The sequence below is a fragment of the Megalobrama amblycephala genome, linkage group LG14 (assembly GCF_018812025.1).
Source record: "Megalobrama amblycephala isolate DHTTF-2021 linkage group LG14, ASM1881202v1, whole genome shotgun sequence".
In the NCBI taxonomy this organism is placed as follows: domain Eukaryota; kingdom Metazoa; phylum Chordata; class Actinopteri; order Cypriniformes; family Xenocyprididae; genus Megalobrama; species Megalobrama amblycephala.
The window spans coordinates 21,037,363-21,109,451 of record NC_063057.1 but is presented as its reverse complement, the minus strand read 5'-3'; the positions used below and the strand labels follow the sequence as shown (position 1 = coordinate 21,109,451).

Sequence of the window (72,089 nt, the reverse complement as noted above, 5' to 3'; positions counted from 1 at the left end):
AACCCCTGTTATAAATAAAATATTGATTAATTTATCTTTTTGTCTATCTGTAAATAAACACTAGGCTGTATAATAATATAATAATTCAAGCCTACAATACAAAGTATAGCCTAGTTTGTTCATTTTTACTCCAATTTTGAGTTTGCTGGTATAATAATTGCTTTTACTAGGCAGACCTGACATATTGGTCTAATATATGTATAAGAAGATTGCTCAAAAAGGACATAATGACATAAATTAAAAGCAAATAACATTTTGAATTTGAATTATTAATGTTAGTTTAAAACATTATGATAACTGTAGCTTTAACAGTTGTAACCCAAGCTGAAATAAAACTGGAGAGTTAGTTATTTACTTAGAAATATAATATGCTTGGGTCACACAGCCTCACTGTATTGACTGCATTGGTTTGGCGTATGGGTCTGTCACATGATTAAGGAACGACTCAAAAACCCGAAAGACTCATGAAACGAACTAATCAATTCTCTTTCCGGCTCAGGCTCCATTGGTTTGGCGTATGGGTCTGTCACGTGATTAACGAACGACTCAAAAACCCGAAAGACTCACGAAAAGAACTAATCAATTCTCTTTCCAGCTCAAGACTTCATTGACTGAAACAGGTGAACTACTAATAGCAGTACAGAACCAATATAATATTGCGCATGTGTGACTGAACGAATCACCCCCCGAGACGACTCGTTCTTCCTGAGTCACATTAAAGATTCGTTCAAAATGAACGAATCGTTCAAGAACGACACATCACTACCAATCCCTAGCGTTCATTGAATTTCGTAGTCGTAGCAAAACAGCCAAAAGTATTCCTCATATGTTGGACGTTATTTATTGTTATGTCTTTTAATAAAGTCTACTTCTATGTTGAGACATACGAGCTGTGTTTGTGATGTTTGAGTTGGGAGAGGCCAGACGCGCAGAGTCTTGTCTGGGTCCTTGCCATTCAACAACTTGCCATTCAAGTGTCTTATATGTGTACATTTCAGAAAACCCCTTGCTCACAAATATTACTGTCACGGTTCACAGATACATTGTTTCCTTCTTGTCGCGTGCTCTGTGTTGTGACAGCTGTGGGTGTGTTTGTGCTTGTGTGTGTGCGAGTGTGTTTCTGGGCGTGTCCAGGCCACGCGGCTCATCAGCGGATCCAGCTGCCGCTCATCATCTCATCACCTGCTGCTCATTCTCTCACCCTATATATACTCACTTCATTCTCATCTCCATTGTCAGATCGTTGTTTGGTGTCCTGTGTCGTGAGTGTTTCGTCTGTTCCTGACCGGAGTTCCTGTTCATTCTGTCTTCAGTTCCAGTTGGTTGTCTACGTTGCTCGTTCTATGTCTGGACCTTGGATTTATCTTCACGTCACTTCACTTCACCATCAACGGATCATCTCAGTCCCTGCGTCACTAGAAGCCTGCACCATTTATTGACTGTTTGTGTCTTTTTCTGTTTTCATCTGAATAAACCTCGTAACTTGCAATTGCTTCCTGTGATTCATCATGACAGAACGATCTGACCAAGCTACGGAAGCAGCAAGCGCCCGGCAAACTACCCTGGAGGAATTTATCAACAGCATATGGATTCTCAGGAGAGAAATCTGAATGAGACCGGGCGAGCTGTGCAGGCTTTAGTGACGCAGGTGTCCGAGCTCACCCAACAGCTCCAGCTTCTCCGTGGTCCCGCTGCGCCGCCCACACCGGCCGTCCTCCCACCTACACCAGAGAACGCCGCCAGTCCCGAACCTTGTCTTCCGGTGCCAGAAGCCTACTCAGGTGAACCCCATTTCTGTAGAACATTTCTGACACGTTGTTCTATGCATTTCGCTCTACAGCCCCGCACATTTAATACGGAACAGAGTAAGGTGGCTTTTGTGCTCACTCTCCTTACGGGGAAGGCTTCTCTTTGGGGGACGGTGGTGTGGGAGAATCAAGACCCATGCTGCGCCTCGTTCCAGTCACTCTCCGCGGAAATGAAGAGGGTGTTCGACCGGTCGGTCGCTGGGAGAGAAACCGCCAGGCAGTTGGCGGAACTTCGCCAAGGAGAGAAATCAGTGTCTGATTATTCCATCGAATTTCGTACACTGGCGGCTGAGTGTCACTGGAACGAGGAGGCGCAGTGGGACATGTTCCTGCATGGGCTGGCTGACCGTGTTCAGCGGGAGATCTACACGCTGGACCTCCCGACTACATTTAATGAACTCATTGACCTGGCGCTCAGGGTGGACGCTCGGCTGACCAGGGTCGAGCGAAGGATTCCAGCCCAGAGGAGCGCGGAGGGGATTCGCTCCAGCAGCGCGGACACGGTCAGTCCTATTCAAGATCATGAGCCCATGCAGGTGGGTCGAGCTCGGCTTTCCCGGGAGGAGAGAGACAACCCCCGGGTAGACTGGATCCAGAACTCCATCGTGGCCTGGAGCGAGCAGTGTCATAAGTCTTGTCTTGTCTCTGCCTGTCCGTCCGTCCGTTTCTGTTTCTGTTTTACAGGAGGAAGCAGTGGATCTGTCAAACGTGCCCGCTGAGTAGCTTGACCTGAAGGAGGTGTTCAGTAAGTCTAGGGCTGCTTCTCTTCCTCCGCATCGTCCCTACGACTGTGCTGTAAACTTGTTGCCAGGAAAGTCTCCGCCTAAAGGCAAGTTATATTCACTTTCGGTTCCTGAAAGGGAGGCTATGGAGAAATATATTTCTGATTCACTGGCAGCCGGGTTCATCCGTTCTTCCTCTTCTCCAGCGGGGGCGGGGTTCTTTTTTGTGGGGAAGAAGGAAGGGTCCCTGCGACCTTGTATTGACTACCGGGAGTTGAACAACATTACGGTAAAGAATACCTATCCTTTGCCGTTAATGTCTTCAGCTTTCGAGAGGTTGCAGGGAGCGTCCATTTTCACAAAATTGGATTTAAGAAATGCTTATCATTTGGTTCGCATCAGGAAGGGGGATGAATGGAAGACCGCTTTTAACACCCCTAGGGGGCACTTTGAATACTTGGTTATGCCGTTCGGGCTTTCCAACTCCCCAGCGGTCTTCCAGGCACTTGTTAATGACGTGCTGAGAGATATGGTTGATCAGTTCATATATGTCTACCTGGATGACATATTGATTTTTTCCTCATCTCTCCAGGAGCATGTTCAGCACGTTCGACGAGTGCTTCAGAGGTTGCTAGTGAATGGGCTTTTTGTCAAGGCGGAGAAATGCGTTTTTCATGCACAGTCTGTTCCTTTCCTAGGGTACATCGTGTCGACTGAGGGAGTACGCATGGATCCTGAGAAGGTTAAGGCAGTGGTGGATTGGCCAAGTCCAGATTCCCGTAAGGCCCTACAGAGGTTTCTGGGGTTCGCCAATTTTTACCGGTGTTTCATTCGCAACTTCAGCCAACTAGCCTCACCTCTGATTGCCTTGACCTCTCCCAAAACTAAGTTCAGGTGGTCAGACGCAGCCAAGGCTGCGTTTGCCAAACTGAAGGCCTGCTTCGTTTCAGCCCCCATTCTTGTTGCCCCTGATCCATCACGGCAGTTTGTGGTAGAGGTCGACGCATCAGAGGTGGGGGTAGGTGCAGTGTTATCCCAGCGTTCTTCCGCAGACGATAAGATGCACCCGTGCGCATTTTTTTTCTCATCGATTGTCTCCTGCCGAACGTAACTACGACATTGGTAATCGGGAGTTGCTGGCAGTCAAGTTGGCTTTGGAGGAATGGCGCCACTGGTTGGAGGGTTCTGGGGTGCCTTTCATTGTTTGGACCGACCACAAGAATTTAGAATATATCAGAACTGCCAAAAGGTTGAACTCCAGGCAGGCTCGGTGGGCACTTTTTTCGGACGTTTTGATTTTACTCTCTCGTACCGCCCGGGTTCTAAGAACATCAAACCCGACTCTTTGTCTCGTATTTTTGATCGTTCCGAATGCCCGTCTACTCCCGAGTGTATTTTACCTGAGACGTTAGTGGTCTCCACTCTCACATGGGAGGTCGAATCGAGAGTCAAGTCGGCTCTAGAAGGGGTAACGCCTCTGCCCGAGTGTCCACAGAACCGCTTATTCGTGCCGGAGCAACTACGGTCCGTGGTCATTCAATGGGGTCATTGCTCCAACGTAGCGTGTCATCCAGGAGTCAGTCGAACTAAATTTTTAGTCAAGCAACGATTCTGGTGGCCTCTCATGGCTCGGGACGTCTGCGATTTTGTCTTGGCTTGCTCAGCCTGTGCCGTTGGTAAGACTTCCAATCGTTCCCCGGATGGGTTGCTTCAACCACTGTCAGTCCCTTCGAGACCCTGGTCACATATTTCGCTAGATTTTATCACCGCCCTCCCAGCCTCCCAAGGGTACACTGTTGTTTTGACCGTAGTGGACCGATTCTCGAAGGCGGCTCATTTCATACCCTTGCCCAAACTACCGTCAGCCAAGGAGACAGCGGTTACAGTCATTGACCACGTCTTTCGGCTTCATGGCCTCCCGATAGACGTGGTTTCTGACAGAGGTCCCCAGTTTGTGTCCAAATTTTGGCAGGAGTTTTGTAGATTGCTGGGGGCGACGGTTAGTTTGTCCTCAAGGTTTCATCCCCAAAGCAATGGCCAGACTGAGAGAGCCAATCAAGATTTGGAGCGAACGTTGCGATGTCTGGTCTCTAAGAATCCTTCCTCCTGGAGTCAGCAACTTTCGATGGTGGAGTACGCACACAATACGTTACCAGTGTCGTCCACGGGCCTATCTCCGTTCGAGTGTAGCGTAGGTTACCAGCCACCTATTTTTCCTAGTCTGGAATCCGAAGTCGCGGTCCCCTCTGCTCACGCCTTTGTCCAGAGGTGTCACCGCACTTGGACGAGAGCCAGAGAGACTCTTCTCCGAGTGAGGGAGTGCACCAAGACCAATCGCCACCGGTCAAGGCCTCCCGTATACGTCATTGGTCAAAAAGTGTGGCTTTCAACTAAGAATATTCCTCTCCGATCCGTCTCTAATAAACTTGCTCCCAAATTTATTGGTCCGTTTACTGTCACCAAGATCATTAGTCCAGTGGCAGTCCGCCTCAAACTTCCTCCAGCGTACAGGAGAGTTCATCCCGTCTTCCATGTATCCAAAATCAAACCCGTTTTTCATTCCGATATTAATCCCCCTGTTCCGGTTCCCCCACCGCCGCGACTCGTAGATGGGGAACCTTCCTATTCGGTCAACCGTATTCTGGACTCAAGGCGGAGGGGACGTGGATTTCAGTACTTGGTGGACTGGGAAGGTTACGGTCCGGAGGAGAGGAGTTGGGTTCCTGCCTGAGACATCCTGGATCACACCCTTATCGATGATTACAATCGACAGGTAAGGGAGTCGGGGAACGCCAGGAGGCGTTCCTAGAGGAGGGGTCTGTCAGGTTCACAGATACATTGTTTCTTCTTGCGCGTCTCTGTGTTGTGACAGCTGTGGGTGTGTTTGTGCTTGTGTGTGTGCGATGTGTTGTGGGCTGTCAGGCCACGCGGCTCACAGCGGATCCAGCTGCTGCTCATTCTCTCACCCTATATATACTCACCTCATTCTCATCTCCATTGTCAGATCGTTGTTTGGTGTCCTGTGTCGTGAGTGTTCGTCTGTTCCTGACCGGAGTTCCTGTTTATCTCGTCTTCAGTTCCAGTTGGTTGTCTACGTTGCTCGTTCTATGTCTGGACCTTGGATTTAACTTCACGTCACTTCACTTCACCATCAACGGATCATCTCAGTCCCTGCATCACTAGAAGCCTGCACCATTTATTGACTGTTTGTGTCTTTTTCTGTTTTCATCTGAATAAACCTCGTAACTTGCAATTGCTTCCTGTGATTCATCATGACAATTACACGCAAAAATATTGCATTACCATGCCACGGCGGGCCAGAATAAACACCTATAGCTTACCTTGTATGGCTGATGGCTGATTGCTGTTCTAAACAAGTCAGAGTCTGCTGGGTTTTGAATTGAAGATGTTGATATCGTCATAAACTAATTAGCCTATAGTTCTCTTTCAAATGATAAAAGTTATTACGGAGTCCTCTCATCTTTGTCAAGACGTTTTTCTTTATTAAATGCATCATAGATAGCGGGTTAGACATTTTTTTAACATAAAAAGGCGCTGCTGGTTTAAATCTGGATATTTGCGTGAAGAACAGGCTAGCTAACGTACTACTGGCGTGTGACGTAACTGAGGAAGAGACGAAATAGCATATTCTTATTAAGAATTTTAATACGTGAAAAAAACAAACCAGATAATAAAAAGTTATTGAAGAATTGTTAAACATTAGAAAACTGTATTATCAAAAACAAAAAAAATATTTCCCTGGATTTGACTGGGTGGGCAAGCTGTCAATCTGGGTGGGCCCACCAGTAGCTCCGCCCCTGCTTACATGTTCTGAATATGAAGTTGGATCACAAACAGTTGGTACTGATACATTTTTGGGATTTCTATTCAACTCCAGTTGTAGTTGCCGGAGTATCCACACTAGCGTGAGCTGTAAAGGCTCGGCACTCTTCTGAAAATGAATCTGTCTTTAAAATGATTTGATGTTTAAATTGATCTAACCTGTTTGACAGTAAAGATCTTGCTTCCTCTGCTTAAAATATGCCTGCCTGTATCAGCCACTGCTGGATTTCACTGCTCCAGTCTTTAAGCGTGTCATCTGTTACTGCAAACTCAGTCTTTACTGCATCAAGGTTTGAGGACTCCTCCTGAATTTGAGCTTTTGTCTAATGAATAACAATAAAGTGCATGGCCAGTGCTTGCGTATTACATCAGTGCACATGAACTGAACATTCAGAAACATGGGACATGGAAATATTTCCCCCTCAGCACTGAGAGAAAACAACAATACAACCTACCTGCTTTGTCTTCTTATTAATGTAGTCCCCAAACCTGGAAACATCTTCATCCTCACAAAGACACCCTTGAACTGGCCTGTTACGGATCCCTTGTTTCCCTGGACTCCATTTCCCAAGATCCTCCTGTTCTCCACACCTGCACTCACTTCCCTCGTCAGCTCCTCATCATCACTCATCACCTGCACCTGGACTCTATTGTCAGCACTCCCATATATTGCACTCACTCCCTTCACTCCTCGTCCGTTCTCTGTTTGGTTAATGTGTATGTCTGGCGTTCCTTGCCTTTGTTTGATTAAAGTATTATCTGTTAATGTGGAAATCCGTATCTGCCTCATCCTTCCACCAGCTACACGTAACAGAAGAACGGACCTTTAAACGTCAGATTTTCCACAAGAAAAATGGAGACTTTCCCCAGCTCCCTGGCTCCTGCTCCTCCAACACCTCTGGCAACCGGCGATCGCCTCATCGGGCTCCTGCAGGTTGGTCGTTCGCTGGAGAGGTATGTGGAGGAGTTCGTTGAGCTTTCTTTTTTGTCTGACTGGCCTGAAGCATGTTTAATCTCCCTGTTTCTGGATGGACTGGATGATGACACTATCCGTTTTGATGAACCTGATTATCGTTTTTCCTTAAGTGAAACTATCTATTTAATTTTGTGGTTAAATGGCTCCAAATTCTTCGTGGATGAGGTTCAGGATCAGTGTATGTCTCCAGTCCATCCAGAAATATGGTTGGCCGGGCCAGTCAGTCAACCTTCGTCTTCCTCCGCATGCCCCTCCAGCGAACTTCCTGCCTGTTCTATGCTGGACCCACACTCCTCTGCTGGGTCCAGAAAGCGGAGGAGGAAGAAGAAAGCGGCTCCAGCCCTCTCCGAGCACGCTCCAGCCCTCTCCGAGCACGCTCCAGCCCTCTCCGAGCACGCTCCAGCCCTCTCAGAGCGCGTTTCAGCCTGTCACGAGCCTTCTAATGATGCTGCTTGGCTGATAGACTTTTGGACAGAGCCAAGTTCTCCAGTCTCCGCCGAGCCAAGTTCTCCAGTCTCCGCCGAGCCAAGTTCTCCAGTCTCCGCCGAGCCAAGTTCTCCAGTCTCCGCCGAGCCTGCAGCGCCAGTCTCCGCCGCCGAGCAAGCAGCGCCAGTCTCCGCCGCCGAGCAAGCAGCGCCAGTCTCCGCCCCCGAGCAAGCAGCGCCAGTCTCCGCCGCCGAGCAAGCAGCGCCAGTCTCAGCCGCCGAGCCCTCAGCTCCAGTCTCAGCCGCCGAGCCCTCAGCTCCAGTCTCAGCCGCCGAGCCCTCAGCTCCAGCCGCCGCCGAGCCAGCCGCTCCTATTATGAACTTTGTTTTTGAACCCTCCAGCCCAAAGACTGTTTACCCTCCCTGCCTCCCTCTCCCACCTCCATCCATTTGTGTTTGCACTGAACCTCCACCTCAAGCCCCCTCGCCCAGATCTCCACCTCGGACCTCTGGGCGATTACCTACACCCTGGCTCCAACCTCCCTCGTCTCCACCATGGCCCATCAGTCCTCCAGCCTCACAAGTCTCCATCCTGCCTCCGCTCACACCTTGGTCCCTCGTCAGCCTGCCTTCCCCTCTGGACTACACTCCTCCGTCTCCGCTCCGTCCCTCCGTCCCTCGTTTCCAGTTGGCTTCCTCACTCCCCCTGGTGTTCACTTTGTTGTCTGTCGTCCTTATTCAACTGCGGCCTTCTGGAGCCCCGGCTGCGCTTCGGTCGGCGGAGCCGCTGGTTCCGCCATCTCCCGCCGGTCCTTCAGCGCCGCCTGGGCTCAACTGCTCTATGGCTTCGGCCCCTGACCCTCCATGGCTGCCTTCGGCTCCTGACCCTCCATGGCTGCCCTCGGCTCCTGACCCGCCATGGCTGCCCACGGCTCCTGACCCGCCATGGCTGCCCACGGCTCCAGACCCGCCATGGCTTTTGAGCCTGCCCTGGAGACCTCCACTCCAGTCTACTCCTCCCCCTGCACCGGCATGAGGTCTCCAGGGCGCTCCAGGGAAACAAGGGATCCGTAACAGTACCTCCCCCTCCCGGTAGGCGCGTCCTCGCGCCGTAGATGTAACAACCGGGAGGGGGAGGTACTGTTACGGATCCCTTGTTTCCCTGGACTCCATTTCCCAAGATCCTCCTGTTCTCCACACCTGCACTCACTTCCCTCGTCAGCTCCTCATCATCACTCATCACCTCCACCTGGACTCTATTGTCAGCACTCCCATATATTGCACTCACTCCCTTCACTCCTCGTCCGTTCTCTGTTTGGTTAATGTGTATGTCTGGCGTTCCTTGCCTTTGTTTGATTAAAGTATTATCTGTTAATGTGGAAATCCGTATCTGCCTCATCCTTCCACCAGCTACACGTAACAGACATGATCTTCAGCCCTTGAACATGCAGATATTAATGTTTTAACGATTTATAAAAGATGAATTACCGTCTGGCCATCTGGGATTTTGGTATGGAAATAAAGGTTATGATCAATAAATCTAGAGGGTTTCAATTTGCATTTGAGGTGATTGTGACTAGATTTTTAAAATAAAATTATATACTAAATTATATATCATTTCCTGGTAGTATATTAGCACAGTTTGTTGTTTTCTGGTGGTATGAGATAGAGCGTTTGGACCCATAAGCACTGCCGCGTGACGTCAGACTTAACAACCGAACAGTGTTTCTTGGGTTTTTCTTTTGCATCATCAAAAATGTTTTTGTATTTGTTTTAGATTGTTTTGTCAATAAATCTAGAGGGTTTCAATTTGCATTTGAGGTGACTGTGACTAATTTTTTAAAACTCTGAGGTCTGAAAACGCGCCGGCGCGTTTTGTAGGGTTTTTTTTCACATTGCAGCAAAACAGACTTAAAATACTCTGTCATTTTTTGTCATAGAGACATAAGTAATACATCAATTGAAACTATAGAATGTCTTCTTTTATTTGTGTACACTCAGAGTAAAAACAAAATGTTGTGCTTTTTGTAAAATAAAGAAACTAACATGATGCATGATCTCTCATCTCCCTCTGAACGAAGTCCAATCTGATAGTTCTCTGAAAATGAACTGTAACTTAGTTAATACTACTGCCAAAAAAATTAGACTTATGTCTAAAGAAACGTTGAAATGTCAGGTTTTAAATCGTGTAAGTCAAATCGAAAACAAACATTCTGTGTTTATGTAATCTGTATGAAAAGAGAGCCATGTCTGAAGTCCGTGATTCAGCTCATTACCCACTAATGCGGCCACACCCACGGAGCCAGCGCTATTCAGACGCAAATTCAGAGGCAACACATGCATTCATCATCTCGATCGTGTATTTATTGTCTTGAAAAGTGTTTATCTGGATGAAAAAGCCATGGTTAGCGACCTCTGGAAGACATGCAGTTAGTTCCTGTTTTCTTTTCTTCTATTGATGAATTTTAGATGAGTTTTTGTTTCTTTAGCGCCCTCCGGCTGCAGTATGAATTGTAAAACACCATTCATGGAATATCCTCTTCTTCTTGAATTTGTGGACTAAAAATGCACTGAGAGCGCCCTCCGGCTGCAGTATGAATTGTAAAACACCATTCATGGAATAGCCTCTTCTTCTTGATGAATTTGTGGACTAAAATGCACAGAGAGCGCCCTCCAGGCTGCAGTATGAATTGCAAACACCAGCGCTCATAGAGATAACAATGAATATTAAATAAAAAATAACTCCTCTGTATAGAAAATTGACAAACATATGAGAATCCTATATTTCTCCAAATGTGCATGATTTTAAACTAAAAGCCTATATTCAGACTCTTTGCATCACAGAAATACATTATATTTTAAAGTATAATATAAAACCATTATTTTATATTGTAATAATATTTTTCTGTATGTTTCATATATCCATGATGAGCTTGAGACATCACAGAAGGTTTTTTTCACAGCCTACCTGACTGAAATGCCTCATTAATATGCAAGTCATTTTCAGCTCATTACTATGCGATTCTTTTGTCTTCTCAGGTGAGAATGACCCATTATTCATGGTGATTCACGCCTCCACGCATACTGTGTTTCTTGGCAAAAAGTGTCTTACAAAAACTAAATCAATATATTGTTATAAATGAAAGAGTAGTCAGCAAAATTTTTACATAATTTTGAAGCAAAAACTCTACAACCTCCAATACCCAGAAGTCTTGTGAACACAGATTTAATATACTTTTATTGGCCTTATTTCAGTGACTTAAGTTTTTTGTTTTTTCAATAACCACGCATAAACGTTATTCCTTCAAAAACACAAACATGTACATACATGTTCCTCACATATTATGGTAGCCTAGTTTGTGCTGAATACAGTGTAATGACACTTGTGTCATTAATATGTTTATGAACAACTGAAAAAACCTGGATGAGATAAGTCTTCTTCAAGAAGCCTGCGAGAAAAAGAAGATGGGTGAGCTTCTGATTATGAAGGAGATCCTCCAGAAGCAGGTGGAAGAGCTGGTTTGAGGCAGTGAAATACCATGCAGAGCATGTTCATCTCTACAAAGAGTTCTTGTTGGCAGAGAGTTCATCATTCCAGGCTGTCACTAACAGCCTCAACTTGCTGGAAACTGTAAAAAAAAAAAAGCAACTACTGGACATCAGTATTAACAGCATTTTTCACTGTTGATCCCACACCATCCACTGCACCTTTGCTGTCATGGCTGAATTCAAAACACTGCTTCGAATCGTTTGTTTCGGATCAGCAGTTTGGATTGCATGTCAAACTGCTGAAATCACGTGACTTTGGTGCTCCGCTGAACCCACATGAACTGTTTTAAATATGTTTTTAGCACCTTTATGGATCTTTTAGAGTTTTTGCTGGCAATAGAGGCCTCACTGAGCCATCGGATTTCATCAAAAAATATCTTAATTTGTGTTCTGAAGATGAACGAAAGTCTTACGGGATGAAGGTGAGTAATGACAGTATTTTCATTTTTGGGTGAAGTAACCCTTTATGGGAGGTTGAATTAGTGTAGGGTGTTGAGGACTTGCCACAGGAGAAGCAGTGGACAAGACTGAAGGTGCTCTTTGGTTTGGGGTTTCACAGTTTCAAAAACCAAAGAAGAATCCAAGGCAATCTTCCACTGAATTAAAATGCCTGAATAGAAATGGCATGTTAAATCCAGACCAGCCAGTTTGCCTTCATAATGAGTAGTGAATACAGTAGCAAACTCTAGTTCTCCACACCACTGTCTAGATTTCAATCTTTTTTGAACACAGCATTCTGAATTAAAGCATGTTAATGCATTGGAAGATCTGCTGGTTTAAGAGTTTCTTTTCTGCTAATTGCAGGTTTCCAGACCCTTACATCAGTGGCCTGATACACCACATAGAAAGCAGGTTCCAGGATCTTGGATGAACTTACTCAAGTCCATGAAGGACTGATCATATTCCACAATGAAAGAGATTTGATTTTTCTCCATAAGCCAGTCGTCTGACCGTCCTACATGCTCGTAAGTTGGAGGGTTTCGCAGCTTCAGCATTATATGTGCCTCTTCATTCATAGGTTTCAAATACCCAAAGAAAAGAGACTGACAAAAGGTTAGTTGATTCCAGACTAATAATAACTAAAGCAATGAAATTTACAATTACTTTACTACTGATGTTTCTAGGCTTTGTTTGTGTAATGCAGTTATATCTCATTCATCTACATACAGACATTCATAAAACAATTCCCTAATAGAGATTTTCATGAAGAATGAAGTCTTCTCTCACCACTTTAATGGGGTCCTCAGACACAGGATTATCAACACATTTGATGTCCACCTAAAAAATTAGAATTATTTTTTGTTTATATTCGTGAATGTTGTGAATTTGAACAATAAAAAGTTTGGTTTATGCAGCATACTTGTTCGTCATCCCATTTTCTAGTCCCTTTATGGACACGACCGTAGGCTCCAGATCCAATATAAAGAGACTCAAAATAACCTGAAAAAGACACAACAATTTATTTGCTATTAATTTTAGAAAAAGCTGAAACAGAAAGTAAAAGGAAAGCAGCAGTGTGATTAAATTTGACATGTTTATGCATATCATCAACAAGGTAAAACAGTGGGAATACAAATCAGATGATGAAACCCAAAATTGAAAAAGGCATGGGTTCAAGCCCTGCTCATTGTATTGATGGCAATGAAAATATGAGTGATCAAAGAGAGCCAGGACAGCCCTCAGCCCACATGACATTTCCACATCAAACCAAAAAGAACAACCGTCCAGACAAGCAGATGAGTTCATACATGTTGTCACTAACAAAAATACTTAAAGAACCTCATTTCACAAGATGTAATATAAGTCTAAGGTGTCCCAGAATGTGCCTGTGAAGTTTCAGCTCAAAATACCCCATAGATTTTTTCGGTAACACTTTACAATACGTGTGCACTAATAAGCATTAATTCATGCTTAACTAATGCACAGATAATACTCAATTAATGTATAACTCATGATTATCTAAGCTATTCATTAATGATTGCCACATTATCAACTAATATAGAGTCTGTCCGGTTAATATATTAGTTCATATATGAATTGTTATCAATTAAGTATGTCATTGTGGATTAATTACCTAGTAACTTATTTTATTAACTAATAGTGTTAATTACCAGTGAGCCAAAGCCTTGTATTTCAACTTCAAGGCAAAACAGGTAAAGTAATATGCATTAATACATGATTAATTACTGCATTATTTGTGCAAATAACTATAATTACTAAATGATGAGTTAATAATGATGTGCCTCAACAAGTAAAGTCACAACATCATGATATATTCACAAACCACTAACTAATAATCAATTAAACATCTTCTCTTTCAGCATCTCAACTGTTTGTTTTGTTTTGGAAAGAGTTATTTGTGCAGTTGGAGCCTCTTCTAAAAGATAAATCAAAGAAAAATATGTATGCATGAACAAACTGTGCAGGTGACTAGGAAATATTTGCATCAGAAATACATTATTAAGTTTTTTTTAGTTATTTTTATGGGCTTTTTGTGCTTTATATGGACAGGACAGTAAAGATCAGACAGAAAAGCATTATGGTGGAGAGAGGGGAGCAGGATCCGGCAAAGGACGTCGAGACACAAATCGAACTCGGGTTGTGCATGAAGGCAGGTGTGCCGTATGTCGGCGCAGTAACCAGTAGGCTATCCGCAACAAAACAGTATTACAGTTTATTGCATCTCCTACTATGAAAGTTGCAATATCCTTTTATTTTTAATTTATCACAACAGGCTATCCTGACATTTACACATAGACATTTACCATCACAACAAGGACAGACAGTCTGAATGACTACTAAACAATAGTGCTACAGTATATACTACCAAGGAAATGCAATTACCCAGCCGCCTAGTTTTAGATTTTAGATGCCTTTTGCTACACATTTGGCGAATCTATTAAGTATTAGGCATTGCTTAATAGAAAAGAAAGTGAACAACTTTCTTTGTTGTGCTGAACAAAACTGAAGAATTTTAGAAGAGCATTAGCTTTAGAGGTCCTTTCAGTAGAAGTCAATGTGCACCAAAAGGCTTAAAAAATACACACACACCAAAGAGAAAAGACAGCCAAACAACTCCATTTGTTTAATAAATGTTCTGAAACAATTAATGTGAGAACAATTTAAACTATAACTACATTATACTGTAATTGTTCAGTCATCCACATGCGTTTTGATTATAAAGAATGCTGATGGCCGTTCATACGAATATTTACAGTAAAGATTAGTTATATTGTTGGCTGTTCTCACCTAAAACCATTTGGATTGCTTCAGAAAAGACTGAACTCACTGAAGTTTTGGTGCCCACTGAAATGACCTTTAGAGAGCTGTTTTCCTAAAAATCTTCATTTAAATTTGACAGAATAAAGGAAATCTTGGATGATGTGGGTAAATAACATTTAATTTCATTAAATTTCATTTTTGGTTAAACTATTTCTTAAGGTTGAGAAAGTACTGTACGATTTTTATCTCTGAAGATGTCTGACTCAACTGGTGCAATCAATGTTTAGTCCTGACATTACTCTAGATACTGACCTTGCATATCATTCTTGACCTCCTCCTGAGCAGGTTTGTGGACTGGAATCTCTGAGGAGTATGGAGAGTAGGGTAAGGGGGTGGCAAAGACATATTACAGGAAAACAGTTTCCATCCAATTTGTTTGTCTAACAGTTTGTGATAATTGCAAATTATATATAAATAAACAGTATACATTATGGTTGTTTATTATGGAATCTTTTTTCCACCACTAAATAAATATAAATTATTTAATTAATTAAAAAGGTAATTGCGAGGAATAAAGTCGGAATTGCGTGACATAAACTCACAATTGTGAGAGAAAAATGTCAAAACTACAAGTTTAAATCTCGCAATTCTTACTTTTTTTTTCTCAGAATTGTGAGAAACTGTTTTCACTTACGAGGAAAAGACTGACGTTTTTTTCTCAGAATTGCGAGTTTATAGCCCACAATTCTGACTTTATTGAATTGTGACTTTTTATCATGCAATTCTTACTTTATAACTCGAGTTTTTATCTCTCAATTTTGAAAAAAAAATCTGAATTTAGAGTTAAAAAGTCAGAATTGCGTGATAAAAACTAAAAGATAATAAAGCAAGAAAAAAAAAATCAGAATTGTGACTTTATGTCACGCAATTCTGACTTAACTCGCAGATTATTAATTTTTTTTTAAATCTTTTATTTAGAGGTGGAAATAAGCTTCCATACATTTTGTTGCAATAACAGGCTAGCAGTACAAGTCGGCCTCTGCCACGTGCACGTTATAGGCCAAATGTTAGCCTACTTTAACCAAATGTGTCAAACATAACTGCTAAAGTTTTAAAACTCACCATATACATCAGAACTATATTTAGATGGTATTTTACGATTTATCCGCTTACTTCTTTTACTACTTTGGCTTGCCATGGCTGTCACAGTAACGCCGCCGTATGCCTCCAAGTGCTCGGAAGATGGATCGGAGAAGAAAAATAGTGCATCCACCATTGCAACATAGTTCAGAAGATACACCAAGAGAACAGGAATCAAAAACGATGTAGAAGGCATGCTGAGTTTACTCGTCTTGTTTTTGAGTTGCTCTTTACACACTCTTCTTCAACGATTGCACATTGTGCTCAGTACTGTGCGTATTGCCACCTAGTGGACTCTTTTGTCCTGCTTGCGCATGCACTGTTGCACGCGCACCGTCTGCGCGGTCTCGAAATTTGGGCTGCACGTGGACGGGGTGTGTGGCTGGCCACGAGCCCTCCGCATGACGAAAATTATGCAGGACGGTGCACGAATGCGGACGGCCGAAGTATACCCGGGGCTTAATGTTACTGCCTGAGCATAAACAGTATCTGCAAAGTTACAGCACTGAAAGTTCAATGCAAATGGAGATATTGTCTTTTAAAATTAAAGTTGCAGTTTAATACCTACAAAAACAACCGGTTTGGACTACAACGAGTGAGGATCATGGGGAGACATTGGGGCCAGGGAGGGTAACCTGAAGACACCTGAAGACAGATGTTGATATTGACTTAGCAGACTCAATTAAAGCTTGTCATCTTCAATGAATTTGCGACTCTCTTCTTTTGTGATTAAGTCTTTACAAATTCTTTATTTTGTGTTTGTTCAGACAAGACGTAAAGATTCTGCACTCCAAAATTGAGCTGTTGGGTATATGCTCTAATTTTCTATAACAAATGGTTTATATGGTTCTCTCTAAGCAATTTTGACTATAATGTGTCGTATCAGTATTTTTAACCATAAACTAGCCCATTGTTTTATTTTTCATTATCAGATTCATTACTTATTAGTTTTTATCATACTCTTTTTTTATGTTTTCAACATCAGTTTGTCTTTAGGTAATTATTTGTGCCATTTGAAACAGAGATTGAAATTTTTCCATCATTTTTGGATGTCTAAAGTAGACCTGGCATCAGAGTTTATATACCAGATTATTAGGGCCCGAGCACCGATGGTGTGTGGACCCTACTGTAATTGCTCGGCCAATTCTTCTTCTTCTATGAAATTATTTCGCATTTTTGAGGGCATGCTCGAAAACTCATGAAACTTTGCACATGCGTCAGAAGTGGTGAAAATGTATGGCTGATAGGTGTGGCAAAATGGCTCAATAGCGCCGCCTACAAAATTTCAATTAAGCGCGCTTCGTTTCATGTTTCACGTACAGGTATGAAATTTGGTACACACATGTAACAGCCCAATACCTACAAAAAATGGGTGCAAAATCTGAAAACCTAACAGGAAGTGAGATATTTTTAATTTTGCTCTGCAAAAAAAATTTAGGCAGTTTTTGCCATTTTCACACAATGTACTTTAACAAACTCCTCCTCGAAATTTAATCAGATCAACGTCATATTTGGTCAGTCTAATCTAAAGGCCTTTGTGACGTTAAATTGTAAAGATCTAGAGTTTTCGCTGAAGGACGTGTCTGTGGTGGCCTGACAAATTTCGATGTTCATATTCAGTTACAGTCATAGTGCCACCTCCGGGACACAGGAAATGACGTTTTACACTGATTAACTCCTCATAAAGATTTAACCAGAACCACATCATATATGGTCAGTCTAATCTTAAAGCTTTTGCGATGTTAAATTGCAAAGATCAAGAGTTTTCACTGAAGGGCGTGTCCGTAGTGACTGACAAAGTCTGATGTTTCGCCATGAAACAGGAAGTTGTTGTAACTGGGACATACAGTGTCCGATCTGCCCCAAACTTCACATGTGTGATAAGAATACTGGCCTGAAGACATCTATATGCCAATATTCAGTTAGCCGTAGCGCCACCTGCTGGCAACAGGAAATGGCATGCTTTACACTGTAATTCACTCCCAGTAACACATTTCAATATGCCACGAAGTACCAAACATGCTAGAAACACGTTAAATCATGCAACACTTGGCTAAATGCTAATGTATGCGATTAAGGCCACGAAACAGGAAGTTGTTGTAACGTTATAACGACATAATTATCTCGTTATTTCAAGACATTAAGTCGTTATTTCAACATATAAGTCGTTATAACCAGGGTGCGATTTGTAGGGGGGGGACGGGGGGATTTCCCCCCTTCTGGTCTTTGTATCTCTGCCTCTGCTGAATTATTTTTTATCCTGGGGGGGATAATTTATTTTTTTTTTTTTTTTTAAACATCACTAAGTAAAACACTGCGTTTATATAGCCTAGAACTCTCTTTACGACCACAACTAACTGTCAGGTCAGATCAACAACAACAACAACACGCGACAGACAGGGGAACAACTGACAGATCAGCCCAGGGACATGACACTAACAGGACACTTTTCAGACGCACATTCCGACTTCACCTCAGCGCCAGGCCCAAGTCAAAGGAGCATGGAAAAGGTAACATTAGGTGACGACGAGGGAGCTTCACTTGAACAACAGTGAACTGCAGTCAGATGAGATGTTGTCAGGCTATGTCGGTAAAACTCAGAAAAATTTACGTGACTGTCCAATCAGCCGTTATACTGTGCTCGTGGCGCGCACTCAAGAATTGCATGAAGCGCATAAAGCGCAAAAGAAACTACGAACAATGACCGTAGTTGTTCTGTTGTAAGTTAAGTCATGAAATTACCAAACATGCGATTAAAGCTGCCTAGAAACTGTGCATGCATTTATTTGTTGACGTGGTTTTAAACTGTTATCTTTTTAAATTGTTGGCTTATTCTGTCTAATGAAATCTGAGGTGAATGTTAATTTCTACAAATGTGCGCACTTTTGGACTAAAAGTTTGTATGTGTATGCACTGTGATCAAAAATAAATGGGGCCAAACGCGATTGAATGTAAAGGTTTGTGTCTCGTTATTCTATTAATAACTACCGATTGATTTTGCATTTCTATCAGAAATTAACAATTATTAGTGTCATTGTAGATAGTGGTGCAAATATCTAAGCTATCTAATACTTCAAATCCCAAGGTTAAATCAGAAGATTTTTTTGTAAAAAAATGTTTCTGTAACAGCTGCCAAAAATAGCATATAGCTCCACTGTGGTTTTTAACACATTTTCAAAAAAAAAAAAAAAAAAACTTCCCCCCCTCTGTTTTTTTCACAAATCACACCCTGGTTATAACGACAATATCTCGTTATTTCAACATAACAACTCTTTGTTATCTATCAAGTGTGATGAAGGACGCGTGCTCACCAACGTCTTCAGCGGCGCAACACTAAAGTATTGGATCGCAATTCTAGCTTTTATTGCGATCGCAGCGGTTTCGAATCCGCCTTTTGCCGAGTTCGCTCTTTTCTAGTTTCACATCACATATGAAAAAAGCCATTTATTTTCAATAAAAATGAAAACAATGTTCTAAAAGTGCAAATAACCTGCATAACGAGTGTTTAATAACATTAAAAGTATTTATTGGGCAGGGTTAGCAGCATGTTCTCGTTCGATAATAGCCACTAGAGGGCAGAATAAGACAGTGAATCAATTAAAGAATGCAATAGTTATGTTGAACTACTGTTACAAGTTGGTGCTCCAAAATCCCAGAGGTTTATCATGGGAATTTGCGTTCATCCCAGGCTAACCTTTATTGAGGTTAAATTTATTAGCCCATAGTAAATAAAACAATTTACAGTGCAAATAGCTGTATATCAGGGGTGTCAAACTTACGGCCCGGTGTCCAATCTGATTTGAACTATAATAAAACATAGAGATGCACTAGTCCAGGGGCCAAAAAACGTTTTTAAGCGTTTTTTTTAATTATTCCGGGCTTGCAAACAAACTGCTTTGTAATAATTTACCAAAATTTCATCTGTGTATTTACGAAGTATGTAAACAGGACTTTAACACGCTGAATACGGACACAAAGAGGAGAACAGACGCGCCAGCGGAGAAAGTACTGTACCATGCACAAGCTCACTGTTCGCGAAAAATAGGGAGAATAATATAAATATTACAGTGCGATTGATATGAATATATCTCTGAAGGGAACTTTATTAAGAAAGTTTTGATGTCTTTTCCTCTTATCTACGAGGCTGAATCCAGCTTCTTATTCGCAGCTTCTTATTGACGCTATCCGGTCCACCTTAAAAGACGCGACGCTTCCGCGTTTGTAGCTTCTTATTCACGCTCAGTTTAGGGACAGTGCGGTTTTCTGTTTTCTGCTTTTTGTGTCTATTTTCAGAATTAAAGGAAAATAAACTATTTTGAAATGCAAATAACACTGATATATCAGCGAAAATAGGCTGCAAAAATATAAAGGCACTTAAAATATAATTATAGTATTCTTTGTTTATTGAATGTGTGATCAGCTCAACTTGAAGGACTGTGTGGTTTTTCTCTTATTCACGCTTTTTATGCTATATTGTCTATTTTCAGAAAAAAATAATAAATTATTCTGAAATGTAAATAACACCGAAATATCTGTGAAAATTACTGTAAAATTACAAAGCTATATATTTTTTTTTTACATCATTCTTTTTGCACGTCATCATTTGAATGCATTAATGAATCAATTGAATAAAAAATTAATTCAAGCAAATATTACAGATTTCAATATCACAAGGTAACTAGAGACTATCAGCTCCAGCTCCAGCTTGGATCCAGCCTGTTATGAAGACTTCAGATGAAGGACTCCAGAACATCAAACATTGATGATTATACAAAATGATCATGTTTTCATTGCTTTGCATGCAATGCTACTTTTGCTTAAAAGAAGTAATATCTTACAACTGTACGTTCTGATATCATCTCATAAAAGAAGACTGTTGTGTTTTTGCTACAAGTGAATGTGAATTAAATTACCTTAGAGGGTGCGTTAAAAGTTGCACTGGGGCCTTATTAAATTAGATAACCCAGAGTGAACAATAAATGAATTCAAATTAAAGAAATTATTAAAATAACGAAAATATAGCTAGAATTGTCAACTTGTCTTTTTAACTGCAGAGACAATAAACGCTAAAGTTTGAAATCACTTGTAGCTACCCTACCTGATTGAGAGAGAAAAATCCAGTCTTTCACGCGATCTGCCTGTGTCAGTTTGAGTCTTTTCAAATAGCGCGCTATAGTCAGCTCGTTGGCCGGCAGAAGCGCGCCGCAGTGTTTGTCGCTGTTGAGTTCTAGGACATGAGCTGTTGGCACAACTTGCATCATACGTTTTTTTGATCATCTTTTACCATTTCAAAGTTCATCCAATAGGTTGTTTGCACATGACGTCACAGCAGCAGCGCGAATGAGTCTGGAGGGCAGGGACTGGTTTTTCTATATAGGAATTCTATCAAAAACTCAAAATTTGCATGTTTTGCTTCGTTTATGGTTGCTCAAATCAATAAAATCGAGAACCTAGAAGGTGTTTATATCGTTTACATAACTTATACCGTTTTTTATAATGTATTTCGTTTTTTAACTTAAAAAGTTTTTTATAGCCTTTTGCGTCTGCTGATACTTAAATGAATATGGATACCTGCTTACCTTATTTATGACTTGGTTAAATATCCACATTCTTCATGCTATCGTTTGCATCGAGGAGAAGATATTTTATCCTATTTAATTATAATTTCGTGTTTTCACTTCAGTTTTGTAGTATTCAATTCACAATGTTGATCTGGTTACCATGAGAACACGCGCTGCTGCTTCAGCCGTCATATGGTAGAAAATGTCCAAATAAAATAAATGTGTTCAACAAGCTGACAGAAGTCGATCCATTTCTTTGTTGGAAGCGTGTAAATGTAACTAGTTTTAATGTTGTTTTTGTAAATATTCACTTTCCCATATGACCACAGAGGAGAATCGGATGGTCACGTTCAGGACACAAACACGCTGTATTTTTGTATTTATTTCAACAAATGACAACCAAAATCAAACCCATAGAAGTCGTGAACAGTTTTGAAGTGGCTGTGTGCAAGTTATAATCATTCACAATTGCCGAGTGATCATACTCTAAAACATAATGTTAATTATTACACAAAAACCAAATACAAAACTCAGCTAAGTATGTGATTATTTTGAGTGAAAGGCAGTGGGTTTATTTAGTGACATTATTACATTTGCTAGTCATCTTTCCTAACCCTAAACTATTACCGTCCAGTTTTTTCCCCCGAACGATATTGTGAGTTCCTATATTACAATTCTCGATTCAGCATAAATGACCTACAATGGCAACATTTTTCACAATCACGACAGAAAATCAAAATACTGCTCTAACTTCACTAGAAAGGCAGCGCGATATAAACAAACCCAGACTAGAACTGAATGCAGCGTGACAGCAGCTTCACATCCTCTATATCTGCCTCCTCGATGGCAGGAAAGTCTTTTAATTCAGCGGAAAAGTCGCTCCTCTTCATAACATAAGGATCGCGTCCAACATATGTTGTGATTTTCTGTTTAATACCTTTCTAAACCAGCAAAGAAAGGACTTTTCTCCATCTCTTCCATTCTAATTTTCACTGCTTGCCCTCCACCGGAATTTCGCGCGTCACCAGAACCACGTGATTGCAAACAACCTATTGTACACTTTATCCCAGACATTGCTGAAGATTTAATCCCTGCCGTGAAGATGCTCATCTGCCGGTCACGGATCATAGAAGTGAAACTTAAATCGGTCACAGGTTGGATTTATTCACGCACATTAAAAATATTTATTAAAAGCTTCTTTCTTTTCACATTTTTATTTAAAGTATGAACATAATAGGCTGTATATTAACCTATTGGGAAAGAACCGATAGGTCTATGTAAAATCAGATATTGAGCGCCCCCATATCTCGTCTCATAACACCTCTGTGACGATTCGACTGTGAGATTGGTAGTCGAATCAGGCTCCTCCTATCGAAGATTCGAATCGTCGACTATTCAGGGTCACCGGGCACACATTTAAGGACTAGCTAAAACATTCTAAGACTGAGCTCAACATACAGCGATTGCTTCAATTTACATACATAATCGGCCTTACAATCGTTAAGTTTGTGCGCAGCTTAAGTTGTACTATATATTTTAACATGCCTTCGAAAGTTCATTCATGTTTATTTCGCGCTGTAACTGGTATTAAAGCAGAGGATCAGTTCACGTGCGCTTCACGTTGCCGTCACTTCTTGAACTGATGAGGCGCTACAGCGGTCACAACACATTAAAGAGCGCCAAAACGGTATTTATGTTTTTTTATTTCGTAGTAAAATGGGTAGAATTTGAAATATGAGACTATGTTTCATGTCAAAAGTAACAAACCACAAATCTTATTGTGATTTACTGGATGGATACGTATTTTTTAAGTGGGTATACGGAAATCCTTGACCTTTCCTAGTAGGTATACGGCGTATACCTGCGTGTCACGTAGACTACACCACTGGTCTACACTATCCCACAGTTCATTGCGCGCCGGTGACGACAGGAGTTCAGGTGTGAATTCACATAAATGTAAGCAATGCCCCGGTTTCACCAATATCTAAATCAAACTGTAATATCCATGATGTCCAAAACGTCAGTTGTTCATAAACACAATATCTGTCTCTGAGATGGAGTACATTTGAATAAAATCCTAAAGTACTGTACTTTAAATTTAGACTTAAATACAGAGTAAATGTATAAATATGAATGTATATATTTTCCAAGTTAACATTTCATTTAACATAAAAAACAAACAAGGTTAACTAGTTGCTAATGATATAAAACTAACATTACATAGTTTAATCATATATTTTGGTCCAGTGTCCCGTCGTCGCCGGCAGTGAAGCATGTCAAAACTCAACAGAAAGTCATAAAACTTTAAAATGCAACACAAACATCAGCCGTCTCTGTCTGTCACACAGCTGCTAGCCATGTAACGACGCTCAGGTAATTGTTGCCACGTCTGGGATTGGGATACTTTTACACTTGTGCTGTGATTACACAGCATGCTGGGATGGTTTTGTTGCGCAGACCTGGCAACCCTCCACTCCAAAACCCCACCCCTTTCATGCACTCCGAAGTGCGCGGCCCCTGAATAGAGGGTATGCACGTGACGTCACCGGCGACCGGTACGACTGCGGTCACGCCCACTGAGTGGCAAAAGACTGAGCGGCAGCATTGGTTTTCAGCGTGAATGTCCGGAAAAACATACAAAACACATCCAAAACGGGAAAGAGCTTTGTGATTGACTGTACAAATAGCTTTGACACAAACCCTGAGGTATATATTTAAAGACCGCCGAAAGCTACAGAAAAAAGAAGCAAATGGATCACTGCAATTCACAGAAACAACCTGACTTCAGCAGATAAACATGGATTTGCAGTAATCATTTTGTGTCAAATTGTTGGATTTTGAGGTATAATCATACCGTATATATTGTATTGTTATATATTATGTTGACAACTCATCAATTAAATATTTACTATCTTATATTCTGCATAATTGGGCGTTTTTAAATAAACAACACTGACAAAAACTATACTATAAAATAGGGATGCACGATAATATCGGCACAACATCGGTATCGGCCGATAAAAGCTTAAAATGACCATCATCGGCATCGGCCGATATGAATATTTCTGCCGATGAGCCAAACCGATAGGGGGGCGTATTTCATGTGCGCGCGCGACGACCATGAACGTAGCTTGAGCGCCAAAAACTTAAACTTACAACATGTCAGCTGTGTGGAGGCATTTCGAGATCTGTCAAACAGATAACAAAGTTGCTATTTGCAATATTTGTAAAGCACAAGTGATGCGAGGAGGCGTAAAACAACAGTCTTTCAACACTACAAATATGATTACACATCTTAAGAGCCGTCATCCTGAGCAGCACCAAGACTTTTTAAAAAGTAAGAAGGAAAAAATGCCGGCAAAAACCCATCAGCAGCCTCTACTTCAGTCCTTTGACAAAGCTAGAAAATACAGCAGCGACCACCCAAAGGTAAAAGATCTTAACGACAAAATAATTGAATTTATTGCTCTTGATAACCAGCCGTTTAGCGTGGTGGAAGATGTTGGCTTCAGGAGGCTAATGATGCACCTAGAGCCGCGGTATGCTATGCCTAGCCGATGCTATTTTTCTGACGTGGCCTTACCTGAACTCCAGAGTGTTGTCGCCAGTCAAATTGAAAAGCTCCTTGCCGGCGCGTGTCACATTAGCTTCACCACGGACATTTGGACATCAAGCGTGAGTCCTGTAAGCATGTTGAGCCTCACTGCCCAGTGGATAGATGAAGATTTCACCCTTAAAAAAGCTGTCCTACACTCACAGGAATGCTCCGGTTCTCACACAGCAGCTGCAATTGCGTCCGCATTTGAAAGTATGTTTGGGAAATGGAAAATAGAAAGAGAACGAGTGCATGTCGTGCTACGTGACAATGCCCGTAACATGGCTAAAGCTATGATGGAGTTTGGTGTGACAAGTCTACCGTGCATGGCACACTCACTGCAACTGGCGGTGAATGACGGTGTCCTGTCTCAGCGCAGCGTGGCGGATGTTGTGGCCGTGGGAAGGAGAATAATTGGACATTTCAAACACTCCCAGCTGGCATACAGTCGACTGGCGGATGTACAGAAAAAGCTCGGAATGTCGGTAAAACGACTTCAACAAGATATCGCTACCAGATGGAATTCGACATTTTATATGATGCGAAGCTTGGTCGAGCAGAAAAGGGCACTAGGTGCTTATGCCGCTGATTTCGAGCTTCCTGCAACTTTGACGGCAAATCAGTGGGGAATTATAGAAAATATGATCACACTTCTCGCCCCCTTTGAGCAGCTGACCAGAGATATAAGTTCTGCAGAGGCTTCTGCTGCTGATGTGATCCCCGCGGTTGTGGCACTGACACGACTGCTTGGCCAGCCGAGTGACACGGACAGAGGAGTGCAGACTACCAAAACTACCCTGCTGGAAGCCGTCAATCATCGCTTCAACGGTGTGCATTGTGAGGCACTTTATTCTGTTGCAACCATGCTTGATGCCCGCTACAAAGACCAGGTACTTTGACGAGGAAAAAAAGAGGAGTGCTCGCGACCTGTTGCTCAAAGTTTTGGATGACATGAGCGGCAGTGCAGATGCCAGCACAGAGGATCCCCCAGAGAAGAGGACCCGAACAGGATCACTGCTGGATATGTATGACGAAATTCTGGAGGAGAATGTCATGTTTGAGGAGCAAGACAAGACCGCGTCAGCGTCACAGGTAAGCATAAAACATGCACAAATGTAGGTTATTATTTAAAAAAAAAAATATTTCACTTTTGGACCGAAAGCATCCTAATTAATGATGCGACTTTCGCTATTATTATTCTGCAATGTCATAACATAGATAATCGCCTATTTATTATCATAATTCGCTATGTGTACGGTAGTAATAATAAACGTGCAACTAATAAATCATTTGATTTCTGGAAAAAAACGTTAGAGCTCTGTTAATGCCTAAAGCATAAAGTAAAAAAAATATATATATCCGTAAGTAATATTTTGGTATTCTGTTACTTCATAGGTCATCTCATACCTGGCCGAACCCACAATTCCCAGGAACCACAGTCCATTGGAGTACTGGAAGTGCAACCAGGCCCGTTTCCCTGCCCTCGCTCTTGCTGCACGCAAGTACCTGTGTGCGCCTTGCACAAGCGTTGACAGTGAACGGCTTTTTAGCGTTGCCTCTGATGTGATGGATGAAAAGAGAAATCGAATGGACGGTGAAAAGGCAGAGATGCTCATTTTTCTTAAGAAAAACCTACCTCTGGTATTAAAAAAATAGCTGAACAGAAGCCTACCGGTCAGCCGAAGTTGTCACGCCTAGTTAGTTGGACTGAAAAGGTTTGCACCACTCAAGTTCAAGTAAAGGATAAGATGTCCTTGTATTTTTATTTTATTTTTTGTGGCTCACAAGATAATATGTGGAGCTTGGTTTTAAGTTTGATTATACTTTAAAGTGGGTCCTCAGGACTGAAGTGGAGGTCTGGACTACAGCTGCTTGTTTTGTGCACTTGAAGTGTTTTCTGTAAGTTTCAGTACAATGTCATTGTGGCGACCAGGGCGGGCGAGAGCCGTGAGGGAACGGCGCGAGGCCGGTGGCGCGAGTGTTAATGAGCTTCACCTGGGAGGCGCACCGGCCTTGAGTCCCTCACGGAGGAGCTCCGGGAGCATAAAAGGAGGAGCGACTACAGTGAAGGACGAGAGAGGACCAGGCCTGGACTTTACGTTATGTTTTATTATGTTTGTTTGGCCGGCAGACGTCCGCGAGGGTCTGCCGGCATTACTTTCGTTTTTGTTTGTTTATTTTGAGATTAAACTTTTGTTCAATGTTCGCCGGTTCCCGCCTCCTTCTTCCCATATCTACTAACCTCGTTACAGTCATGTTAACCACTATGTTGGGGGAGCATTTGGTAGACCTGTTCCAGTAGGAAAAGATGTAAAAAAAAATTTGAAAATTTATTTGTATTTATTTTACTCTTAAGGACTGAAGTTTCAAAGTCTAAACTTAAAAATAAAATGTTGCACTGGCATATCATTTATTCTCCAAGTGAAATAATTGACCTGTTTTTCAGGTGTGAATGTCTGTCTACATTTGTAAAATAATACATTTATGGTAGAATCAGTACAGAAGAGATACATGGATTTCTCTTCAGTAAAATTAAAGTTTAAATATATCAGGCGAAAAATTTGTATATATATCGGTATCGGTATTGGCATCGGCCAAAACTATTTTGAAAATATCGGCATATCGAATATCGGCCAAAATCCAATATCGTGCATCCCTACTATAAAACTATATATGTTTTAAGGCTGGACAATATGACGATATAAAATTGATATAAGTGATTACGCGGATTTAAACCTACCTATATTGTAGTTATATAAAATATTCACAGGCAGATTTGCTTTATGTGTTTCCCCGGCGTCGAAATCAGGCACATATAAATGTCAGGAAACACGATTCCTGGCTGCATGTCAATATCCATGGATTAGGTTTATTTGACAAGTTGTAAGGAACACATTCAATTCCAACCTTTAGTGTAATTCGTCAGTTTTACTCGCGTTTTCGCAGTTTCCTCTATTAAATCCAGTCACGCAGCAGGTTCTTTTGCCACTCAGTCCAGCTGAGGGAGCGCGCTTTCGGCGGGAAAGTGATGTCTATAGAGGGTATGCACGTGACGTCACCGGCGACCGTTACGACTGCGGTCACGCCCACTGAGTGGCAAAAGACTGAGCAGCAGCACTGGTTTTCAGTGTGAATGTCACGAAAAACACACAAAACACATCCGAAACGGGAAAGATCTTTGTGACTGACTGTACAAATAGCTTTGACACATAACCTGAGGTATATATTTAAAGACTGCAGAAAGCTACAGAAAAAAAGCAAATGGATCACTGCAATTCACAGAAACAACTGGACTCCAGCAGAGAAACATGGATTTGCAGTTATCATTTTGTGTCAAATTGTTGGATTTTGAGGTAAAATCATACCGTATATATTGTATTGTTATTGTGTTGAAAACTCAAATATTTTCCAAATTATATTATGCATAATTAGGTGCTTTTAAATAAATGTAACCCACCACAAGAGGGTGAATAACTGGCCACAGACTGTAGTGAAAATGTATTGCTTGTACAAGCTTTTATTCACATTAATAAATACCAAATTTTGTATAAAAACAATTACATGTTAAAAATACTGGTACACATCATTCAGCAAGGAAAAAGAACAAAAAAAACAATAAACAAATTTATGACAAACCGCAGGGCTCCAGCAGGGCACAACCATACGCGTGTAGAAAAATATATAGCCACTACTTGCAATGCACACTCCAAATACAGCACAAAATCCACGGCACTCAAAAGGATAAATAAATCACCAGGAACCATGGAAGAATGCCCACCACCTCACCAGTGCCAGTCACACCCTTGGAGGAGACCCTGCAGCTGCCACGGAAATAAGATGAAAAACTAAAGGAAAAAGAAAACAGCATCAGTCAAAAATATACAATAATATAAATACACAACATCCAAAGGAAAATTGGGGTAATTCACCAAAAATAAAAGAAAACAAATAGTAACAATAGTCGTGCTAGTCCTGCAAAAACCTTTTAATGACTGAAATACACATTTGCATAAATCAAATTATTTAATCTACTCAAATACCTGTTTGTAGGTGACCTGATGCAAGCTCACGCTTATTTCCAGATTCAATGAATGAATGAAACGAGGACACGCTATACGCGTGCGTCTATTTATAGCGCGCCAACTACGTAATGACGCAATTCTTATAATTGTCCCAAAGACTATTGGGAGTTGCAGTACCCAACCTATACGTCACCCGGTTACATAAACACTGTCAAAAACTGTACTATAAAACTATATATGTTTTAGGGCTGGACAATATGACGATATAACATTGATATAAGTAACTACTCGGATTTAAACCTATATTGTAGTTATATAAAATATTCACAGGCAGATTTGCTTTATGTATTTCCCCGGCGTCGAAATCAGGCACATATAAATGTCAGGAAACACGACTCCTGGCTGCATGTCAATATCCATGGATTAGGTTTCTTTGACAAGTTGTAAGAAACACTTTCGAGCCCAACCTTTAGTGTAATCGCTTGTTTTACTTGTGTTTTCACAATTTCCTCTATTAAATCCAGTCATGCAGCAGGTTCTTTCGATGTACATGACGAGCTGCTTCTTCTTCGGCTTTTGCCTTGATACTCAACATGACCACGGACACTGCCTCCTAGTGGTCTGCATGCATGTCGACACGGACAATGACGCAGAAGTATAAATGAAAATAGACGCATAGCCTACAGCGCAGAGGCTCTGGCGTAGGTCCGACGCTTAAGTATAAATCAGCCTTTATGCATTCTCTCCGCGCTGTCCAGCCTCCGGCACACCGATTTTGAGAGTTGGTCAGCTGAATAAGAAGGCTAATAAGTGTGCAAAATAGTTTGGCTAGCTGTGAGAGCAGATGCCACGTAAATTAATATTTAATACGATAAGTTAGTATTTCACGGCACGCGAATGAATACAGAAGAAATCTCTGTCTAGACTCTGGTCTGGCACGGGTTGTGTCGAGCTATTTATTAGTCTGGCTGTTTGATGAGAACGAGATTAAATGTAGTTGCAATAAACTCTGTAATAATCCGTACAAATGTATCGGATGTCTACTGGGGTGCGTTTCCCGAACAAAGATGTAACTCGTTGCTGAACTACCATAGTACGATGCATCGTTGAACAAATCAACTAGCTAGTCACAACTGTATCCCGTATGCACATGCGCACTCTTCAGAAATGGTGCTTAAAAATTGACAAACTAAAATATATAAATGACATTTGTATATATTCGAAATAAAAGATATACATTATACTTAATGTCAGCTTGCTTATTTTGCCCAAGATAACGATTTATTAAGTCCACATATCATAAAAACAAGAAACTATGCTTCTAACCACAGCGCGAGAGCTGTCGTTCAACCACACAAGTTTGCGATGCAGTTTGCGAATGTTTGTTTGAACGATGGTTTCGGGAAACGCACCCCTGTTTCGCGGAGCTGATTCTGGAGCTGAGAACTGATGGCGCGGCTTGATCTTTGGTTGACCAATCAGCGGAAAGGGGCGTTTTATTCCCGCCCATGTAGAGATCGAATATTCAAGCCGTTTATCCATTTTGGTTTTATTGTTTTTCCATTTGTCGAATTAGAACAAAGTGTAACAAAAATACAAATATGAAAAAACGACTCGAGATTTGTTTATTAATTCTCATGAGGAGGGTTGAATATGTGATGAATGTTTTCTTCGTTTTTCCGTTTGGAAGACAAAAACGAAAAAAATTATCCGAAGGTACACGGACCCCTCGATATCAGCCAATTCAGCACCACCACCATGGACAGCACCTGGTAACATCACTTAAGAAGATATTAACTTTTAGAAGATATTAACTAAGAAGATATTAACTTAAGCAACCTCCTAAGGATAGTTCGGGGAACGCGCCTATATCTTCAGTTAAGGTCAACCTTTAGAGTCTTCGTAGCGCGCCAAGAGACAACGTTATCGGGAAACCCAGCCCTGATTGTACACAGACTATTTAAAATGAGCAGTGGAACTTTTTCTGTATTTGGTTGACTGTGTTTTATTTTGACAATAAACAGGCTGCGATGTCAAGTTATAGTAGGCTAGCTACTAATAAAACTGATAGTCTATGGCGCCGGCGCGTTCACTTGAATGTTCTTATAAAAGCGCAAACAACTTAAAATACTCAGACATTTATGGTCATAAGAGTAACACCATTCGAATCTGTGTAGGTATAACTATTATTGTAACTATTATTTGTACTCACACAATAAATCATAGCTTGAAAAATAAAGGCAAGGAATGCCTTATTTAACTAGGATGCCACCATTTAACATGCTAGATCAGCTTATTCAGCCCTTATATTTTGTCTTTTTTATATAACCTAAAGAAATAACACATTTAAATTGCCGTTTTATGAAAAAAATGATTTAATTTTTCCACTTATGCCATTTTTTTAACAACGCCCTTACCTTTACTGACAATAAAGTGCGGCATTATAAGCTCACTGAATGTGAGTATGCTCTCTCTCAGCCATATGACCTGCACAGTTTTTTCTCTGCTGTGTGTTGGGGTGATAGGCTAACTGAAGTGTGTGACTAGAGATGACAGACCTGCTGCACAGTTTTGTTCTAAAGAAATAGTGCAGGTTAGTAATATAATTTTAAACTGATAATAATGTAGATGCTCTCTCTGTGTTTGTGTCAGAACATGGGTGTGGAGCGCAAGCTCAAAGCGCACGCATAAACCTTGTGCGCTGTATACAAACTATAGTAAAGCTTAGAAATAACGCTGTATTTTGGCTCAGTAGCTTCTGCAGCACGAACACAAGCATCTAGAGCCTGCTATTGCCGTTGTTGTTGGTGCTGTTTTGTGGTGCTAGCGCGTGGGTCGACACATGGGATGATGACATCATCGTTTCAGAAAATATACGGATAGGCTGTCCACACGAAAGAGATTTATCCACTCTGGGACCCGGATTCAAAAAATAGCAGTTTCACCTTTCGAAAACACCGGATCCGTGTGGACAAAAAATGCCTATCCGATACAAAATTTGTGCATTTTCACAAAAGCGCGTCTCCGTGTGGATGGGGCCTAAATGAACTTCATTAAAATTAGTTAAAACCACACAATTACTGCACATTCTGTCCTAATTTAATTGTGTAAAATCCACTTATGTAAATATGTACTTATGTAAATAAATCCACTTATGTATCCACTTATCTAAACATGTGAAACTGAAGTTTACTTCATCCATTTGTGTTGAATGAGCTGAAACTGGGCAGTGGATTTTTAGTTCCCAGCATGCTTTGCAATCATCTGGATCTATTAACTTTCTATCTTCAGTCTTGAGTTCAGATCTGACGAGTTCATGTAGGATTTGTCTCAGATCTGAACTTGATTTAGGATCTTCTGGTCTCTCACAGAATCTCATCTGTAGTTGTGAATCTTAAAGCCTCCATCAGTTCGGTGACCGACTCTCAGGCCTGTTACCAAGAGCAGCTGCTGTGAAGAAACGCTCGAGCAGAGCTGCACAAACTTACCAACAAAGGGCCAAAATCAGACTTGACTGAGGCGTTTATTACGTGTACATATATAAACAGCATTGAGCTGCACGATTCTGGATACACTGAGAATCACATCTTTTTTTGTTTCAACAAAAAAATGTTTCAACTAAACAAAATAATGTCATTTACTAAAGGTTCTGACAAAATGTTAATTGCTGCACAGTTTTTTAAAATGTTTCATTAATTTGAATGAATTATTTTTAAAAATCAGTTGATTCAATGACTCGCTCATAAAGACTTCACTTGTTTCATTACTGGATGAATCAGTGTTTTTGAATGAATCTCTTAAATGTACGATTCAAAGACAAATACATTTTTTAACAGTCACTTGTCGCCACCTGGTGGCGTAACGATGCGATAGATACAATCTTTATTTTTAAAGTGACAAGTAACTTTTAAAAGGTGATTTACTCTATTTTGATCACTACCGTAGACATCAGTGTTTATATGTGAACTAAACTTTTATCTCATTACTTCTGTCATAATTTGAACATTTGTAGAGAGAAATAACGTTGTTATTGTTTTAAGAAAAGCAACTATGTGTGTGTGTGTGTGTGTGGTTGAAAAGCTGTTTTAGATAACTGTCAAAGCCTATCCTTGTATTTCATTTTGTGGAGAGAGAAAATGACTGAGTACAGAAAGGCCTTAAAAACTGCTAGATCTGCCTATTTTTCAAAACTTTTAGAAGAAAATAAACACAACCCTAGGTATTTATTTGATACAGTGGCTAAATTAACAAGAAATAAAGCTTCAACTTCTGATGTTTCCAAAGAGCACAGCAGTAATGACTTTATGAACTTCTTTTTTTTTTTTTTTTTTTTTTTTTTTTAAATCTGTTTATTGAACTTTTACAATAATAACAATACAAGTACAGAAGAATTATGAAAAAATATTTTACCATCCCACCCCCCAGAGGAAACAAATATATAAAATAATAATAATAATAATAAATAAATACATAATAATAATAATAATAATAATATAAAAAATAAAAATAAATAAATAAATTATTATAAATAAACAAAATAAATAAAATGAAATAAATAAATAAAATTATCCACACATATAATCACACACTCATGATCAGATTCAAGCCACAATCATAATGACATTAATGCTTAGGTTGACACACAAGAAGCACTGACATATTCAGAAAAATAAATGATGAAGGGATCCCAGATCTCAGAAAATATACCAGTGTTGCCCTTTAATGTATACCTGATTTTTTCCAAATGAATGAAGTTCATAACATCACTCAGCCAGTCATCAAAAGATGGAGGGAGTTTTCGTTTCCACAGCAGGAGAATGCGCCGTCTAGCTAATAATGTTAAGAAAGCAAAAGCCTTTGCAGTATTTCCAGGCAAACCAGCGACCTTTGAAGGAAGTCCAAAAAGCGCAACCAAAGGACAAGGCTCGATCTGTTTCTTTGTTACTAAAGAAAAACAATTGAATATTGACAGCCAAAAAGAAGTTATGGATGGGCATAACCAAAACATATGTATTAAATCTGCAGGGGTCTGATGGCAACGATCACAGAGAGGGTCAATACCAGGCTTGATTTTTGCCAACCTCACTTTTGTCCAGTAAATTCGATGAATAAATTTTAATTGGATAAGACGATGACGTGCACAAATAGAGGAGGTATGGACACAGGACAGAATATGGTTCCAAGTCTCGTCATCAAATGTGAGGCAGAGATCTGACTCCCATTGTTGTTTAATAAAAGAGAGAGAGGAAGTGGAAATGGAGGAAATCAGCCTCTATAGCGAAGACAACACACCCCTTTTATCTAAAGGTACTTCTAGAATCTGATCAAGCAAAGATTTGGGAGGAAGATTCGGAAAATCAGGGAATGAGTTTTTAACAAAATTTCGGAGCTGCAAATATCTAAAAAATTGTGCACTAGAGAGAGAGAATTTTTGTTTCAATTGAGAAAAGCTGGGAAACACATTATCAATGTAAATGTCATTGACCACCGAGATCCCTGCTCTCTGCCAAATATTAAATGCCTTGTCATTAAGTGAAGGGGGAAATAAAGGGTTACGATTTATAGGTGAAACCACTGGCAAGCGCTGAAGGCCAAAATGGGTTCGGAATTGGGACCAAATTCGTAATGATTGCCGGACAATACAATTACCATACGGACAGCGCGAGATGGCAGTAAGAGGGCCACATAGTAGTGCGGCAGGCGAGGCAGGGGAACAGGAACCCTCCTCAATACTGACCCAAGATGGGACCCAATCACTGAGCCCAAAATGACTTTGAAACCAGAATAATGTAGGATGTATATTTGCTGCCCAGTAGTAAAATAAGAAATTAGGGAGGGCAAGCCCACCCTCAAGCTTTGGTTTTTGAAGTATTTCTCTACGAATTCTGGCTGGTCCTTTGTTCCAAATGAAAGAAGAAATGTGTTGATTTAGTGTCTTAAAGAAAGATTTGGGTATAAAAATTGGTACACATTGAAATAAATACAGAAATCTAGGTAAAACATTCATCTTCACAGAATTCACGCGTCCAGCCAATGAAAGGGGAAGAGCCGACCAACGAGTAAAATCTTTCTGGACTCGTTGGAGGAGAGTGGTAAAATTAGCCTTGAACAGATCTAAGCATTTACGTGTAAATGTTACTCCTAAATATTTAAAACTTTGGGCAGCGACTTTAAACATTGAGGTACTCATTGGTAAATCGGAAATTGTAAAATTTATTGGATATAATTCACTTTTATTTATATTCAATTTATAACCGGAGAAGAGGCTAAAGGAGTTTATAATTATCAGAATTTCGGGCAGAGAAACAACAGGATCAGAGATATAGAGCAACACATCATCAGCATACAAAGAAATTTTGTGAACAGCATCAGCTCTCCTAATTCCCTGTATAGCCTGCTCACTACGAATGGCAATTGCCAGTGGTTCAATTACCAATGCGAAAAGCAAAGGTGAAAGTGGGCAGCCTTGTCTAGTGCCACGTTTTAAAGGAAAAATAGAAGAGGATACTCCATTGGCCCTAACAGAGCATACTGGGGATGAATACAAAAGTTTTATCCAGGATATGAACGCATTGCCAAAACCAAATTTCAGTAGCACATAGAAAAGGTAATCCCATTCCACTCGATCAAAGGCTTTCTCCGCGTCAAGCAGCAGAAGAGCCTCCGATGGGTGAGAATTGGAAGAATAAATTATATTAAATGCCCTTCTAATATTATGAGACAGTAATCTGTTTTTAATAAAACCAGTTTGGTCGCTGTGTATGATTAACGGTAAAACGGATTCAAGATGCTTTGCAAGCATTTTAGCCAGTATTTTTGCATCTACGTTCAAAAGACTGATTGGCCTGTATGAACCACATTCGTGAGGGTCTTTGTCTTTTTTCAAAATCAAAGAAATACAAGACTGACGGAGGGTTGGAGGCAGGCAGCCATTATTAAAGGAGTCCAATAACATATTTAGTAACGGTGTTTTAAGTGTTTGAGAAAACCTCTTAAAAAATTCAACAGGGAACCCATCGGGCCCAGGGCTCTTGCCGTTCTGCATACTCTCAATTGCTTGCACTATCTCCTCTGCAGAAAAAGGTAATTCTAGCTCTTCTCTCATTGCATCCGATATTGTAGGTATGGGCAGTGGTTCAAAAAAACTTTCCATAAGGGACCTATCCGTGGGGGGTTCTGATTTGTATAGCAAAGAGTAATAGTCTTTAAAATGGGCAGTAATACTAACAGGGTCAGTAATCAAATTGCCATTGGAGGATCGAATCTTAGAAATTAAATTTTGAGCTGACTTTTCCTTTAACTGAAGAGCAAGAAGTTTACTTGGCTTGTCACCATACTCAAAAAATGAATGTTTAGCCTTCAGCAATAACTTTTCAGCTAGATGGGTTGATAACATATTAAAATCAGATTGAAGTTTGAGTCTCTTTTTGTAAATTCCAGGATCTGGAGAAGTTGCATAAGCCGAATCGAGCCGAATTATTTCCAGAGATAATTCTTCTAGCTTCTTCCTTCTTTGTCTATTTACACAAGCTGAATATGAAATGACTTGACCCCGAGCATATGCTTTAAAAGATTCCCATATTATGGAAGGTGAGGTCTCAGGGATGGTATTTATCTCCAAAAATATATCTAATTTGTCTTTTAACGAATCACAAAATGCTTTATCAGAGAGCAGCAGAGAATTGAATTTCCAACTTCGAGAATCCAACATCTTATCTTGAAACTGAAGAGAAAGTGAAAGTGGAGCATGATCAGATATAACAATGCTGCCATATGAACAGGCCTTCACTTTAGTCAAGTCAAGTCAAATTTATTTATATAGCGCTTTTACAATTGGTAATTGTTTCAAAGCAGCTTTACATATTAGAAGCACAGAAAAAAGGGAAGTGGTTAAAAATAAGCAAAACAAGCGTGGTAATATGTAACATATACAAGATGGTGCTACATTAAGCCAATAATTGTCGGCTGACTCCCAGGGGTGGAAAAAACCCCCTAGGAGAAAACCCAGCGTGCTAACACTGGGAAAAAAGTCCTAGGAGGGAAAAAACCCCTTGGAAGATGTAAATGGATATGGAGATCAAAATGAATTATACATTTTTATTATAGAGATTAAAAATAGATTATATATAAATATATGTAAGCGGATACGGGGATTAAAAATCTGAATTATAGATGCAGCCAGAACTGGATCTGTAGGCCCATTGTCTCCTGGGCTACGTTGTAGTCAGGTCCAGACACAGGTTCTCCATCTGACTGGATCGGCCTGACCGCACCCGGCAAACCTCAGGATAGCAGAGAGACAGATTAGAAGCCATTCTTATTCTGATGTACAGGTGAAGGAAATGTTCGTTCCGGCCGAATTATTGCCGTTTTAGAAGGTTGGGCAAGAGCAAAGAGATGGTTTAGTAGATTTAAACTGAAGAGTGTGTCGGTCAAGAGAAGAGTTAAATAGGAAAAGGATCAGAGAACAATTAATTCTGAATCACCTATAATGCATTAAGAGCCATAATGAGATAGTGTGAGTTTAAAATCTATACGGTTTAATAGGGAGCAGGGAGCAAGGATACTTTCTGAATATGCCGCATTTTGGACTGAGTCTGTTTATGAAATTTTCATCATCGTAATTTGGTGCGTATATATTAGAAAGATTGGTATCGAAGAGCACACCCAGGTTCCTAACTGAGGACGAAGGTTTAATGGAGCACCCGTCAGTTAAACAAGGTTTTTTCAGGAAGTAAAGAAGGATATCAGTTTTTTCTGAATTTAATAATAAGAAATTTCTTGTCAATTACATATCTAGTTTTGTGAATTTGTAGGTTTCCACCGGAATCCACTAGAGCTGAGTATCATCAGCGTAAGGAAAACTAACACCATGCTTCCTAATTATCTCTCCTAAGGGCAGCATTGTTCACAGAGTGAAAAGCAACGGTCCTAGTACTGAGCCTTGTGGTACTATATTGAACTTGTGAGCGATACGACATCTCTTCATTAACTACTACAGACTTAACGGTCAGATAAGTACATTTGAACCATGCCAAAGCAATTCCACTAATGCCAATATAGTTTTCAAGTCTTTTTAAAAGAATGTTGTGATCGATAGTGTCAAAAGCAGCACTGAGATCTAATAACACTAATAGAGAAATACAGCCACGATCGGATATAAGAGTAGATCTTTGAACTCTTAACGAAGCATCTCTAGAATGGAATACTTCCTGACTGGAAATCCTCACAGATTCCATTTCTTTCTAAAAAGGAGCACAGTTGTGTTGAAACTGCCTTTTCTAGTATCTTTGACAGAAAAGGTAGATTCGAGATTGGCCTGTAATTTACAAATCTCTCGTCTGTTGCCTGCTTAAAGGTTTTTGATCTGTGTTAAGGATGAATTAATAATCAAGAAGTGGACCTACGACCTCTGGAAGCTTTCTTTCAGTAGTTTAGTCGGCATTGGGTCTAAAAATGTCGTTGATTTTGATGATTTGATAAGTTTAGATAATTCTTCCTCTCCTAAGCGGCGAATGATTCTAGTTTTACCTCAGGGACACTACAGTTGTCTGAAGCGAAACTGTGGACGGTTGCATGTTTTTAATTTTCTCTCTAATATTATCAATCTTGCAAGTAAAGAAGTTCAAAAGTCATTACTGCTTGTTAAAACGTCAGCAGTTAATTCTGTTTCTAGTTAATTTAGCATGGTCAAATTACCTAATTATGTTTGTTTTCTTTAAGAGATTTGAAAAATAAGTAGATCTAGCATTTCTTATAGCCGTCTGACATTCCAAAAGGCTGGTAAAATTCACACAAGAACTCCCAGACTGAGCATTGCTTAAAATCACCTCCCATAATGAGATAGTGTGAGTTTAGGTCTAGTGGTCATTGGTTATAACAACAATTACATATCTACCACCGCAAAAAGGAGTGAATGGTATACATGAGAACATGAATGTGTCCAATCCATTTCTTACAAAGCTTTCTTCAAAAAACCAATGTATTTAAATGTTTTAAATGTGACTTGAAGTTTAATTACATATCTGAAAATTCACACAAGATTCTGAAATAGATAACAACAGCAAAAACATGAAAGAACTTTCTTCTGTCTTAACCAAAAATAGAGTGAAAGAACAACCAAACAAACAAACAAAAAAAAAAAAAAAAAAAAACCCATGTACACAAATGGTACGAACATTACCCACAACAAAGCACAAACCTTCTCTCCGCTGAACTTTTGGAGAGAGCTCCGTAACAGATTGGAAATATATAAAGAAAAAGGGGAACAATATATTCACAGACCGCATATTAAAATAATAATAATAAAAGTTGCATGGTCTGTACATGCTTATAATGCAAGAAGTCAATAAAGTCTGATACAACACCGAGCTTCAATGCAATGCCATGACAAATCAGGGCGCAGACCAGGCGTATAGGGCTACTGCCCCGAGTGAAACATTGTCCAACAATAACTCTTATTTACCTGTATCCACAGCAGCTACTGCGCTTGACTGTTTGGATTTAACCACGGTGGCAAGGAATGTAGACACAGCATCAGGGCTGTCAAAGCTGTGAGATTCGCCATTGAATGAAAGAAGAAGTCTGCAGGGATACAGCATCCTGAATTTGACACCGGCTCCGTGTAATTCTGCCTTGACTGATTTAAACTGATCCCGTCGTTTCTTGAGTTCCACGGAGAAATCAGGAAAGATCAAAATCTTGGATTCCTTGTAGCGCAACTCCCCATGCTTGCGTGACAACCGTAAAATTTCTTCCCTGGTTTGGAAACGAAGAAAGCGTACAATCATAGGTCTCGGTGGCGCGCCGGATCGCGGTTTAGGTGCGAGGGACCGATGTGCGCGCTCAATCTCCGGCGTCTGAGGCAGTTTATCCCCGAAAAGTTCTGCGAAGAACGATGCCATGAACTGAGAGGGTTTGGACGTTTCAACGTTTTCGGGGATACCTAATATACGAAGATTGTTCCGACGCGAGCGGTTTTCCAAATCATCTGCCTTGCTCTTTAACTCCTCGTTATCTCTTTCCAAGGACTGACATTTGCGCTCTAAAATGTCAAGCCTTTTGTCTATGCTGTTCATCGAAGCTTCAATGTCTTTAATTTTGGAGCTATGATTGGAAATGGTGGCTTGAAGAGTCGCTGTTGAGGCACGTATTTCAGTGAGAAACTCAGTCCTTAGCGACGCGATTTCCTCACGAATTGTTGTGGTAAGCATCTCTTTCAAAAGAGATGGCGTTAACCCTGAAGCAGCCGCGGCCATGTTGCCGGCCTCATCAGTTTCATCAGGAGCGGGAGAAGCACGTTTAGATTTAGGCATGGCAACGAAAATAACAGGCCCCAACACGCATTCGAATGTTCTCTGGTGTTGTAGACGTCGTCTTAAAGTATAAGAATACCAAATGTTCCCGTTAACAACTGAAAAGAAATAAAATTTACGGAGCAGCTCCCGGACGCGCCTCACTCACTCAAACTGCATACCGGAAGTCGACTTTATGAACTTCTTTACTTGCAAGATTGATAATATTAGAGAAAAAATTATAACCACGCAACCGTCTACTACAGTATTGTGTCAGACAGAACACAGAATTGTCTAAAAGGAAGAATTGTCTAAACTTGTTAAATCATCAAAATCAACATGTATGTTAGACCCTATACCGACTAAGCTATTGAAAGAGATGCTTCCAGAGGTCATAGATCCTCTTCTTAATATTGTTAATTCATCTTTATCACTAGGATACGTACCAAAAACCTTTAAGCTGGCTGTTATTAAACCTCTTATTAAAAAACCACAACTTGATCCTAGAGAATTAGTCAATTACAGGCCGATCTCAAATCTCACTTTTCTGTCAAAAATACTAGAAAAGGCAGTTTCATCACAACTATGTTCCTTTTTAGAAAGAAATAGTATCTGTGAGGATTTCCAGTCAGGATTTAGACTGTACCATAGTACTGAGACTGCTCTCATTAGAGTTACTTATGATTTGCTCTTATCATCAGATCGTGGTTGTATCTCTCTATTAGTGTTACTGGATCTTAGTGCTGCATTTGACACTATCGATCACAATATTCTCTTAAATAGACTTGAAAATTATGTTGGCATTAGTGGAATTGCATTGGCATGGTTCAAATCATACTTATCTGACCGTTATCAGTTTGTAGTAGTAAACGATGAGATGTCATATCAATCACAAGTTAAATATGGAGTACCACAAGGCTCAGTACTAGGACCGTTGCTTTTCACTCTGTACATGCTACCCTTGGGAGATATCATTAGGAAGCATGGCGTTAGTTTTCATTGTTACGCTGATGATACTCAGCTCTATATTTCTTCGCGCCCTGACGAAAATCACCAATTCGCTAAATTAACAGAATGTATAGCTGATATAAAAAACTGGATGACCAGTAATTTCCTACTACTAAAGTCAGAAAAAACAGAGATTCTAATTTTTGGACCGAAAACTTCTTCACGCAATAACCTAGAATACTGTCTAACACTTGATGGCTGCTCTGTTAAGTCTCCGTCGTCAGCTAGGAACCTGGGTGTGCTCTTCGATACCAATCTTTCATTTGAAGGCCATGTTACTAGCATCTGCAAAACTGCATTCTTCCATCTTAAAAATATATCTAAACTACGACATATGCTCTCAATGAAAAATGCAGAACAGTTAGTTCATGCGTTCATGACCTCAAGGCTAGATTACTGTAACGCTCTACTGGGTGGTTGTTCCTCCCGCTTGATAAATAAACTACAGCTCGTACAAAATGCAGCAGCTAGAGTTCTTACTAGAACTAGGAAGTATGACCATATTAGCCCAGTTCTGTCATCACTGCATTGGCTTCCTGTTAAACATTGTATAGATTTTAAAATCTTCCTAATTACTTACAAAGCACTAAATGGTTTAGCTCCCCAGTACCTAAGCGAGCTCTTAAATCATTATAGTCCTTCACGTCTATTGCGATCTCAGAATTCAGGCCAGTTGATAATACCTAGAATATCAAAATCAACCGCAGGCAGTAGATCCTTCTCCTATTTGGCACCTAAACTCTGGAACAATCTTCCTAGCATTGTTCGGGAAGCAGACACACTCTGTCAGTTTAAATCTAGACTAAAAACGCATCTCTTTAACCTGGCATACACATAACACATTATATATTTATATTTTCAAATCCGTTAAAGGATTATTAGGCTGCATAAATTAGGTCAGCCGGAACCGGGAACACTTCCTATAACACCAGATGTACTCGTTACATCAGAAAAAGAATGGCATCTACGCTAATATTAGTCTTTCTGTTTATCCCGAGGTTTACCGTAGTCAACCGGATCTGGGCCGTATCCAGCTGAGACCGAGGACCAGCGCCTTGACACGACCACAACGCAGCCCTGAAGTATCAGCAGAGATCGAGTCGACTAGATCATCCACTGTGAAGACATCATCGACACGACAGCCAGTGCCACAATTCCTCAACAGACCGTCCATACCGGCGTGATGAATACGATCCTCAACTGGATGGAACTGAAATAAATACTTTGATTGTTGTGATCCTATCAGACTTATGATAGCAACCTGATTCGTAACAAAGCACTGTTCGCCAGAGGAGAACTGGCCCCCCGACTAAGCCTGGTTTCTCCCAAGGTTTTTTTTTCTCCATTTTAACACCTATTTGCCACTTGTTTGCCACCTGATGTCACCTGTTGGAGTTTGGGTTCCTTGCCGCTGTCGCCTTTGGCTTGCTTAGTTGGGGACACTTGACATTTGATATTCAACAGTATTCTTGACATTTATTCAACAGTGCTTCTGATCTGCCTGCATTGACACTATTATTTAAGAGCTGCTGTGCAGCCAAATTATGTACCAGTTATCAATGTAAAGCTGCTTTGACACAATCTACATTGTAAAAAGCACTATATAAATAAAGGTGACTTGACTTGACTATTTCATGGAGTCTGTCATTATTTATCAGTGTTTTGTGTCACAAGTTTCACCTTCTATAGGAAGAACATTGTTTTTTGCACCGCTGCTTTTTCTCAGTGACTTACATTGTATGAAGTTGTTCCTGGTCCTGTGAACAAAGTCTGTGGAAATCAACAGACACGAAGAGTGTGATTATAATCAGGAGAAAATCATCCCTGCATCCATTACTAACACATTTCTAATATGAGGATCTACATGAGATGATGGAGGATCATTTCTGAGAGCAGATGAATCTCTGAGATCTTTTTGAGCTTCTCTGCGCAGAAATCCTCCAACACAGAAGATATTTAGATAAATGCTGTTTACGGAGCCCAAATCCTGACACAACCACTACTGAGGGATTGATATCATTATTGACACGTCGCCATATTGGATTTGGCTTCTGTAGACATGAACTGATCAAGTCAAGTCACCTTTATTTATATAGCGCTTTTTACAATGCAGATTGTGTCAAAGCAGCTTTACATCGATAACTGGTACATAATTTTTGCTGCACAGCAGCTCTTCAAGAATAGTGTCAATGCAGGCAGATCAAAGCACTGTTGAATAAATGTCAAGAATACTGTTGACTATCAAATGTCAAGTGTCCCCAACTAAGCAAGCCAAAGGCGACAGCGGCAAGGAACCCAAACTCCAACAGGTGACATCAGGTGGCAAACAAGTGGCAAATAGGTGTTAAAATGGAGAAAAAAAACAGTTCCAGTTGAGGAACTGTGCTACTGGCTGTCGTGTTGATGATGTCTTCACAATGGATGATCTAGTTGACTCGATCTCTGCTGATACTTCAGGGCTGCGTTTTGGTCGTGTCCAGTTGAGGATCGTATTCATCACGCCGGTATGGACGGTTTGTTGAGGAACTGTGGCACTGGCTGTCCTGTTGATGATGTCTTCACAATGGATGATCTAGTCGACTCGATCTCTGCTGATACTTCAGGGCTGCGTTGTGGTTGTGTCAAGGCGCAGGTCCTTGGTCTCAGCTGGATACGGCCCGGATCCAGATCTGATTAGAGAGGGAATGTAATCATATGTGACACAACCCTTAAAATCTGTAAACTGTGAGAAATAACATGGAAATTAAAGGGAAGAATTGTGATTGAATAGATTTGAGTTTTAATCTCAGACATCCATCCATATTCTTTCTCAAAGAGACATTGACTGATCAATAAACGTGTCATAATCATTTGATTAGCCTATATTATAATTCTACTATTTATTATGAAAACTTCTGTGAAAACATGAAAGCCACATTTTAGTTCTAATTAAAGCATAAAAATTCATCATTTATGTTTGGTTTTAAATACTGATATCACACTAAAAAATAAAATTCTTCAAAACACATTGTTATCAGGTATTCATTCGACTCTTGGTATCAACAGAATTGACAGTATTTAAATGGGTGATTTCAGCAGTAAATATGGGCTGCAATAGACTCATGTTAGCGGTGTTAGAAGTGACCCAGTGTTGATGAGTCGATCTCTTCTCTCCTTCAGTTTTACTCACATTCTGCTACTTTTCCCCTCTTACAATTGCCATGTTATTGCTCACAATTTAGAGATTTAAAAGGTTGTCATGTTTTTAAAAACATTTCCAATTTTTCCAACAATCACTGAATTCAAGGCAACAATGGCTGGAAAGAAGCGAACCCCCCATTAACCTGTTACCTTGCCTGTGTTTCTTCTCCAACTGTTCAGCCAGATGGTTCTGGTTCATCTTCCTCAGGAAGTCCACCGTGATCTTCACAGCTTCTTCTAGTCCAAAACGCCTCATCATCAGGTCCACTGTGTCAGGAGCGTCTGCCTTCTCCAGATCAGCCCTTTTAACACAGTAATGTTTCTATAACTGGCATTTAAACCTCTTGTTTATCCGTCTCTAGATCATCCAGAAGCTGCTCTGAAACAGACGCCATCGTCCTACTGATTCACGTCTGCAGGACAAGAAGACAGAAAGTCATCTGATTTGTGTTAAACAGCTATAATTACTTGAAAAGATTAAATTGCCTTTGAGTTTCATTAATGAAGACAAACTATTGTGATTCACAATGTTTCAGTGTCTCATGCTGAAGGTCTGGAATCAGTGAGAACTTTGAATCTCCATAGGCCAGTATTTTATGAAGCAGTATTTACTTACCGTGAAAAACTAGGACATTTGTAGGCTTCTTGTTCCTCATCTGAACTGGCTTCTCGAGAAAAAGCTCTGAAACTCATCTCCAGGAAACCAGTTTTTCAAGACATACGAGAGAACGCCTTTGGGGAAAATCACAGCCTGTCATCAAAACACACGTACGTCTCATCTGATGTATGCAGTAGACTGAGCCAGACAATCAGCCATTGTTTGGAGTGTTTGAGCGAAGCTTTCACAAAAAAAAGGAAACGATTGATCACCTTTGGCTAATTCACGCCTGGACGTTAGGTTGTGCTGACCAAGAATGCATTTTTCCTTGAGTGTATCATGTAGGTTTTTCCATTTGGCTTTAATCTTGTCTGCTGTACAACAAACAACAGTAAATTAAGTTAAAGTTTGGTACTATGGCAGAAACACAAACCCTCTGTAATGCTTACAAGATATTAAAAGAATTACTTTGACCGAATACATCATAAAATATAATCACAACTGGGTAACAAGTGCAGTAGAGCTACAATAAACATCAAGCTCCTAGCTAACAAAAAAAAGGTCCCCACAATAGAGTTCTGCATTCCCACGGCTCTCCTGCAGGACCTGATCAGATTTCTTGCGGTGAATGAAAGACGGTAGTGGTCGGTAACTCTGGTGTACTTTGAACAGGAGACGGTGACAATAGCCCGGCCGCTCCAGACACTCTTTGACAACAGTGCTTCCGCGCTTGAACTTGAAGTGAACAGAACTTTCTGCAGTGGTGTGGCGTCCACAGTTCCCAGTTCCCTGCCCTCAACAACCTGGAAAGATATGTTCTGTGCATCCCGCCACGAGTGCACTTTCAGAGAACATTCAGCCTTTGTGATCGGATTCTGAAGGAGAGACGTTCGGTACTGACACTGTTGTCAGTCAGCAACTGATGTTCTTGCGTGAATGTTAAAAAAGATTTAATTTTGCAGTATAGCTAGTATGCCAACAGATTTAGTTTATCTGTACTTTGGACTTAGCCTATAGTTTTGAGTGACAGAATGTCATGTTTAATTTAGCCTATTTTTCTCTTTCACATTTTTATGGTGTTGACAGTATCAAAAGACAAATAACAAATACGATTATTGTATAGCCAACATTTTATATTTGTTATGCCCAGTCACTCTTTCTTTAGGGGAAGTTTAAATGTGAGATTCTGGAAAGTGCCTCAATAAACAGTAATAGCACATACTGTCACACGTCAATGGCATGTTTTTATAGGCTATATTTTTCCCTTTATTGCATGGAGGGTCAAATCAGAGTTCACCATGGGCATCTCTGCCATAGATGAACCGTGTGCATGTCTCAGATTTATACGTTACATACTGTTATTGTTTACATGTTCTGTCATAGGACTCGAGAATCTCACAGACTCAAATTATATAATTATGTCTTCTGAACTATTACACAGAAGAGCATGCTTTATTAGACACATTCAACATGAGACACAGACTTGACATGTATCATCATTATTTATTTGACAAAAGCTGAGAAACGACCATCTACCTTACCATCACAAACTGCTTAAAATCCATTTACAGAATAAATAGATTAAATACAACCATTATATATCCCGTCCTCAATATGAAAACTCGGTCCGAACAGGAAGTCCATTGCTCCGTGATCTCATGGTGACGCAGCAGAAGGGTTAGTTAGTTGGTTTAGGAGCTGAAGAGCACAGAATTCCCCAATCCATGTTTATTCTGTAGATGCAACAGCATTTATACATCAGTTTGTGCCTTCAGGACTACAAAAACAATGGGCTAAATCTAGCAGAGACAGGAAGTGATGTATTTCACACTCCTCTCCTCAGTGTTCTCCTGTGCACTGTTTAATGGGAGTGTGTTTGTGGTTAACTGCTCTCCTGAGGGTCGGTTTGGGGCAGCGGCGGGACGGACGGGCCGCTGCACACCGCTGATGACATCACTACGGTCGCTGAGACTGCGGCTTTACGCGAGCAGGCCGAGCAGATGTAGTCTTCGTTCTCGGCCATCTCACACGACACGCCCACACACACCTGATGAAACCACTCGTCACAGCCGCCGTCACACTGGACCCAATCCACCTGAACCAAGAGAAGAGAGAAAATACACTGAAATACCAGTGGAAATGTGACAGCAGCTGAAGCGAGTCCACTTCAGACATTATACTAACTCTCACTGGAGTATTAGAAGACTGTTAGTGTTAGTAGAATAAGTGGACATGTTCTTGGAAAGTTACTAGTCAGCAGAATGTCTGTTGGGGAGCATCACAATAAAGTGTCAGCAGACTTTTGACTGTCTACTTATACTCTAAGGACTGCTAGTTGACATGTAGCAGCAAAGTAACATAGTAATGTCTAAAGTAGACTATCAAAATAAAGTGTTACACCTGAAGCTCATTTGATGCTCTGTGTGAGAAACAAACAGAAATAAGTCACCATTCACTGAATGTTCTGACGCACCCCTTTAAAATCACATCCTTACCTGCGTTCAATGAAAGCCTTTAAATGCAGAGCTAATATCGTCTGAACCTGAGCCTTACAATTGAAAATCAGCTTGTGAGTGAACGTGTGAATGGTGAAAAACGATCTCAATCAGGTTTGAACCATCACTCACCTTGTCCTTGCAAGGTCGCTGGCAGTTCTTGGCCGCGCAGACGGCGTTCTCATCGTTGGAGTCCTCCGCTCCGGACCAGTCGTACTTGGAGGGAATGTCCAGAATCTTCCTGGTCTTCTTCTCCAGCCCCTCCTTGGTGAACTCAGCCTTGGCGGCCGCCTTCTCCTTCCTCTTGCGCTCCTTCTCCTCTTTGGCGAGCCGCTTGGCCAGCTGCTTCAGCTCGCGGGATTTGTCCGGGTTCAGTTTAAGCTTCTTCTTCTTGGGCTTGAGCTCCAGAACCCGTTTCATGTCTTTGGACTTAGGCCGGCCCTCCACGCCACTGGCGGCCAGCATCAGCTGTTGCTCCGCTCGCTCCAGCTTCCTCTTCCTCTTCTTCTCCACGTCCTTCACCTTCAGCTTGACGGGTTTGTCCAGTAGCGAGTCCTCGGGCTGCGGGAGCACAACGGGTTAAAGAGGTCAATTTGAGACAAGTGAATGCTTGAGGAGTACACCGAGTTGTGTCTAAGGAAACACTGGGAAGAGGAGGACGAGGCTCTCACCTCCATGACCTGCAGGAACTTGTCCTCTGAGGGAGGGTGTGTGGCCTGCAGGATCCTCCAGATGTGCTGCGTCTCATCCAGGGACACCTCCAGCAGGTCACCCTCCATCATCAGCTCCTCCAGCTGCACCTTGGCCGCTGGCGAGAGCTCCAGTACCGGAGGCTCCAGACTGCGCGGCACCAGCGGCGTCTTCCTGGGCTGCTTGCGTGGGGCGGCCGGATCTGAGAAGGGGAATGAGATCAGCCTATCAGGCACCGCTACATTACTGGACACCTTCTCCTGCGTCTCCAGACTAAACATGTGTCAGTCAATGTGCACTGCCATCTTACTCTGAGGGACGGACTTCGAGGCGGAGGAGTACGCGTGCTCAGCACAGAAAGACGGTGTCGTCGGCCACATGTGACTGACCACCTCCTCCGACTTCACAGGAATCTCCTCATCACAGAACAAGTACGGCTTCACCTCTCCCGAATCCTGAGAAGAGAAACACAGAGATGAGCAGCAGAGAAACTGCACCACATCAAGAGGAGAAAGTTCCTGACAGCAACACTACATGAAAACACTCAGACTCTGGGAGGCACTGCTGAATAGCTGCTAGGGTATTCTGGGTAGCTGCTAGGTGTTTTTCATACTGGTTCAAGTCAAAAATAACTCTCTATGCTATTCTGGCTCAAGTGCATCCCTCTCAGTAAGAGTCCGTTATATCATCCAGCAGGTGAAAGTCCTCAACAAGACACACGTTTATGGGAATCATTCATGTCTGGAGCACACACTGAACTCTAATACTGAGTGTTAGAGGTTTGACCTCATCACTAAAACTGAAGGATTCATCACATACCTTGACGTCATAGCCGTACGTCTCTCTGATGTCCTCGTCCGAGTCTGTCTCTTCATCATCATAGTCCATCGAGGGCCGTGGTGACGTAGCCCTGCTGAACCCAGCCTGCTGAAACGTCTGGATGTGGCCCTGTAAGTGAAACACGAGTTAGTCACGGCGCACTCATATAATCAGAAGTGATGATCTGACGGCACGTGCCTGCAGGTCCGGGTTGGCGGCCGCCTTCTGCAGCTCTGCGTTGATGATCTTCTCGGTCTTCTCTCGGGCGGCGAGTTCCACCATGCGCTGGCTGAGCACCGACAGCTTGGCTAGGGCTGAGGAGAGCTCGTCGGTGGCCAGGGCTTGCCGAGCTCGGTCCTGCCAGCCCATGGCTCTCTCCGTCAGGCACTGCAGCGCCTCGCCCTCCGGCAGCCGCACCGGCAGCTTCTGCAGCGACACCAGCAGTGACAGGATGGTCTCCAGCCGGGGCCGTCTGGAGCGCTGGCACAGCGGGCAAAGGAACTTGGACTCCTTGCTCGCGCCCTGCCAGCCGGCCACCAGCTTCTTCTGCGAGCCGGCTTTGGGCAAGGGAACGCAGGCACCGTGGAACCAGTCCTTGCACAGCTCGCACTGCAGCATGAAGCCGCTGGCCGTCTTACGGCACAGGCAGAACTTCACCTCCTCTATGCGCTCCACCAGGGCCATCTTGGCTAGGTTGGCGGCGCGGAGTGAGTGGATGGCCTCCACCTCCTGCTGCTCTCTGGCTTTAAAGGCGGCCACGACGGCGGCAGGGTCACGCACTTCCTCCGCACTGTCCTCCAGGTCGCTCAGACTGTCCAAGTCCAGGCCGCGCTCCTTCTCCAGCAGCTCTTTGACACGCTTGCGTTTGCTCTTGCTGGTGCCGTACACACCGATGTCCACACGGGGACTGAGCACCTGAAAGAGTTCGACCGCAGATGAGTAAAGATGAACGTCACAGGTTCACTCAGCTGCGCAGAGGTAGCTTAGATCATGATACACTCACTTGAGAAGCAAAATGACTTGAGTGTGAGAGTTTATGTGAAATCAAGAACAAATATCTGTCAGTGGGGTCAGAAAAACTAACTTCATTCAAAGGGAAAATTAGATTATTTTACTGACCTCTCTGACAGATGTTTGTTCTTATTTCATGCTTACACCATTTTGATACTTTTTTCTTTTCATTCTTTTCATTTTTTTTTTTTTTTTTTTTTTTAAACACGACTTCAAGTAATTTTGCTCAAGTAAATGCATCTTGATTTAAAATTGTAGAGATATTTGTACTGGATCCATGATCCATGTTGGTCTAAATGTTGGGCACCAAACCAAACATGATTTTCTCTTAAACACCGCACTAGTGTGTGTGTTGTGTATGTATCACCTGCAGTAAGGTGTAGGTGGAGTTCTTCTTCAGGAAGGTGCGAGCGGTTCTCTCCCTCCAGGCTCTGGCAGACGCCACCTGTGACTCCACCTGCGGCAGGGCCTCCAGTCTCACCGGGACGGAGCGACCTCTCGCCAGCAGACCCTCCAACTGCTCCAGGTAGGCGTAGTTACTGCCGTTCTGTTCATGAAGATGGAGACACGGGTCGACTAAAGCTGAATCAACATTGATGTGACATTGACGATAGTACTCGTTTAAACCAGCATGCACTGCTCAAATATCATTTCACAGAGTCGTCTGCATGTCCAGTTCACTGGGAAAAAGTCACCTGAATGGCCTCCACTTTAGCTGTCCACTCCTTGGCTTTGTGCAGGGCGTCTCTGAGGGCCAGAACATTGGGCAGGTATGCTGGGATATTCTTGGCCTCCATTACGATGCTTTCCAGCGTCAGCAGACTGTGGCGAGGCCTGCAGAGGAACAAAGAGACAACAGTCACGAACCACCAACTACATGCGTCGTATTGTCAATGAATGCGAACTCAAAAGAAAAGGCATCTGGTGTGACCAGCCCAAAGAGAGCAAACAATCCAAGTCTACTACAGTCCCTGACAAAAGTCTTGTCGCTTATCTATTTTGTAGAAACACCTGCTATTAACCTGACTTTTAATTAATCAATTGGTGTTAGATATAGCTCATATGAAAAGCTAAAACCCTCCCAAATTATGTTTAATGCACTGAAATAAATTAGTTTCACTGAAAAAAGATTTATCATTTAATCAAGACAGAAAGGTCAAATTTTGGCAAGACAAAAGTTGTCGCCTATACAGAAATTGAACAAATTTACTGCAAATACAAAAATATGTCAGCAAATTAAGTAGTGGTGCTGTGAGATCCAAATTTAATATCTTGTATGACTTCCATGAGCTTGAAGGACTGCATCCATGCGGTTTGGCACGGATTCATACAATTTATTGATGAAGTCATCAGGAATAGCAAAGAAAGCAGTCTTGCATGCCTCCCAGAGTTCATCAATATTCTTTGGTTTCGTCTTCCATTCTTCCTCATTCATTCTACCCCACATATGCTCAATGATGTTCATGTCTACTGACTGGGCTGGCCAATCCTGGAGCATCTTGATCTTCTTCGCCTTGAGGAACTTTGATGTAGAGATGGAAGTATGCGATGGAGCACCATCCTGCTGCAAAATTTGGCCTCTTTTATGGTTGGGAATATGAGAGGTAGCTAAGATTTCTTGGTATTGTAGACTATTGATGTTGCCTTCCACCCTGCAGATCTCTCGCACACCCCCATACTGGATGTAACCCCAGACCATGATTTTTACGCCACCAAACTTCACTGTTTTCTGGGTGAATCTCGGATCCATGCGGGCTCCAGTAGGTCTCCTGCAATATTTGCGGCGTCTGTGGTGTAATTCAACAGAAGATTCATCTGAAAAATCCACCTTCTGCCACTTTTCCAGCGTCCATCCTTTTAGCAGGCTGTGGGCCTTGGCAAATGGCACACGGTTTTTCAATTGCCTTTTGTTTAGTGCTGGCTTCTGGGCACTGATTCGACCATGGAGGCCATTTCAAGACAGAATCCGACAAACTGTTCTGGTTGACACCGGGACTTCAGGTGACCAGGTCTCGTGGAGCTCTGTTGCAGTGGAAAATGGGCTGGCCTTGGATTTTCGAGCCAACAAACGGTCCTCTCGAGCAGTTGACTTGCGGGGTCTGCCTGACCTGGGCTTGTCAAAAACGTCTCCAGTCTCTTCAAATCTTTTTTTATCCTCTGTACTTGACGCTGAGACACATTGAAGGTGTCTGCCACATCAGCAGTGGATCTGGTCTTCAGCCTCTTGATTATCAAAACTTTAGTCTCAGGGTGAATCTTAGGCATGTTTGCAGAGGTCTAGTTGCAGTTGACGTGAAGATCTAGTGTACTGGGGTTCTTTTTATACACACCTGAGACCTAATTGATCCATTATTAGTCAAAGGTGAAGCTCATATGACAAGGCGACAACACTTATGTCTTTGCAAAAATTGACTCAATGGGCTTTACCAAGCTGTGAATATTAGAATACTTTTTGACAGTTTCGTTTTGCACTGAAACATTATTACAAGAGCTGTTGGGATTAAAATGAGCAATTTCTTGTAAAAAATTCTTGATTAGAAATATATTTCAACGACACTTCAGGTCAGTTTATACACAAGCGACAAGACTTTTGTCAGGGACTGTATACAGTCATTTATCAGGGTTTCTGCAGGCTTAATTTAAGACTCCAAGACCTTTTCAAGACCAAATAAAGAAAATTTGAAAAGTGTAAATGCCATGGGAGAAACACAATGAGTCATATTAGCAACACTTCAGAGTTTGAAAACAATTTCCAACCAATATCCATTACTTTTTAATTCATTTTACAACAAGAGTCACTCTGATCCTAACTATTTACTGTCATGACTTTCTGCACTGATTTAAGACCTTATAACAGATTTTAACAACCCGCAGAAACCCCGTTTTATGTTTGGAGCCATAATAACGGTATAACTGGGAGGTCACCTGGCCTGCAGGCACGCGCGCGCCCGCTCCTCCCAGTGCTCGGACACCGTCAGCAGCTCCTGCAGTTCAGCCATGGCCTTCTCCACCGCGTGATGGGGCGCCAGACCCACGCCCGAGTCGATCAGCCGTTTCATCAGCTCCAGCGTGACGCGCTGCGGCTCCGTGAGTGTCAGACGCACCTCGTCCAGCCAGCGCGCCTGCTGCAGCTCCTGCTTGAGCCGCGGCAGCTCCGGCAGCTCCACGTCCAGCCCCGAGCCCAGGTCCAGCAGCGCCTGCAGCTTACCAGAGTCCGGAGTCTCGTCAGCCAGCGCCGCCTGCGATCGCTCGTGGAAATCCTCCACACTCTCCAGCAGCTCCTGCAGCCCAGACAGAAAACAGATGAGGACACTGAAGATCAATGGTTCGGTGAGCAACTCCTCTGTGGACTCACCTTGACGTGTCGGGCCTGGCTGATGACACAGGGCAGGCGGTAGAGCTGCTCCACAAACACCTTCAGCTCCTCCACCGTCAGTTTATTGCGTGCTTTCTGAGCACTGCTCTCGGGACGTTCCCTTCTTAACAGACCAAACACACACACAAACATCAGGGCTGTGACCGGTGTGTCTCAGTGAAATATCATGCATTATGTCGCTGGAGACTGACTTGTGCCTCTGCTTGTGGCTGAGCAGCAGTTGAGCCACAGACGAGCAGGTCTCAGCCTCCTTCACCGTGTCTCTGAGGCTGCGGAAGAGGTTGTTCTCTGGGTACTTCCTGTCCTCTGCATCCTCCATCAGCACTTTCAGCTCGATCAGATCTGTTGAAGCACCAGTGACCCTTTTATAACCTGAACAGGCAGACTAAAGCAGCGACTAAAGCAGTGTTGTGTCTGACCTTTCTTGCTCTTGTTATCGGCTGCCAGTGCCTCCGTGACCCTTTTTGCCCAGGTGTCGTAAGACTGCGCACGTGACTTCACCCCGTACAGCATCACAGGAAACTCGTCCTGATCATACCTGAACCTGCAACACAAAACCAGGCCTGTCAGTGTAATGTCTTACTGTAGTGACGCTCCAGATGAAACGGTTTGACTCGCATCACACCCCTCTCATTTGACTGACGGGTCTAATGAAGGTGATGTGTGCGTCAGACTCTGTGACTGAGGTGTTTGCTCGACTGATGAAGGTGACGTGTGCATCGGACGCTTACCGCAGGCACTTGTCGCTGGCGGGGCAGTTGCAGAGCTTGGCGGCGTGATGCAGACACACCAGACGCTGCGGGCTGCAGACGCAGGTGAGCGCAGACAGGAAGCAGGTGGTCTTACACTTCCAGCACTGCCGCTCGTCATCGGGCACCAGCTCGAAAACCTCCTGCTCCGAGGACAGCACCCCCTGCAGGACGGGATGAGCTCAATGTCAGATGTTATCAAACAACTGTCTGTCTACAGTACTGGAAGTGCCAACTCAATACAGTGCTCGAGTGCCGTCACCACAGTTCACCCAGCTGACTGACTTTATATTACATTTGAGTTATTGAGTTTACAAACATTTCATTTTCTGCTTCTACCACACACGCCGATTATTAGCAGCAATTAACCAAATGAGTTTAACAGATTGACGTCATTCTGCTCATCTCTGGCCGTAACTGTGTCAATGTTTTAATAAAGGAGTCATTGAATCGCTCACTCAGCCGATTAGTTTAAAACGGCTGATTCATTCAGTGACAAAACACCACTACAGTGTGTTGCTTGGATATTTTCTGCTGTTGCTCTGTGTAAAACTACTTTAGGTGACAAAATTGAGCAAAAACAGACAACATTGTGTCTAAAATGTAAGTCACTTACATTTGACTTCTTGTCAAATTGATTTTATGCAACAATTCAATGCACATTTTCCATCATCCTGATATTTTTTCCCCCATATCTATAATTTTGGTGGCATTTTTTCCCCAAGTCAAGTCTCTATAAATGAAGGAGTTTGTTCAGCAGCATAATAGAGCTGTGCTGTAAGGCACTGAAACAAACCCTGGTTTCTCTCACCATCTCCTGCACGGCTGCTCTCAGTCGGCTCTCCTCCTCGATCATGTCGCTGAGCTCCCGGACCACGGCCGCAGCCAGCTCCACGTCCAGACTTTCTGGATCCGCGGCCATCTTACACACCAGCTCCTCGTGGGAGAACACGCAGTAGCGCTGCAGACGCCGGTAATGAGCCACACACTGCCTCCCGACGGGCAGCTGCACAACAAAACACACACACACACACGTCATCATCACATACATGTACGGCCAGCGACTGCCACGCTGCCTCTTCATGCAAGGCTTTATGATGTGCTCATTGACAAGGGCTCTAGAGGACGCAGATGTACCCAGTCTGCAGTGCAGAAGTTGACCGCTTCAGCAAAGTTGTAGCCTTGGTTGAAGCCGCTGTGATAGGCTCTCGGGAAGGTGACGACAAACTCTCCCGCGCACTGATTGGTCCGGTACACCTGTGTGATAATGAGAGCTGTCAGTGAAATAATGATCACATTAAACTCCTACTTCAAAGCGTCTGGTTTTGACAGATATTGTCAGAATCAGTACCGGGACGCCGTGCTCCATGAGGACGTTGGGGTTCATCAGGGTGACGAGCTGATGCAGGAGGTCCGGCTGAGAGTCGAATAGCTCCGGAGCCACTTTCTTCATGACTGTCTCCAGCTGCTCTGCGCCGTGAGCTGGAACACCATACCAGGTCTTGGGTTCGCCCCTGAGCACAGACACACACACACACGAGCGTCACTCACACATCTCTGTTTCGCACGCTCACGCGCTGCTGCTCTCAGGACTCACCAGTGCAGGAAGTTGATGGAGTAGCTCCAGTGGTCCTCGATGTGCCAGCAGAAGGACGAGAAGCACATGCCCACGTACAGCCAGGGCACTTTCATGCCGCTGATGTCTCCGCTGATGTGCGTCAGCACCGACTGCTCCAGCACCGGCATGTTGTTCAGGTTCCAGCCCGAGTTGGCATATTCCTGCGCACATGACCCATGTGACGTTCATCCGCATGAGATGAAGAAAGAGAGATTTCACTCCAGAAACCAGAATCAAAGGACATTATATTGAGCATGAACAATTATCAAATTATTATTGTATTGTGCATAAACACAATTTCAAATAAATTACTTTTTCTTGAGATAAAGTAAAAGAATTATGAGAATTACAAAATTAAAATGGCACAAAGATGAACGTGTGTCTTACATCCTCGTCACCAATGAGTTTTCTCTTGCCGTCCCGCACTGGGAATCCGCTGCCCACGTCCTTGGAGCTGATGTCAGCGCCGTACTCCACGATCACGTCCTCCTCGATGCTGCTGACCAGACGCCAGAACTCCTTCTCCACCAGCTCCGTCGGCACCATCTGACACACACACACACACACACACGCGCTCAGTGTGGTCACACAAGTCAGAGCTGAACTCCTGACACACACGCTCCCTGAACCCTGAAGACCGGTTTTAAATTCTGAGAAGACCTGAGATTTGACTCTTACGTGAACGGGCATGTTGAAGTAGTCAGACTTGAAGTGGTCGGCCATCTCGCCGAAGCTCTGGAGCGTGTACTCACGCACGGCCTGCTCAAAGCCGAACGCCTCCCGAGGCTTGCTGCACTCCTGCGTGTGAGGTCAGCGTATGATCATCATATCATTCTCAGTATTATACTGTACTTGATATTAAAGGACGTGTGTGTGTCGGCTGCCGTACCTCTGCCACACACTTGGGGCAGCGCCAGTCTCCTTTGGGCACGTCCTGCAGGGGCGGGATCAGGCAGAAGGTGTGGTAGCTGTCGTCACAGCCGTCACACAGCAGGAGGCGGTCCTCCTCATCGCCCCGCCCACACGCCATGCACATGTACAGGTCGATCTGAGGAACACACACATGCTCCGAGTCAACCAGCCCATCGGCGTCATCAGAGAGAGTTCAATGTCAGACACACACAACAGGACGGAGAGCGCTGCGGTCTGAAGATGCCTTTTAAGAGCTGAGCTGGTGAGCTGTGGATGAACTTCATTACATTCATGCATTTCACACACTGCATTCAAGGCAAAAAATATGTTGATGCATTCCCTGGAAACTGAACCCATGGTGTTGTAAACATAGTCGCTGTGTTATGACTGAGTTCCAGTATAATGAAGAGGATGCCAGCACAGAACTATAAGCACAGCAGGGATCAGGTCAGACACGGATGCAGTTTGTGCTGAATGATTCAATACATCATAACTCATACTCACATAATTGACCTCCAGCACCTCCTTACGTGGACGCATTTTAATGGCGAACGCCTGAGCCTTCATGTGCTTCTGTTTCCTGAGGAAGCCGTCATCATCTGGACACACACACACACACACACACACACACACACAGTCTTAACATGCTTGATGAGCAGCACTGATGTCTCTGTGTGTGTTAATGAGCCGATGAAAGTCTCACCCGTTGCCATGATGTCCAGGCCGCTGCTGAACACCTGCACGGCTTTGGGCTCTGTGTTTTCCCTCTGAAACACAACACAAGTATCAGAGGTCACACAAGCATAATATGACACATGATTTAACCTAGGGCTGCACGATTAATCGCATGCTTTTGTCATGCGTGTCTCGTCAGTAAAGCCGGTCCGCGAACTACGGCTCTGTATATTAAGTGCCGCTCCATTTGAAAGCAGGTGATGGACATTTACCGCTAATCACAGAACCGGCTTTACTGATGAGACATGCATGACAATCTCATGCAATTAATCGTGCAGCCCTAATTTAACTCTCCACTCCTTTTCAAAAACAGCCTGCGATGGTGGCGACGAACACGGTCATCCTCTCACACAGCACAGAGTACCCTAAACATGTGAACTTTGAGCCCAGTACTAACCATACATCCACTATAAATGCAAAGAAACAGTCTGTAATACATATAACAGGCTAACGTATATTTAAAAATCTGTAAATTTCATTGCAAAGAGCTAGAGTGACTGATTTGAAAAGTGAACACATTACATAGAAAAAGCATCAGGTCTATTGTTTTGCATTTATGCTCCATGACTTAAAGCACAGATCATCTGACATACAGTATCAGATTGTGTTCCATCCCTTGCTATGGTTATCATTTAAATGTGGCTGTCAATCCAGAAACTTTGCAATGTGTAGTTAGCAGCAGGGAAAATATACATTATATAGAGACAGCGAGATCACAAAGATCACTGCCATTATAATCACTGAAGCTGTCAATCACACAGCTGTCCTCTTGCGAAACTCCCGTTATAATCAGTGAATCTGTGTAACGAATCTCTTATTGACATCATGTTTATACTGAAAGGATTCACAAGTGTGGAAAACTCAGACACGTTTTGAGTGGATTCTGACAAACTTAAACACCTCTCATTGGCCACTGAGTTCACGTGCTCAACAGAGATGTCTGTGATTGGCTATCAACACTGCAAAAAACACAGCGTACATACAAACCGCTCCAGTCACTGAGTGCGCTTCAGTCCCGCACTTTGAAGGGGCGGGACTGAAGCGCACTCAGTGACTGGAGCGGTTTGAAGGGGCGGGACTGAAGCGCACTCAGTGACTGGAGCGGTTTGAAGGGGCGGGACTGAAGCGCACTCAGTGATTGGAGCGCACTCAGTGACTGGAGCGGTTTGAAGGGGCGGGACTGAAGCGCACTCAGTGACTGGAGCGGTTTGAAGGGGCGGGACTGAAGCGCACTCAGTGATTGGAGCGCACTCAGTGACTGGAGTGGTTTGAAGGGGCGGGACTGAAGCGCACTCGGTGACTGGAGCGGTTTGAAGGGGCGGGACTGAAGCGCACTCAGTGACTGGAGCGGTTTGAAGGGGCGGGACTGAAGCGCACTCAGTGACTGGAGCGGTTTGAAGGGGCGGGACTGAAGCGCACTCAGTGATTGGAGCGCACTCAGTGACTGGAGCGGTTTGAAGGGGCGGGACTGAAGCGCACTCAGTGACTGGAGCGGTTTGAAGGGGCGGGACTGAAGCGCACTCAGTGACTGGAGCGGTTTGAAGGGGCGGGACTGAAGCACACTCAGTGACTGGAGCGGTTTGAAGGGGCGGGACTGAAGCGCACTCAGTGATTGGAGCGGTTTGAAGGGGCGGGACTAAAGCGCACTCAGTGACTGGAGCGCACTCAGTGACTGGAGCGGTTTGAAGGGGCGGGACTGAAGCGCACTCAGTGATTGGAGCGCACTCAGTGACTGGAGTGGTTTGAAGGGGCGGGACTGAAGCGCACTCGGTGACTGGAGCGGTTTGAAGGGGCGGGACTGAAGCGCACTCAGTGACTGGAGCGGTTTGAAGGGGCGGGACTGAAGCGCACTCAGTGACTGGAGCGGTTTGAAGGGGCGGGACTGAAGCGCACTCAGTGATTGGAGCGCACTCAGTGACTGGAGCGGTTTGAAGGGGCGGGACTGAAGCGCACTCAGTGACTGGAGCGGTTTGAAGGGGCGGGACTGAAGCGCACTCAGTGACTGGAGCGGTTTGAAGGGGCGGGACTGAAGCACACTCAGTGACTGGAGCGGTTTGAAGGGGCGGGACTGAAGCACATTCAGTGACTGGAGCGGTTTGAAGGGGCGGGACTGAAGCACACTCAGTGACTGGAGCGGTTTGAAGGGGCGGGACTGAAGCGCACTCAGTGATTGGAGCGGTTTGAAGGGGCGGGACTAAAGCGCACTCAGTGACTGGAGCGGTTTGAAGGGGCGGGACTGAAGCGCACTCAGTGACTGGAGCGGTTTGAAGGGGCGGGACTGAAGCGCACTCAGTGACTGGAGCGGTTTGAAGGGGCGGGACTGAAGCGCATTCAGTGACTGGAGCGGTTTGAAGGGGCGGGACTGAAGCGCACTCAGTGATTGGAGCGGTTTGAAGGGGCGGAACTGAAGCACATTCAGTGACTGGAGCGGTTTAAAGGGGCGGGACTGAAGCGCACTCAGTGACTGGAGCGGTTTGAAGGGGCGGGACTGAAGCGCATTCAGTGACTGGAGCGGTTTGAAGGGGCGGGACTGAAGCGCACTCAGTGACTGGAGCGGTTTGAAGGGGCGGACTGAAGCGCACTCAGTGACTGGAGCGGTTTGAAGGGGCGGAACTGAAGCACATTCAGTGACTGGAGCGGTTTGAAGGGGCGGGACTGAAGCGCACTCAGTGACTGGAGCGGTTTGAAGGGGCGGGACTGAAGCGCACTCAGTGACTGGAGCGGTTTGAAGGGGCGGGACTGAAGCACATTCAGTGACTGGAGCGGTTTGAAGGGGCGGGACTGAAGCGCACTCAGTGACTGGAGCGGTTTAAAGGGGCGGGACTGAAGCGCACTCAGTGAAGTCCAGCATACGTCAGCAGAGAGAAGACTCAATAAGATCAATAACATGCATTTAGAAAAAAGACATGGTGAACTTCATCTCATGTGACTTTAAAATAATCTGCTGTAAAAAGACAGTATTGACTGGTGTTTATCAGGTGTCTGTGGATCATCACACCCACCTCGTCTTTCAGCCGTCGAGGGGAACGTCGCTCCAGCCGTCGCTCCTTCTCTTCATCCTCCTCTGCGGCCTCTTCCTCTGCACCTCCAATCCCTTCATCCACGTCCTCAGCATCAGGGGCTTCTGGGTAAAGCCTGTGAACGACTCCCTACACACACACACACACACACACACACACACACACACACACACACACAGAGTCAGGAGCGGCACGAGGCACACCGTCGTCACATGATGCAGCAGCCGAAGGGGGTCGCACTCACCGTTAGAGATGCTCCGGACTGGAAGAGCTCATACGGATACAGGATCCGCTCGAAGTGAGAGCGCAGCAGAGATCCCACGCCTCTCCCAGCCGGAAAACCCATCCGGCTGCTGATCTTGGACCAGCGCTTCTCCTTACAGACCACCTCGAAACCTCCTTCTGCAGACACAAGCTAGAAACACACAGATGCTCAGACGTCTGTTCTTCCTCTGTTCGTCCTTATTACAGGAGTACCACACCTATACTCACTGCATCAGCGTAACACACACACACACACACACACACACACAGTCACACACACAGTCACACACACAGTCACACACACAGTCACACACACAGTCACAAACACAGTCACACACACAGTCACAAACACAGTCGAGTTTGTTTACCTTGCTGAGCAGGTACAGGTCCAGTAGTTTTCTCTCCACGTGAGGAAAGCGAAGCTTGCAGCCCTGAAGCTCCCAGAACTTGGAGATCTGGTCCAGGAAGTTGAGCTTGACTCTGGTCAGGGCCTGAAGGCAGGACACGCGGTGAGGAACACACACACACACACACACACACACACACACACACACTCGATCATGTGATCAGACTGACCTCCAGCTCATTGAGCCGCTGGATGCGTGGAGTGAAGCGGAAGCTGCGCACGTCACAGGCGAACGGAGGCTGCCAGCCCTGAAACACACACACACACTGTGTACTTTCTCACAGACACATCATTTTCATCTTCAGATACACACGCCTGAAGAGTGTTTACTGCTTTACTGATCCGGTCACACAGTTATTAGTATGTTTTAGTTATGATATTCTGATCTAAAATCTGAGCAACAAGAAACTGACACTGAAGGGTTATCTAATAAGATTTACATATGCTCTTTAAAACTCTCAGTTTAAAAATAGGATTGTTCCACTAAAAAGTAGTCAAAAATAACAGGGTGGACAATAAATGTAGTAATTGAAAAGAATATAAAAACTAGAGAGAATATTCATAAAAATGTATTTTATCATGAATTGTGATTCACAGGCCTGAGTAGAGGAGAAATGATGATATATGGTGGTTCAAAATGCTGTAAAATTACTGAAATTATATATTTTTAAAGCAATTTCAATATGCCTACAATTAAAATGGTGTTCCTTATGAGTAAGACAGGTCTAATTTGAAGGCAGTAGGATCAAGATCTTTCCTGAGGACACAAGAATGATCCGCCAAAACACACCAGAGCTGTGCTGTTCCGGCTCGTGTCACGTGTGTTTATACTGTGAGTGTGTTCAGTGTTAGTATGGTGTACCAGAGTGAAACCATGTGTTTATTGTGTGTGTGTGTTCAGTGTTAGTATCGTGTACCAGAGTGAAACCATGCTTTTACTATAGTGAAAACGTGTTTATTGTGTTTGAGTTCAGTATTATGGTAAGTTTTGGTATTGTGTTGTGTGTTTACAGAGTGTGTGTGTTTGTGAACAGTGTTATGGATAGTTTTGTTGTGGTGTTTATACAGTGTGTGTGTTCAGTTTTGTTGTGGTGTTTATACAGTGTGTGTTCAGTGTCGGTATGGTGTACCGGCGGCGGGCGGATCTTGCAGATGCCCGTGTTCTCCGCGATGTCTCGGATCTTGTGGATGAAGCCGAACGGGTCGCTGAAGTCCTGCCAGCTGGGCTCGAACACCGGACACTCCGGCGGAGCCACGAACTCACTGAACTGCGACATCTGACCACCGCTACGCCACGACCATCACACCCGCGACGACTCGAGGAACTGCGGCTGGATCAGATCATGTTTACATCGGCGAGACGATCTTCAACCGCTCCGTCAGCTCGTCATCTCACGGGACTTTCCTCCAGGTTCTGCGGGACTCGGTGAACGGGTTCAGCGCTTTAGGAGCGTTAATGTTCGAGTGTTTATTAGCTTACGATCGCCAGCGAAACGCGCTGAACAAAAGCCGCGCCGCTTCCGGGTCACTTCATCGCGTCTCCGCGCGCATCTCTGTCCGTTTCACACCCAGCTCGCCTTCAGAGATCATATCCGTCGGTGCTGCGAGCGATCGATGCGGTTTATTCCTGCAATAATCGGAGTGATGGTCACACAAACACTGTTAGCATCTTCCGCTAGCTTCTGCTCGAGTGTTTCCGGAAGTGTTACCTTTCACCCCGCCACGGCCGTACTTCCGCTTCACGCATGAATCCGCTGTGAGGGTCAGTAGTGTTGGTGATGTTTGACACATTATTTCCTATCAAAATCCAGATCAAACAAAGATAACACTGTAACTGGTTGTGTGTGAGAAGAAGGGAATCATCCATCCATTCTTTATACCACACTGTTATTATTTTGTCCACACTGTTAGGCATTTGTTTTAACAGTAATTTTATAAATCCGCAAAAAAACATACTAATAATTGAGTGACAATGAAGATTTAATTCATACACAATGCTGTTTTCTGATAGTTTATGAACTGATATTATGCTTTTAAAGGGACATTAGTTGTGTGAGATGATGAACACATTGGCCATAAATTACAATCATCAGTATTTTAAACTGGGTGGACATTTCTGATCTTCCATTTCATTTATTTTTTTAATAAAAAATTAATTTACAGCTGCATAACAAAGTGAATGTTAAACACAAACATTAGATAATGTGGTAGCACTTTATTTTACAGTACGTGTACTTTCCTGGTACATACATAGTAATTACTTTGTACCTATAGACAAGTGTTGGTAATAACAGGCACTTACTTATAGTGTCCGTATATGGTAACTAACAGACACATTACTGTACTTACTAATGATATGTAATATCAAGACCCAAAAAAGGGAAATAATCAGGCAGAAGGCGGTAGTGAAGCTTCAATAAACAAACATTTTTATTCAAAAGAAAATAATATAATTATGAAAAAAAAACATTAACATGTTAAAAGGATGCAGCAGACCTTCAATGCAATTACCCACAAAGAAAAAAGAGTAAATAAAAATAAACAAAACCCACAGATGGCCACAGGTTACCTAGGTTGTGAAGACAGGAATGGCATACAGACAAACGTGTTCCCACTGCAATCAAGCTCACGGCAAATCACACCGCAGACCTAGAAGGAAAGAAAAATAAAGTGACCAAACCACCACACCACTGCTATCCACCAGTGAAGGCAACCCCACAGCCACCGTCAGGTCAAAAAGAAATCTACAACAAAAAACAAAACAAACAATAATATTAACAGTGGGTAATGCAAATAGAACGAATAAGTCAACACTGTAAAATGACTATGATCTACTTAGTCCCTTTTTCTGTCTTTGGTGTGACCTCAGTTCTCCCTTAGCCAACTCTGGTCCAACATCCAGCCAAAAAAACACAATCTCAACAATAATTCAACCTAAAATAAAACGGTAATCGTGCATCCATTACTGAAAATAAATATTTACAATACAAAAGGAAAAGTCATACCCAAAACATTTTAAAAGAAATAAAACATTCAGAAAAAAACCCATTAAAATCATTAAAAACATTTAAAACTGACACTGACGTATTTAGAGGACTAAAATGTAAAAAATCTTACATATTAACAGCAATAAAAACGTAAACGTGTTTTATATACGTAAACGTAAATAAAAATGTAACGTAAAGTGTGAATGTAAATTAATTCCCCTGTATTAATAATAAAATCATGGGATTTGTTACGATTACCGTCAGTCCCTGGACTCCAATTCCCATAATCCTCCCTGCCAGTCACATGCACACACTCCACACCAATCACCCATTGCCACATACAGCTGAAGCTCCTTACCGGGACTATAAAGGACACACACACACACCAGTACATTGTGAAGTCTTGTTTCACCTGAGCGTCATTATCCTGTCAGTTACCGATCCCGTCTGCTATCCTTGTGCGATTCTCCGCCGCCTGCCTTTGGACTGTGTATTGTTTCCTGGCCTGTGAATGATATCTGCCTGTCCTGACCATTGCCTGTCCTGACCACGATTCTGCCTGTCCCTTGCTGTCCCTGCCTGTAGACCAGCTCACTTTTAATAAAGCTCGCAAATGGATCCCTGCCTGAGTCCAGCTTCATTACAGGATTAATGTTTTAAATCTGTTGTATTCAATTGTCATATCAATACATGTTTTTAGTCGCATGTTTTGAATACAGTTTACTCATCTACTTAATATGAAATAACATTTCTGTTCATGACTTGTAATATTTAGTTAGTTTGCTGTGTGACACAGAAGACATTTTCTCCTATGCAGCGACTGACAATACAACCATAAGATACACGAAAACACACCATAAATTCACAGATCACACCCATTTTATTTGTTTTCTGTACTCCATATTTTTGTAAGGAACAGATCCAAATTCAGCCCTTTATCCATCGATCTTCATCTTCATTCTCTCTCACCTGCTACTGAACTGTAGAACAAGGATAGCCTTAGATGCCAAAGAAATGATAATACGAGTAAAGAAAAGAGATATAGAGATGTAAGTAATCAGATGATAGTTTAAATCTTTTGGTTTAATAGGAGATATTGCAGTTAACCAAAAATTACAGATATAGAAAAACGCTTCAATTCTATTATTTGAATAGAGAAATGGTAATGCATATCAAGGCAAAATAGAGCCCTCCATCTAAATAAAAGAAACCAATCATTGATTGGACAAGTCACTATAGCTGCCATTGGAAGTTCAGGTTCCCATAGAAACAGGAAGCTAATGAAGGGGATTGCACACGTGCAGGCTGGTTTAGTTTAGAAATAAGCATGGGAATAAGCATGGGCTATATTTAAGCATGGGAAACAACACTCATGTGACAGTTTAAGTCAAAATTGCTGATTTGGAATATGATATTAATCATGTAGTAGAGTATTTAAGAGTTCTGTGAGCAGCTTTAGAGATTTCAGGATCCCTCATTCAAATAGACAGGACTTTGTTATTATTTTGTCCACACTGTTAGGCATTTGTTTTAACAGTAATTTCATAAAATCTGCAAAAAAACATACTAATAATTGAGTGACAATTAAGATTTACTGGAGTATTCAGTAAAAGTAAAACAAAACACATTTTAGCCATTGTATCTGAAAATATAAAATGTTTGAAATAGCAATTACAAATATGGCTGAGAAGCAAACAGATGTATCTTTAAAGGGATTTTGATTTAACAATGGAAGATACCGTTACAATGACAATTAAAGAATACATAATAATAAAAGTCCTATGAAAATATTAGGCAATACAAGTATATAGATTAGAATATACAAGCAACATAGAATAGATCATCAGGTTGAAGATTTTGAGTACTGCAATAAATATAAAGCGTCCAAAAACAGAGTGTTCTTTAAAGGCTTCTGAATTTTTTTGAATCTGCAGTTTAGCAGAAAATAAAAATGTACAAAGGGAGTGAAGGATTTATAGGTTAGTCCTCCACACAGGTGAATAGGTGCTCTGAAAGCTCATAAAACAGCATGCTTTTAATAATATAGACACAGAACAAGAGAAACTTGGCAAAACAACCTGGAGAGATGTAAAAGATAAGGAGACTTAAGTATTTAACTTCAAAAGAGTTTGGACAACAAAACCATTAAAGAAAGATAAGCAGCTACAAATACAGAATGATGATATTTAAATGGATCGGTTGACAACAAGAATAAGTGACAAGTCAGATGAGTTTATACAGTGAGGTGTATAAAGCTGTTGTGTTTATATGCCTAGAAAATGAATGTATAAATGAATTGTAATGTATGATGTGAAGGAATATGTATGACTACATTTCCATTTTGTTTTATTAAGACTGCGGAGTAATAGAGCATGCATGTAATACAGATACATGTTGTCTGATTGGAAATTAGAAAAAGATTATGAAAACTAGTTCTTATTTGAAAGAACATTTGTAAGAGTAACTTTGTAAAACTTGCAGAAAAGATTGTCTGCACAGAGAGAAGCTAATAATCGTTTGATAACAGAAATAAGTGAGCCCGGACTTCCGCTTCCGGCCGAATGGAGTGAGCAACGAAGTTAGGCAGCTCCGCAAAAGTTTCAACAATTTAAGTATCCTGGGTCAACGAACATCGCCCTTTGTCTGTAATTTATCTATAAAAATAATTTAGGACAATATTTGATATGAAGGGCACTCGGAAATACACACAAAAAACTCTACAAGCCACACCCGCACCGGTTGGCACTGCTCCGGCTAACGACTCTGCTAACAAGGCCTCAACCGGCACTGCGAATGCTATTGCAGCACAGGCTGACGCTAACACTGCTCCAGATGGTGAAGCTCTGGCCTGCTCACGAGATGAAGGCATGATGGCGGAAGAAGAAACGCCTCTTTCTGTAGGAATATTTCGAAGTGAACTACGTGCTTACCGCGAAAACTTAAAGAATGATATAAAAGCGGAAATCGAGATTATGCATCAAGATATACGCAAAGACATCACATCGCTACGGGAGGAAGCTAAAGCGGACATCAACACGCTTCGAAACGAACTTTCACAGAAAATAGAAACATTGCACAGAGCCCATACTGAAACGGCAGACACACAGAGAGAGATGGAAAGATCTCTCTGTGATGTTTCGGATAGAATAACCGCCATGGACAAAGCACACGCAACCTTACAGAAGGACTACAATAAACTACAGGAAAAATACATGGACCTGGAGAACAGAAGTCGCAGGCAAAACCGACGCGTGGTGGGAATTAGCGAAGGGATGGAGGATGGGAACCCAAGCCGCTTCATAGCAGAGTTTTTTTCAGAAGTGCTCGGTGAAGAAAACTTTGAATCACCAATCCTGATAGATCGAGCTCATAGAACCCTGGCCCCTAAACCCCGAGCAGGAGAGCGTCCAAGAGCGATGATAGCTCGCCTACACTACTACACCGACAAGGAGAAGATTCTGCAACTATCCAGGAGCAAAGGCAACCTATTTTACAAAGGATCACCTGTACATATTTTTCCGGATATGAGTCCAGAGGTCAGCAAGCTGCGAGCTTCTTTCAACCCGGTTAAGGTGAAACTACGCAACGCTGGAATACCCTACAGTCTGTACTACCCGGCAAAGTTGATCATAACGATGGGCAATACCAAACATTCGTTCACTGACCCACGGGCAGCTGAAAACTTTATCAAAACCCAGGCCCCAACAACTGCACAGGGAGTAGAGGATTAAAGGTATTTGAGTATTCCTTTCAACAGACAATGGTGATGCCACCAAGGAAAACATACTAAAAGGCACTTCTCTTTGGACACATGTAACACATGTTTAATTTAGAGGATATTGGAGTAAAGTTGATAGAGAGAAAAGGAGGGGGAAGAACAATTAGGTAAACAATTATACAACAAGTATGTGTGTGAATGCATGGGTGTATGTAGGTATATGCATATGTATATTTATTTTACTGCATTTTATTTTTTTATTTATTTATTTTTTTTTTTTTATTTATTTATTTATTTATTTATTTATTTTATTTTATTTTTTTTTTTCCTCCACCCCTTTTAAAGTTTTGTTTGTCATTTATTTATTTGTTATTTATCTAGTTTCTATGCGTATTGGACATAAACTGATTTAAATTTCAAGTTTAGGGAAGGGGCTTAGGAGTTAAATTTAATTACTATATTAGATTTGATTTGTGTTTACTTTTATTCAATAAGAGTGTGCCACAACTACAAGAGATCTGACCCAGGAGTATATAGTTTACAACTTTAGGAGTTAAGTGGGTAAGTCAAGTGTCCACGGACTTAGGGATTAGGAACGTAGGGATCTTTATGAAGATCTTTTCTGTTCTTTGTTTTTACCCTAGCACGTTTAGTTTAGGGATGTTGAAAAAGTTCATATGTTCAGTCTTTGTTCTACTTCAGAGGATGTCACACAAGATAGTTTTCACTACCATGCATTAATTAAATATAACACCATATTGGCTAAAACAACTCCGCACAACTTGGTCAAATTTGTGACTTGGGATTGCAAAGGGCTTAATGGAACCATAAAACGGTGTAATATTTTAGCACATTTGAAAAAAATAGATATGGATATTTGCTTTCTACAAGAAACGCACTTGAAAAATCAAGATCACAACAGATTACGTAATAAATGGATTGGACAGATATTTCACTCTAACTTCGGTGCAAAGAGTAGGGGTACAGCAATATTAATTAAAAAAACAGTACCGTTTATTGCTTCAAAGATAATTCCAGACTCTCAAGGCAGATTCATCATAGTCACTGGTAAACTTTATGATAATTTGATCACATTAGTAAATATATATGCGCCCAACGTTGATGACGAACAATTTATAAACTCATTGTTATTAAAAATACCTGACATGGACTCTCATCAACTGATAATTGGGGGAGATTTTAATTTAGTGCTTGATTCTGACCTGGATAGGTCATCACGGAGACCGGTTACTGTGACTAAAATGGCAAAAAGTGTTAAGAAATTCATGAATACTTATAAAATAATAGATCCATGGAGAACCCTGCACCCCAATACACGGCAATATTCTTATTATTCCCCAGTTCATCAGACTTATACCAGAATAGATTACTTTTTAATAGATAGTAAACTCCTTCAACAAACGAAACATTGCAATTATGAAACTTTAATGTTGTCAGATCATAGTCCTCTAACTCTGCATTTAACTTTCGGATATAAATCAAACATCGAAGATCTGGAGGTTTGATAACAGCATACTATCAAGCAAAGAAGGAATAGAAGAAATAAAAAAGCACATAAATTTGTATTTATCATTTAATGACACTCCAGATGTCACAAAATCCACCCTCTGGGAAGCGTTAAAGGCATTCATTAGAGGCCAGATAATCTCATGGAAAAGCCTGAAAAACAAGCAACAAAGGGAAAAAGAAACTCAACTAAAAAAAGAAATAATAGAAACGGACAGACAACATTCATCTAGCCCCTCAGTAACTCTACATAAGAAAAAGCTGGCTTTGCAGACCGAACTGAAATTAGTATACACTTCCAGAACAGTTAAAATGTTGACCAAAGCAAGGCATAGATATTATGAACAAGGGGAAAAAATGGGTAAGATTTTGGCTCAACAAATTAAAAAACAAACTGCATCAAGGATGATTACGGAAATCCGCACAGATTCAGGCCAAGTTACAAGAGACCTACAGGGGATAAATGATACATTTTACATACAGTTTCTATAAAAAACTATATACTTCAGAATCCAAGAAAAACCCCACATTCATAGATATGTTTTTTGATAAAATGTCTATTCCAACAATTAGTTTAGAAAATTTAGAACAACTGGAAAAACCCATAACAAAGCAAGAAATTGAACAAGTTATAAACAGTATGCAAAATTCTAAAGCGCCTGGTCCAGACGGCTACACTTCAGAATTTTACAAAGCCTTTAAAGAGCAGATCTCGATATTGCTGTTAGATGTATTTAATGAAGCCTTACATAGGGGCTCTCTACCTCCAACATTTTACCATGCAAGCATTTCTCTTATTCACAAAAAAGACAAGGATCCTTTAGACCCCGCGTCTTATAGACCGGTGAGCTTACTCAACGTGGACAATAAAATACTTGCAAAAATTGTAGCTACACGGCTGGAAACAATCTTACCGACAATCATTTCACAGGACCAAACTGGGTTTATCAAAAACAGACAGTTGTTTTTTAATATTAGAAGATTACTAAATATAATTCACACTCAGGATAAAAAAAATCTACACCCTGAAATTTTACTTTCCTTGGATGCGGAAAAAGCTTTTGACAGGGTCGAATGGGATTATCTCTTTTCGACCCTGTCAAAGTTCGGATTTGGCCCAAAAATTATATCTTTGGTAAAATTATTATATGCCCAACCCCAGGCTTCAGTGCAGACTAACAATATGCATTCAAGTTATTTCCCTCTCAGCCGCTCGACTAGACAGGGCTGCCCGCTCTCGCCATTACTTTTTGCAATAGCCATTGAACCCCTGGCTCTTTTATTACGGGCAACGGAGGAGTTCATTGGGATTAAAAGGGGAAAAACGGAACATAAGGTTTCTCTGTACGCGGATGACCTGTTACTATACATTTCAAACCCTGTTAAATCTGTTCCTGTGATAATGGAAATTTTGAAAGAATTTGGAGCAGTATCAGGTTACAAATTGAACTTATCAAAAGGTGTCTTATTTCCAATTAATTCTAAAGCCCGTATGAATACTAATGTGTTTAATATCTTTCCTTTTTCAATTTCAACTGAATTTAAATATCTTGGGATAAATATCACGCAGGAATATAACGGCCTCTTTAAGCACAACTTTTTGAAATTATATGATCAAACGAAAAAGGATATAGAGTCATGGAAAAATCTACTACTTTCACTAGCAGGTCAAATAAATATTATTAGAATGAACGTTCTGCCTAAGTTTTTGTTCTTGTTCCAATGTATTCCTATTTGGATAGCCAAAGCATTTTTTAGTAAACTAGATTCCCTCATGTCATATTTTATATGGAATGGAAAAACTCCTAGAATCAAGAAAATGTTCTTGCAAAGACCAACTTGCCAGGGAGGAATGGGATTACCCTGTTTCCGACGTTACTACTGGTCATGTAATATCCGCTCAATGTCGTTTTGGTTGTCCACTCAGGGGGCTGATTGGAGTAGGATGGAGAGTGAAAGCTGTTATCCCACCTCGTTAAAAGCATTACTTTATTCAGCTTTGCCAATTTCAAAACAAAAACCTGAGAACCCAGTAGTTTCTCATTCAGTTAAAATCTGGTCCCAGATTAGGATGCATTACGGATGGAGGGATGCGTCAGCTTTAAGTCCATTGATTAATAATCATACATTTCCTCCATCAGTCTTAAATATGACATTTCTTCAGTGGGAATATAAAGGTATTCGATGTTTAAAAGATTTATTTATTGAAAATATTTTTCCCACATTCAAACAATTACAGAGCAAATACAGTTTGGAAAATAAAGATTTCTTTAAATACCTACAGATCCGAAGTTTTGTTAAGTGCTTATTTCCGTCTTTCCCTAATCAGCCCCCAAATTCTGCAATGGAAACAGTGTTTTTGTCTAATCCATGTCAAAGAGGGCTAATTGCTAAAATTCACAATGTGCTATCACAGGAAGAAACAACACCTACATTGGACCATTTGAAAAGAGCCTGGCAAGATGACCTAGGAGTGTCTATTACAGACAACCAATGGTCAAAAGCCCAAAGAAATGTTCATTCTACCTCTGTTTGTATTAGACATGGTCTTTTGCAGTTCAAGGTGCTTCACAGATTGCATTTATCCAAATTAAAGTTGTCAAAGATGTTTCCTTCCATTAGCCCTTCTTGTGATAGATGTTCACATGGGCCAGCCTCTCTTGCACATATGTTTTGGAATTGCCCTCACATTACGACCTATTGGAACACTATATTTCAAACCCTTTCCAAGATTTTGAAAAAACAGCTTAAGCCAGAACCAATTTGGGCTCTTTTTGGTGTGAAACCTGTCTATGTACAACTTTACCCAAATACCGGAT

The 72,089-nt window shown here is 42.1% G+C and overlaps 2 protein-coding genes across 3 annotated transcripts; one reads left to right on the top strand and one right to left on the bottom strand.

Moving 5' to 3' along the window:
• The first annotated feature begins 25,738 nt into the window (after positions 1-25,738).
• On the top strand, positions 25,739-26,526 carry LOC125245644 (zinc finger BED domain-containing protein 4-like). Its single transcript, XM_048156312.1, has 2 exons — positions 25,739-25,933; positions 26,237-26,526. The coding sequence occupies exons 1-2, from the start codon at positions 25,793-25,795 to the stop codon at positions 26,495-26,497; spliced, it is 402 nt and encodes a 133-aa protein (XP_048012269.1). The 5' UTR covers positions 25,739-25,792; the 3' UTR covers positions 26,498-26,526.
• Positions 26,527-46,426: 19,900 nt separating this feature from the next.
• On the bottom strand, positions 46,427-62,768 carry kdm5a (lysine (K)-specific demethylase 5A). 2 transcript variants are annotated; one of them, XM_048154823.1, is made up of 27 exons: positions 62,169-62,768; positions 61,209-61,286; positions 61,001-61,123; positions 60,613-60,783; positions 60,351-60,497; positions 57,317-57,380; positions 57,118-57,212; positions 56,591-56,749; positions 56,380-56,499; positions 56,089-56,247; positions 55,681-55,862; positions 55,435-55,597; positions 55,221-55,340; positions 54,895-55,089; positions 54,066-54,247; positions 53,754-53,878; positions 53,526-53,676; positions 53,314-53,434; positions 52,884-53,239; positions 50,654-50,792; positions 50,326-50,505; positions 49,146-49,862; positions 48,948-49,076; positions 48,439-48,583; positions 48,110-48,330; positions 47,571-47,999; positions 46,427-47,038 (listed from the first exon to the last, which is right to left on the bottom strand). In XM_048154823.1, exons 1-27 carry the CDS (start codon positions 62,313-62,315, stop codon positions 46,826-46,828), a joined length of 5,031 nt encoding a protein of 1,676 aa, XP_048010780.1. In that variant the 5' UTR covers positions 62,316-62,768; the 3' UTR covers positions 46,427-46,825. The 2 variants fall into 2 exon arrangements, with proteins under 2 accessions (XP_048010780.1, XP_048010779.1); XM_048154822.1 differs by having other exon boundaries at positions 53,314-53,437; positions 62,169-62,767.
• Between the last annotated feature and the right edge of the window lie 9,321 nt (positions 62,769-72,089).

What these genes read in the sequence shown, in the direction of transcription:
- LOC125245644 (XM_048156312.1), top strand. Translation starts at nt 25,793, where the DNA reads ATGAGCGGCAGTGCAGATGCCAGCACAGAGGATCCCCCAGAGAAGAGG. An exon ending in AGACCGCGTCAGCGTCACAG is followed by an intron (nt 25,934 to 26,236) that starts GTAAGCATAAAA and finishes GTTACTTCATAG; the next exon opens with GTCATCTCATACCTGGCCGA.
- kdm5a (XM_048154822.1), bottom strand. Translation starts at nt 62,315, where the DNA reads ATGTCGCAGTTCAGTGAGTTCGTGGCTCCGCCGGAGTGTCCGGTGTTC. An exon ending in AGTCCGGAGCATCTCTAACG is followed by an intron (nt 60,498 to 60,612) that starts GTGAGTGCGACC and finishes GTGTGTGTGTAG; the next exon opens with GGAGTCGTTCACAGGCTTTA. An exon ending in CCGCCAACCCGGACCTGCAG is followed by an intron (nt 49,077 to 49,145) that starts GCACGTGCCGTC and finishes TTTCACTTACAG; the next exon opens with GGCCACATCCAGACGTTTCA.